The sequence below is a fragment of the Callospermophilus lateralis genome, chromosome X (assembly GCF_048772815.1).
Source record: "Callospermophilus lateralis isolate mCalLat2 chromosome X, mCalLat2.hap1, whole genome shotgun sequence".
Classification (NCBI taxonomy): Eukaryota; Metazoa; Chordata; class Mammalia; order Rodentia; family Sciuridae; genus Callospermophilus; species Callospermophilus lateralis.
This window is the reverse complement of record NC_135325.1, coordinates 50348816-50420904: the sequence shown is the minus strand read 5'-3', so window position 1 is coordinate 50420904 and position 72089 is coordinate 50348816. Positions and strand designations below refer to the sequence as shown.

At 42.7% G+C, this 72089-nt stretch overlaps 2 protein-coding genes across 4 annotated transcripts; one reads left to right on the top strand and one right to left on the bottom strand.

Annotated features, from left to right (window-relative positions):
- Window positions 1–24921: 24921 nt before the first annotated feature.
- Window positions 24922–29711, bottom strand: Rtl5 (retrotransposon Gag like 5). 2 transcript variants are annotated; one of them, XM_077107755.1, is made up of 2 exons: window positions 25737–29711; window positions 24922–25307 (listed from the first exon to the last, which is right to left on the bottom strand). In XM_077107755.1, exon 1 carries the CDS (start codon window positions 29413–29415, stop codon window positions 27391–27393), a length of 2025 nt encoding a protein of 674 aa, XP_076963870.1. In that variant the 5' UTR covers window positions 29416–29711; the 3' UTR covers window positions 24922–25307; window positions 25737–27390. The 2 variants fall into 2 exon arrangements, with proteins under 2 accessions (XP_076963870.1, XP_076963869.1); XM_077107754.1 differs by having other exon boundaries at window positions 25763–29711.
- Window positions 29712–32225: 2514 nt separating this feature from the next.
- Nhsl2 (NHS like 2) lies at window positions 32226–45753 on the top strand. 2 transcript variants are annotated; one of them, XM_077107752.1, is made up of 6 exons: window positions 32226–32306; window positions 32597–32789; window positions 35108–35239; window positions 36764–39076; window positions 41724–41856; window positions 42652–45753. In XM_077107752.1, exons 1-6 carry the CDS (start codon window positions 32304–32306, stop codon window positions 42971–42973), a joined length of 3096 nt encoding a protein of 1031 aa, XP_076963867.1. In that variant the 5' UTR covers window positions 32226–32303; the 3' UTR covers window positions 42974–45753. The 2 variants fall into 2 exon arrangements, with proteins under 2 accessions (XP_076963867.1, XP_076963868.1); XM_077107753.1 differs by lacking the exon at window positions 35108–35239.
- Window positions 45754–72089: the final 26336 nt, after the last annotated feature.

Here is a 72089-nt window from a genome sequence, read left to right as displayed (position 1 = left end):
CTTGCAATCTTCCTGCCTCAACCTCTTGAGTCACTGGGATTATAGGTGTGTACCACCACACCTGGCTAGATACTGTTCTTACACTGTTTTATGAATGAGGAAACTGAGGCCCATAGAGGTGATGTGATTTTCCCAGAATCACACAGCTTATAAGTGATACAGCAAGAATTTGAATCCATGTAGTTTCCTTCAGAGCCTTCCATGTAGGCCAAAAGAGGGGCTACAGAGCACACAGACCTTGGGCTGCCTAGCCTGAGCTAATTGCAGCAAATTAGTGGCATATCCTGTTCCACATGCTGCTCTAGTGAGCATCTAGACTTGGAATCTCCAGGCCTCAGAGGGGTGATCTAGTTCTGGGAAGGAAATCCTGAGTTCAGGTTGCTGGCACTGCTGATAAAGAAGGAAATAGTCAGGGCATACTGCATCTCATCTTTGTCCCAAAACATAGATCCACCAAGAGATTTCAGTTGTGCTGGACATCAAATCCAAGTTCCTGAACACAGCCTGCAGGTTCTTGAGGTAATGAAGCTCTTGCTGATTCACTGGCTCCTTTCAATCATTCTTTCCCACCCCAGGGCCTTTGCATTTGCCTTTGTTCTTGCCAGGCATATCCCCACACACACATACACTTTTTTTTTATTGGTTGTTCAAAATATTACAAAGCTCTTGACATCTCGTATTACATATATTAGATTCAAGTGGATTATGAACTCCCATTTTTACCCCAAATACAAATTGCAGAATCACATCAGTTACACATCCACATTTTTACATAATGCCCTATTAGTAACTGTCGTATTCTGCTACCTTTCCACACTTTAACTCTCTTCCCTCTCTCCTTTTTTTATTTTATTATTAATTTTTTTTGGTACTGGGGATTTAACCCAGGGGATCACTGAGCCACATCCCCAGCACCCCCCTTTTTTTGAGACAGGGTCTTGCTAAGTTGCTTAGGGCCTTGCTAAGTTGCTGAGACTGGCTTTGAACTTGTGATCCTCCTGCCTCAACCTCTCAAGTCACTGGGATTATAGGTGTGTGCCACCATGCCCAGCTCTTTTTCTCTCTCTTTATATCACTGTTTCCATCTCATTCACATTTCTCTCATTTCAGTGTGAATTCTATGAGGGCAGAGAGTATCTATCTGTCCCCTATACCATTGAATCCCCCAATGTCTATGGGCCTACAACACAGAGCTCAATAAGTGTTTGTAGAATCAATGAACTCTATTTTGTCACCTACTGTGTGTCTGGCCCTTTACAAATACTAATTCATTCAATCTTCAAAATATCCCTGAGTTAGTTATGATTTTTATTCCCATTTTGTATATGAAGCAGAGAAGTGATATGACTTGCCCTAGGTCACAGGACTTAGACACAGAGTTGAGATTTGACTCCTGTCAGGCTGTCTCTCTTATAACAACTACTCCAAAATACTGCATTCAAGCAGGATTTTTTTTTTTTTGCAATGCTTGGGATGGAACACAAGGCCTATTTCATGCTAAGCAAGTGTTCTACCACTGAGTTACATCCCCAGCCCCCAAGCAGGGTATTAATTGAGAAGGTCCAAGGTTCCATCTTTCCTGAACCAATTCATATGAATGATTTAGACTTCCTCAGGAAGGACTTGAAGCAATTCTGCCTCTCAGCTGGGGTTGTTAACTACCCTGCTTGTTCCACTTTTTCATTCTTGCTTATTACAAACCCCAGAGATCTATAGAAGTACTTCAGAAAGCAAAGCAGAATTCCTTGCTCAATGAGAAGTCACCCTATTCCAATGGGAGATGTGGCTGAAACCCACAGGACTAAGCATTCCCCAGAGGATTCAGGGAACAGAGGGGCAAAATGCTTCCCTCTTGCCCCTGAAATGTTTTCTCCATCAACTTCTAATTTCCCTAAATCCTTGCTACTCAAAGTGAGATATGAGGACCAGCAGCAGCAGCAGCACTAGAGAGCACATAAGGGATGCAGAATCTCTGCAAACACACCCCTCTCCACCTACTGAATCACAATTTGCATTTTAACAAGTCCCCTTAGGGTTTTGTTGATTCCTATTCCTAAAATGTTTGAGAAGCACTGGCCTAGGGCTGGGGTTATGGCTCAGTGGTAGAGCACTTGCCTAGCATATGCAAGGCCCTGGGTTTAATCCTTAGCACCACGTAAAAATGAATAAAATAAAGGTATTGTGTCCAACTACAACTAAAACATAAATAATTTTTTTTAAAAAAAAAGCACTGGCCTAGAGTACAGCCTCTGAGCATGACTTCATCACCAGACTGGGTACAGAGGCTGAATCTTGGTATTGCATCCCCAGGACCCCTGCACATGCCCACATACTCCTATACCAACACCTAGTAGGTCCTCAGTAATTTTTGTTATTTGTTTTTGGTACTGGGGATTGAACCAAGGGGCACTTAACCATTGAGCCATATCCCCAGCCCTTTTTTATATTTTATTTAGAGACAGTGTCTCACTGAATTTTTTAGGGCTTCACTAAGTTGCTGAGGCTGGCTTTGAACTCACTATCCACCTGTCTCAGCTTCCCGAGCTGCTGGGATTACATGTGTGAGCCACCATGCCCAGCAGTAATGTTTGTTGAATGAGTAAACTTGTGAAGGAATCTAGTCACCTATAGCCAGCTTAGGCACAAATATTATGTACACTGTGTGGCCCTTCCCTCTCCTATCACACTTCCTATAAACTATCCAATGAAGAGACCCAGCCCCAGGACTCCCCTCCTAGCCTGTGGTTCCATGAGGGAGGCCCAGTGACAGGGCATTTGTTTATATAGGCCCTAGACTTCAGATGACTTTGAACAGGCTTGTACTTTCCCTGTTCTTCCATCCTTTTAACCCCAAACCTCCAAAGAAGAACTTCTGAAGTGCCCATGATCTATTATTGTTGTCCTCATTTACAGTGTGGCCTTCTCAGCGTACTTGCCTACCAAGGTCCCTGAGCCACTTCTCAAATGGCCCCCTGGAAATCCCAGTCCCCCCCCACACAAGGTGCAAAGGGTGCTGGCTATCAAGCCCTTGCTGCATGCAGAACCAAAATAAACTCCTGTTGATATGGAAACGGGTCGAATTATTTTAAGAAAAAAAATTGCTCCTTCATTAAGTCGAGTTGTTATGGCAACCAGAATTAGATAAGTAACTTGGCCGTGGAGGTTATGTGCAATGTTTGGAGACTGAGAGTTTTCAGAATAATAGAAAACAATTTGTAAGCATATCTCCCTGACCCCTGACTCTGCCCTGTGAGGGATGTGAAGGCCAATTGATGATTCTACTGCCTCACCTGAGTTTATGCAGGGTGGCTGGAAGCCACTCTCCAGGGCCCTGCCTGTGATGATGCAGGCTGAGGCCACAGGATTATATAAGAGGAAGTCAAGGAGGGCTTTATGCTAGTGAACCCTACACTCAGCTGCAGAGGAACCTTTCAAGTTCCCAAAATTAGGGGAACGCAGGCAGAGGCTCAAATAAAAATAGTGATAGCTACTTTTTTTTTTTTTTTTTTTTTGTACCAGGGATTGAACCCAAGGTGAGTAACTGAGCAACTTTTCCAGCCCTTTTAATTTTTTTTTTTTTTTAATTTTTGAGGCAGGGTCTCTTTAAGTTGCTTACAGCCTAACTAAGTTGATAAGGCTGGCTTTGAACCTGCAATCCTCCTGCCTCAACCTCCTGAGCCACTGGGAGTACAGGCATGTGCCATGACACTTAGCTTTCTTTTTGTTGTTTTGAGATAGGGTCTTACTAAATTACCCTGGCTGGGCTCAAACTCACAATCCTCCTAACTCAGTGTCCTGAGTAGCTGGGATTAGAGATGTACACCACTGCACCTGGCTATAATGACTATTCTTCATTGGGTATTTACTGTGAGCCAGACCCTGAGCTAAGTACTTGATACACTCACCTTTAATCTTCATCATAACCCTGTGATTATCTAAATTTTGAAAATATGGAGAATGAATCTTTGCTCAGTAAGGTGACTTGTCTGAGGTCACACAATAAGTGCAGAACTGGAATTGGAATCTTAGGTTCCACTTGTGGCTTCTGCTGCAAAGTCAAGGGACTCTTAAGCTGAAACACTGAGCCAGACTATTATCTTGTATCCACGTTCATACATTCACTCATTCATTCACTAAAAATCCTTTACTGAGCACCTACTCTGTGGCAGGACCTGAGGAAAGCCCAAACATATGACACTTGCTTTTTGTCTTCAAGGAATATAAAGACTCTTCTGATGGGGAAAAACTATACAGTACGGTAAATATGATACAAATCAGCTGGGGCAAGTTGCCAGGCAGTCGGTGCCTAGACCTAGCACCAGAACCATATGAGCAGCAGACCTCCTTAGAGGGGCCCTGGCCCTCCTCCAGGTGCCTTCTTTCTTTCAGATATTCCAAGTGGCTCCTTTGACTCAGGAAACACTGAGTGGAAAGCAGAGAGTTTGAAGGGCTCTAAAGGAGAGGGAAGGGACAGGGGCCACTGAATCTCCAAGGTTTAGGAAACTGCTTTGTAGGAAAGGAGAGGAACTGGAAGAGCCAGCCTACATCAATTTTTCTGTTTTCTGCCCTAGAGCTCTGCAAAATGCATGGTAAACCTAGACAATTGCAGAGTTTGGGATGCTGCCCTGAAGGTGTTTGTGCCCCACTAGAAATGGTAGGCTCCATTTTTCTAAGCCTAGCCATTGCATGCCAAGTTCTAGGCTTTTCTTTATACATAGTAATGCCTGTTGCTTCTTTTGAAATTTTCAGTTAGTACCCTAGTATAAGCTACTGTTGTGAGATGATCCCCACTGGGCTGTCTGCTGGTTTTCTCTGTGTTATGGCTGAAGCCTGCCAAATTGGGGTCTGAAAAAGAGCTCCTCACCCACCCAGGACAAAGCCTTCCAAAACTGCCTAGGAAGTCACCATCCTGGAACTCTTACAAGATGGGCCTGAGGCACAGCCTCACTATAAAAGACTCCAGTGAGTGCTAAGCATAAAAGGGGTATCTACACATTGACACACCCCAGGTCTTGGGCAGTCAGCAAGGAACTGAAGTTTGCTATCAGTTGAACAACTTCATTCTCATTTAATCTTCACTGTCAGGTAAATGCTGTTTCCCATTTTATAGACTATAAAACAGAGGCACATACCCAAGATCATCCAGCTAGGAAGCCACAGAGCTGGAATCAAGAACTTCAGAAATTCCTATTCCTTATTGCTTCCTAGGCTGGAACAACTCAGAAAAGTGCCTTATGACTCTGTCTAACCTGCGACCCATGCTGGCTTCATGAAAGAAGGTTCGAATCATGAGAAAACGCTAGGGAGTTTTAAATTAAAGAGACAAGACTCTAATTACCTTTAAAACCAGCTCCAGGATGGCTTCTCTTAGCTCCAGCCTCCAGCCACCTAATGCAGTAGCGAGGTTTACTGAAGAGGCTAGCGAGAGAGAAAGAGAACACGCCACAGAGTGGACTTTTATTGGGGAACCAAAATTCTGGGGAAAATCCCATCCAATGAAGATTAAGGGGAGCAACATCCAAAGGTCAGGGGCTACGATTGGGTCTTTGGGGCAGTGGCCAGACACGCCTCTGCATGGACAAGCCCTCGGACCTGGAGAAGGGTGGGGAAAGCTCTGACACAGCTGTGTCTAAGCACCTCTCACCCAGCCAGGGAGGTAACTCAAATCATGTTGGGAGGATGGCCTCCCACAACTCTGTCAACTGCCTCAACAGCACCAACAACACATAACTTATGTTTAGCTCTGTGTTATCAAACCTACTACCTATTGGAATCACCAAGAATATGTGATTAAGGAATTCTATCTAGAGCTTTCTGGAGCTGGGTGCAGTGGTGCATGGCTGAGGCAGGAGGAGTTCAAGTTTAAAGCAGCCTGAGCAATTTAACAAGCCTCAGTCTTAAAAAAATTTCAAAGATAGTGGTAGAGTTCTTGTCTATCATGCACGAAGCCCTGGGTTCAATCCTCATACTACAATAAATAGATAGATGATAGATAGATAGATAGATAGATAGATAAATCCATCTCTTCAAACACTTATGAAATTGTATCTGCTTTTCCAGTGTGGAATGGGAAGTTAACTCAGACCTGAATTTAATCATACATTTATTGTTTACTAACTACATGGCCCTAGACAAGTTAAAAAGCCTCAGTCTCATTGTGTGTGTGTGTGTGTGTGTGTGTGTGTGTGTGTTGTACAATACCTTTATTTTATTTATGTATTTTAATGTGGGGCTGAGGATCAAACCTAGTGCCTCACACATGCTAGGCTAGCACTCTACCTCTGAGCCACAACCCCAGCCCCTTAGTCTCATTTTTAAAAGCAAATTTGTTGTAGGAATCAGAGATAATGTATTCACAGGGTTTGCTTAATGCCTGATGTATAACAGAGACTTAATAAATGTTTTCAAGACTCACCTGGGGAGCTTTTAAAAACAGCCTGTGTTGAGTCTAACTCCAGACCAAGTAAATTAAAATCCCTGAAGGTGGAGTCCAAGTGTTGATATTTATACATCCCCTGGATGGTTCTAAGGTTCAGGCAAGGTTGGGAACCCCTGTCTACCCACAGGTGCATGCCCACACTAAACTCCCATTTGGGCAGAGAGGTAGGCATGCTTGCAGAAGAAATTGTATTGTATACTCAAGCATACAACAGTGCTTCCTTGGGCACCTACACCTGGAATGTCTACATGGCATTCCAGAATGATGCCCATTCCTCTACCCCTCAAGAGGTTCCCAACCAGTGGAAAAGATAAAAGTCATCAGGAAGCCACAGTTCTCTGTGGCCATAGCTGTAGCCCTGGGTTTAGGATCAGGTAGGAGCTGACACCAGGTAGTAAATGCTATCAAAAACTAAATAGAAACCTCGGTATGGTGGTACACACCAAAATCCCAGCTACTAGGGAGCTGGGGCCAGGAGGATCACAATTCAAGACTAACCTGGAAAACTTAGCAAGACCCTGTATCAAAATAAAGTAAAAAGGGTTAGGGATGTCGCTCAATGGTAGAGTGCTTGCCTAGCATGCAAGAGGCCCTGGGTTCAATTCCCAGTACCATGAAAAAGAAAAAGAAAAAGAATAAGAAGTGGATATTTGTAAAGAGAGTTGACTGAAATAGAATTCATTCAGCATGTATTTACTGAGCACCTATTATGCGCCAGGCACTGTGGCTATGCTGGTGATTAAGACAGACAAAGTTCGTGAACTCGGGGAGTTTATAGTACAGTGTAGGGCAAACAGAAACAGTGAAACTGATAAACAAGTTTTAAATGTTGGTAAGCACTATAAGAAAGCAAACAGGGCAGTCTGGCTAGGGTGATGAGGATGGTGACACCAAAGGAGGATCAGAGAAGTTCACTTTGAGGAGGTGATAGTTGAGGAAAGATTCTAATGAAGGAAAGAAGCAAGCAATTGTGACCATCTGGTGGAAGAGTGTTCCAGGCACAGGGAGCAGCAAATACAAAGATCTTGAAGCGGGAGTGGGCCTGGCATGTTTGAGGAGCAGCAAGAAAGGCTCCTGTGATGGTAATAGCACAGAGTGGTAGGTGATGAGGCCAGATGGGGTGGGGGCAGAGGCCAGATCACTCCAGCCTTATAGATCATGGTAAAGACTGCATTTTAGCCTAGAGATGGGAAGCAATGGGAAAAACTGTTGTGCTGGGGAGTAATAGGATATGATTTTTTTTCTTTACTAACAGATTTATTGAGATATAATTCAGACACCATATGACTTACCCACTTAAGGCATATAATTCAATGGTTCTTAGAATATTCCCAGATAAATGCAACCATTACCACCATTTAATTTCAGAACATTTTCATTATTCCAAAAGGACACATTTTACTTATTAGTAGTCGCTTCCTACTTCTGCTAACCCCCAGCCACTCCCAGCCCTAGGCAACCATTAACCTATGTCACCTATTATGGACATAATGTATAAATGGAATCAGACAATGTGCAGTCTTTTGTGACTGATTTCTTCCTCTTAGCATAATATCTTCAAGGTTCATCCATGTTGTAGCATGTATCAGTACTTCATTCCTTTTTATTGCCAAATAATGTTCCATTATATGCATACACCATATTTTGCTTATCCGTGATCTATTCAATGGACATTTGGGTTGTTTCTACCTTTGGGCTATTACGCATAATGCTGCTGTACTTTTGTGTAGAAGTTTTTATGTGGACATATATTTTTGGATCTATTGGGTAGATATCCTAGTAGTGGAATTGTTGGATCATATAGTAATTCTATGTGTAAACTCTATGTTTAATCACTTGAGGAACTGATAGGCTGCTTTTCAAAATGACTGCAACATTTGACATTCCTCCCAGCAGTATATGAAGTTTCCAACTTCTCCACATCCTCACCAACACCTGTATCATCTGAATTCTGATTCTAGCCAAGCTAGTAGGTACAAAGTGAATGTCACTGTGGTTTTTTGCATCTCCGTAATGACTTGTGATGTCAAGCATCTTTTCATGTGTTTATTGACCATTTGTATGTTCTGTAGAGAAATATCTATTCATATGCTTTGCCCATTTTTTATTGTTGTCTTATTATTTTTTGAGATGTAAGAGTTCTTTATTATAGTCTAGATTCAAGTTCCTTATCAGATATATGATTGGGAAATATTTTCTCCATTTTCATTTCCTTGATGGTGGCCTCTGAAGCACAAATTTTTTAAAAATGAAATCCAGTTTATCTAATTTATTTCCTTTGTTGCTCATGCTTGCTTTTGGTGTCATATCTAAAAATCCATTGCCCCATCCCTGAATGACTTTTGCAAACAAAATTCCTCTGATTGTTGTTTGGGGACAGATAGGAGGTGGAGCTACCAAGTACCAAGCAAGAAGGGAGAGGGTTGATCTATGCACAGCTTGCTGATTCCTCTGAGGATCAAGTGCAGAACGTCAGCCTCCTGATTGAGAGCTACTCTCTGAACCCTACAAGGTGGCCTGGACACAGACAAAAACACTGATATGCTGGTTTCATTTCTTTTCTGCAAATCCCATTTTCTGATTTGAATCTTATTGGGGCAGCTCACGCATTTAGAAAGACAAGACTCAGGGCTAGGTCAGAAGCTGATGTGGATGGCCTCCAGTGGCCATGTCAAAATCCCTGTCATGGTCATTCAATGTGGGACCTGAGAAGAGGTCCCTCCTCTGGGCCTCAGTTTCCACATCTCTGCTGCATAAGGGATCTGGACTAGGGTCTGTGGTAGCCCACAGGCTTTTGAATTCTCACTTCCCCATTCTCACAGGTGGCTGAGCACGGCTGTCAGAAAATATTTATCATGGTAGCAAGGGAGAGTTTGAGCAAACCATAGGATGATATTTACAGTCTGATCCCATCTTTGTTTGGCATAAGAAAACTTCCAGAAAGATAATATCCAGGGTATCAACAGTGGTTGTCTCTGGTGTGTAGGATTATGGATGCTATTTTCCTCTTTCAGTTTGTTTGTATGTTCTGATTTTCAACTGTGCTAAATGTGTTTTGTGTTTGGAATAAGTACAAAATGAAAAGCATAACAGAAAAAATTTAAGACTGGAAATAACTTATTTATTTATTCTGTACTGGGGATTGAACCCAGGGCCACTTTTTTTTTAACTGAGCTACATCCCTAGGCCTTTGTATTTTTTCTATTTTGAAACAGTCTTGCTGAGTTGCCAGGCTGGCCTCAAACTTGTGATCCTCCTCCTGTCTCAGCCTCCTAAGAAACTGGAATTACAGGCATGCATGACTGCACCTTGGCTTGACAATTTTTCTTTAAAGAGTTGTGTGAGGGCTGGGGATGTGGCTCAAGCGGTAGCGCGCTTGCCTGGCATGCTTGTGGCCCGGGTTCGATCCTCAGCACCACATACAACAAAGATGTTGTGTTTGCCCAGAACTAAAAAATAAATATTAAAAAAAAGTTAAAAAAATAAAGAGTTGTGTGAGGATCAATGGGAGAATGTGTGTCAACATGCCTTTCACACTGTGAACCAAGGGAAGTTGGATGTCCCAGGAAGCCAACTCTGAGGCAGTGGTTAGTGTGCAGGAAGTTTTTTAGGGAGTCTCTTGAGATCCTCAGCTGTTAAGTGGGTGAGGAACTGGGATTGTGCAGAGCCTAATGTGAACTACAACACAGCCCTAACAAGGGCTTCTGTCAATTGGTCAATCAGAGGGGGAAGCTCTGGAGCTGGGCCAGCTTCTCTCAGTTGCCCTGAGTTGGGGTGAGATTGCTATTGGAGTAGGAGGTGTGACATTGGACAAGGCAATTTCTAAAGACAATTGACAATAAAGCACCTTCTGGCAGCTCCACTGGCTGTTAGGAGAGTAAGTCATTTATCCCTGAGGAGGAATCTGGGTGGCACATAAGGTAAATGGCCTGGCAGACATGACTTCCATGAAGGCCAAGGATATAAGCAGATATGGGGTGGGGGTTAAAGAGGAAAGACTGTTTTTTTTTAAATATTTATTTTTCAGTTTTCGGTGGACACAACATCTTTATTTTATTTTTATGTAGTGCTGACGATCGAACTCGAGCATGTTACCACTTGAGCCACCTCCGCAGCCCTAAAGACTGTTTTTAACTCAGAGGCCTGGCTACATCTATCACTCTGAGTTCTGATATTCATTCCTGATTTGTGTCCTTAGCTCATGACTTTTAAGGGCCATCAATGGGCCAGCAACCATTTGGTGCTCCCCAGGATCCAAACATTATTTTGGACCCTCAAGTCCTTTAATTGCAGACAAGGTAGACGTACTCCTGGCATGTTTATCAATGAGGAAACCTAGGTTCAGAGAGGATGCACAACTAATTGTATTAAGGCAGAGCCTCAAAAACAGATGTCTGCAACTCCAAGTGTCACCTTTTTTTTTTTTCCCCCCTGGAAACACAGCTGCCCAAACATCTCAGTGATTTTTTTTTTTCCTACTCAGATGTACAAAACTGTTCTTCCTTGTTGATGTTGAATCTGTTGGTTTCCAGTGCTCACCTATCAAATTTCAGATGAGCCAGGTTCCATCTGCAGATCACAAAACCAAGTTTGACTTAGTTGATGCAACTTACTCTCTAAAGATACCCTCACTCGCCCAGAAGGCTCCTCTCTTTGGAGGAGGACAGAGCCTTCTTCCACCAAGGAAAAGCCTTAACTTCCTCAAGTTTGGAGGGACAAAGGAGACTGTTGGCAGTCTGACTGAGTTAATCTTTAGTTAATCTTATTAACCTGTGAGATCAATTGGCTGCAGGCACCAGGCAAGTGACAGCGTGGGCATTAATTCAGTGGTAGCAGGGGCGGTGTGGTGGCCAGGGACTGATTTATCAGTCCTTTTAATAGATGGGATTGCATTTAGTTAATTGAGTCTAAGGCTGGCATGAATATGACAAACCCCTTGTGATGTTGAGCTGCTCAGTGGATGCCCTGCCAGTTCAGAAAGAGGGATGAGGGAAGGAATAGAGAAAGGCACATGACAAGTAATTCCCCCTTCCTGACCACTATAAGGACAGGTTTGGTTTCAAGGTATCTCTGACCCATATGCTATCATCAGGGGCAGCATAGTGTAGGAAAGTAGTCTTCAAAAGGTGGTCCTAGTACTGCAGCATCAGTGTCCCTTGGGGACTTGTTAGAAATGCAGATCCTGGGCCCCACCCCAGGCCACCTCACTTGAATTTCTGGAAGTGGGGCAGAATATTCTGTGTTTCAACAGGCCTTCTGGAGAATTCTGATGCATACTAGCATTCCTCCCCAGCCCACCCCCCCCCCCCGCACAAGGAGTGATAAGCACAAATTTGGGCAACAGGCAGCCTGGATTATAGCTGGGTAATCTTGTACAAGCCCTCTAAATTCTGTGTCTTAGTTTCTTCATCTGTGACATGAAAGAAATAATAACACCGGCTTCATAAAGTTGTTCCCTCAGCATGACAGTAAATTTAACTAGATACTAATGTTTCTGTGATTTGATAGGTAAAAAAGTTAATGGTACTAAATTGTCTTTACTGTGATTATACTTATGTAAAAATATGTCTGCATATGGACCTGGGTGATTTCTTTCTCTAATCACAAAATTCTGAAATATGATTAAGGGTGGGGGTGTAGTGTGGTGGTAGAGTGCTTGCTTAGCATACATAAGGCTCTGGTTTTGATCCCCAGACGAGAGAGAGAGAGAGAGAGAGAGAGAGAGAGAAATATGGTTAAATATATCTTTGGAATACAAATATTAAATAAATTCAGTTGGAAAAGAAAAAATATAATGGATTGTGGATAAGCAACTGGTAGAGTTGAAGTAAAGATTATTCTAGTGTCCCCATGATGTAGGACTGCCACACATGAGTCCCAACTCCACTTGGGTGGGAGATTGGTTCCCAGCTCATCAGGTAGCATCGGAGCAGAATCAAACCCACTATTCCTCAAGATTATAAGTGCAAGAGATGTGACCTGGAATCTGGTCCACCTGGGGAAGCTTAATAACTGTAGCAAACATGGCTGGCCCCAGTGAGGATAGCTTGGGGGTAGGCATGGGGGCTGGGAGATGAACTCATCTCAGATAGGGAAGAATAGTCCAGCTAAGAGCCATGTGGTCTTGCAACAACCTGTGTGATCTTGCTGGCTGGTCACTGCAGAAAAGTCTGAACTATTTGTTGAGAGCTCCAAGTAGAGCTCTATCTGCAAAGGTAGTAGTACAACTAGCTAATCAGTAGGCTCTGTCTCCATCTTGCCATCTCCATATCTATAATTACCAGGTCCTGACTGGGTTGTGAACTCCTAGCACAGGGCCACTATAGCTGATTGCAAAATTCAGAAGCCAGATCAGCTAACTGGAATGGGTATGTAGTGAAACTCTAACCATGTACGCTACACTCAGCCCCACTTTCCCTTTTAAACTATGATCCCTAGAAAGTAGATACTCTAGTAAGTTTACTAAGACTACAGTGTTATGCTTTATGGTATATTTCTTTGCACCCCAGTCACCATGTTACTTTTCAATGGTATCATATCTGTTAATACATGTGTATATCCCAAATCTGTTTGGGATCTACTCTGACAAAGTAGAATGTTTGTGGTTTGTCACATAGCTGTCCTAATCACATGTTGTGAACTTGGGATTTGATTCTTCAGTATGATATTGTGGTATATTTATGACTCACCAAACTTCTTCTTTTTAAATTTTTATTTTGGTACTAGAGATTGAAACCAGGAGCTCATTACCACTGAGCTATATCCCCAGCCCGTTTTTTAATTGTTTCCATTTTGAGACAGGGTCTCACTAAGTTGCCTAGGGTGCTGAGGCTGACATTGAACTCGCAATACTCTTGCTTCAGCCTCCTGAGCTGCTGGGATTACAGGTATGTGCACCACTGTGCCCAGCCCAAACTTCTTTTTTTTTTTTTGGTACCAGTTTTATTGAGACAAAGCATTCATACACCATACAATTCAACCACTTAAAATGTACAATTCAGTGTATTTATATTATACTAAACTAAATTCAGAGAATTGTGCATTTCTCACTACATCAATTTTAGAACAATTTCATCACCCTAAAGAGAAACTCAGTGACCATTTTCAGTCACTCCCCATTTCCCCAGAAGCTCCTCTCTAGCCCTGGGCAACCACTGATCTACTTTCTGTCTTTATGGATTTGCCTATTCTGGACATGTCATAGAAATGGAATCCTTGACTATGTGGTCTTTTGCAACGAACTTCCTTCCCATAGCATGATGTTATTAAAGTCCATCCATGTTGTAGAATGTATCAGTACTTCATTACTTTTTTATGGCTGGATAAATTCTATTGTATGAATAGAACACATTTTATTTACTGATTTATCCACTAGCCAGTTGATGAACATTTAGATTGCTTCCTCTCCTTGCCTCTGGTGATTAATGTCGTCATGAATATTCATGTACAAGTTTTTGTGCGGACATATATTTTCAAATCTCTTAGGTGTATGTATAGGAGTAGAGGTGCTGGGTCATAAGGTTACTCTCTATAACATTTGGAGGAACTGCAAGACTGTTTTCCAAAGTAGCTAAACCATTCCCACCAGCAGTGTATGAGGGTACTAGTTGCTCTACATTCTCACCAGCATTTTTTTTTATTATAGCTATCCTGGTGTGTGTGGAGTAGTATCTCATTAAGATTTTTGTTTGTACTTCCCTAATGACTAATTATGTTAAGTATCTTTTCATGTGTTTGTTGGCTGTTTGTATATCTTCTTTGGAGAAATGTCTTTTTAGATACTTTGCTGGATTTTTACTTGGATTATTTGTCATTCTAGTATTCATTTGCAAGAGATGTTTTTATGTTCTAGATCAAAATATCTTATCAGAAATGATTTGCAAATATTTTCTCATTCAGTAGGCTGCCTTTTCACTTTTTAAAAATAATTTTTCAGTTGTAGATGGACACAATATCTTTATTTTATTTATCAATCTACCACTGAGCCACAATCCCAGCCCCCTTTTCACTTTCTTTTTTAAAAAAATATCTTTATTTATACGTGGTGCTGAGGATCGAACCCAGGGCCTCACACATGTGAGGCAAGCACTCTACCACTAAGCCACAATACAGCCCCCCTTTTCACTTTCTTGATGTTATTATTATTATTATTATTATTATTATTATTGATCTCTGTCTGTTTAGGTTTTTTACCCATTTATTATTTGTTTGTTTTTTTGGTGTTAAGCTTCTGGAGTTCTTTATATATTCTGGATATAGATGGTATTATTATATTTTTTTGGTCCATGGTACTATTAGTGTCATATCTAAGAAATCACTGTTTAATGCAAGGTCTTGAAGATTTATGCCTGTTTCCATCTATATTTATAGTTTTAGCCATTAAATGTAGATCTTTGATCCATTTAAGCTTATTTTTATGTGTGCATGAGAATGAATTCCAACTTCATTCTTTTGCATTTGGATATCTAGTTGTCCCAGCATCACTTGCTAAAAAAAACTATTATTTCCCCCATTGAATGGGATTAATACCCTTATCAAAAATTGACTGGCTATAATTGTGTGGGTTTATTTCTGGATTCTCAATTCTGTTCTATTGAGCAATATATCCATACTTAAGTTAGCAAAACACTATTTTAATTATTAGAGCTTTGTATACTATTTTGAAATTGGGAAGTGTGAGTCCTCCAGCTTTGTTATTTTACAAGATTGTTTTAGCTATTCTGGGCCCCCTAATTTTCCATATGGGCTTCAGAATCAACTTGTTGATTTCTACAGAGAAATTTGGATTCAAATAGGTATTATGTTTGGATCAATTTGAAGAATATTGGCATCTTAAAAATATTAAGAATTTTGATCCATGGACATGGAATGTCTTTCCATTTGTTTCCATCTTTAATTTTTCATGTATCATAGTTTTCAGCGTACAATTTGTGCCCCACTTTTGTTAAATGTATTTCTATGTATTTATTCTTTTGATGATATTATAAATGGAATTTTCAGGTTGTTCAATGCAAGTATATAAACATACAATTTTTATATTGATTTCATAGGCTACAACCTTATTGAGCATGTGTATTAGTTTTAATAGATTTTTAGTGGATTCCTTAGAATTTGCTATATATTTGAAATCATGTCATCTCTGCAAATAAAGTTTACTTCTTTGTTTCTAATCATATGCCTTTTATTTCTTTTTCTTGTTTGATTGCTCTGGCTATGACCTTCAGTACAATGTTAAATGGAAGTGGTGAGAGTGGACACACTTATCTTGTTCCTGATCTGAGCGGGAAAGCATCCAGTGTTTCATTCTTAAGTGTGATGTTACTGTGGGTTTCTCATAGATGTCCTTTGACAGGTTGAAAAAGGTTCCATCTATTTTTAGTTTGTTGAATGTTTTTATCACAAAAGAATGTTGAACATTTTATCAAATACTTTTTCTGTACAGAGATGATCATGTTTTGTCTTTTTCTATTGATATGATGTATTATATTAATTGATTTTCAGATGTTAAAATGACCCTGAATTCCTGGGATAATCCCCTTTGGTCAAGGTATATGATTATTTTTATATATTACTGGATTTGGTTTGCTAATATTTTGTTGAGTATTTTTGTATCCATATTGGTCTGTAATATTCTTCTGATTTTTTTGGTCAGTATTAGTATCAGGATAATAGTGGCCTGACAGAATGAGTTGAGAAGTGTTATCTCTCCTACACTTTGAAAGAACTTGTGAAGATTTGATATTAACTCTAAACATTCAGTAGAATTTACCAATGAAGTCATCTGTATCTGGGCTCTTCTTTGTGAGTAGTTTTGGAGTTTGTTGTTGTTTCATTTTTGCAGTACTGGGGATAGAACCCATGGCCTTGTGCATGCTAGGCAAGCACTCTACCACTGAGCTACATCTCTAGCCTGTGAGTAGTTTTATATATATATATATATATAGATAGATATAGATATAGATATAGATATAGATATAGATATATAGATATATAGTTGTAGTTGGACACAATACCTTTATTTTATTTATTTATTTTTATGTGGTGTTGAGGATCAAACCCAGTGCCTCACACATGCAAGGCAAGTGCTCTATCATTGAGCCATAACCCTGAACCCCTGTGAGTAGTTTTGATTATTGATTTGATCTCTTTGCTTGTTATAGGTTTATTTGGAGTTTCTATTTCTTCCTCAATCATTTTTTGATGGTTTTTATCTTTCTAGGAATTCAGGATTTTCATCAAGTTGTCTAATTGTTGTCATACAGTTGTTTATAGTATTTTCCTTTCTAACCCTTTTTGTTTCTATAAGGTTGATTTTAATATCCTCTCTTTCATATCTGAATTTCCTAATCAGAGGTCTTTCTTATTCTTGGTCAATCTAGTTCACCAAAATTTTTCTGAATTCCCATTTCCCTCTTAGCCTCCTTCTGCCTATGTTTGGGAACCTTGGCCAACCTAAGAACATAATTTTGTGTCTTTTATAGTCAAGAAAATAAATCTTCTCAACATTCCTGTTTGTGGCTCTCTCAGCCTGAACCCCAAAGCATATTGTTCTGTTCCTTTTGCTACCTGAAGTAAATTAATTCGGAATCAGCTTCTTTACTAGCCAGTGGCTATGGTGTACATTATTATCACACTCCCACCCTCTCATTGTAGAAAGTAAGCTGCAACTTTTTTAGTACATGGTTATCAGTTGAGTGTTGTTCATTTCACAGTAAATATGAGAGCCTGGAGAAGAGCAGAAGGCACTGGATCCTGGCTAGGGTCCAATGAAACCCCTAAGCAAGGAATTGTGGGTAGGCCTGGGACCTGGTCTTCACGAGCATTGCTCACCATTGAGGCTTGAATGGAAACAGAGACAAAATAAGAAAAGCCAAGACTTCCTGCTGTTCTGACCATATGTCTCAGTGGTTATACTAGTGCCCAGGACTGTGCTGCCCTGGTTGGCAGGAACTCTACTGACAGGTGGGCAAGTCAGGAAGTCAGGAAAAAACATTTGGGATTTTGGGCAAGTACCAATTCTGACTGGTATTCTGGGGTGCCTAACCCAGTTGGTAATCTTTCCTACTCTCTGCAAGCCCTAAGCCTGGTTGGGGTGCCAGGGTAAAAGCATTCATTAATTCAGAAAATGTCTTAGAGCCAACAATATGTCCACTTCAAGATTATTTCCAGACTAATGGGAAATCTGTTTGTGCAAGCAATTTTAAGATGGAGCAAAATCCACCAACATTTCCCTGGCGAGGAAATGGCAATGAAATCAACTCTTTGGGATGGGTGCGTGGTGAGCTTGAAACTCAAACCAAGTGTGACAGTCTCAGCCCCACCCTGGGCTGCTGACTCAAGACCAAGAGGAAGAAGGAGCTGCCAGACTTTATGATTTTTGTAAACAGTTCTTGAAAGAGAAACCACGCACTTGTCCCTCTGCCAGCCCCTAGCTTATCCCCATAGCTGACAGGGAAGCCATTGTCTTTTCTCAGACACCCTAGGGCAGAGCTTCTTAACTTGAGCTCCTTGGACCTCCAAGTGGTATTTGGAGAGAACTTAGGGGGTCTGTGAACTTGGATGGGAAAATTATTTGATCTTTTCTCAACTAACCACAAACTAAAATTCAGCATTTCCTCACTTTAGGAATGTAGGCAACAAACCATAATTGTGTTAAAAGTATCTGTGACTCTATCACCAACAGAAATCACAAATATTTTCAAATCTCATCACAGTTGTTATAAGTATCTTAAGAAAGCACTTATGGGCTGGGGGTGTAGATCAGTGGTACAGCACTTGCCTAAAATGTGTGACATCCTGGGTTCAATCCCTAACACCACACACAAAAAATTACTTCTGCTCATCAATTCGCAACATTTCTAATCTACATGCTTGCTACTAAATCTTGTGAGTTAATCATTATTAGATTGTGATATAACTGGATCAAAGAATGATAAAAATATTTTATAGCAACTTCTGTATGATTAGTTTTCTGTGTAATTCTAAGTATTTTATATTTTGCAAATAGAAACATTATTCTGAGAAGGGGTCCAGAGGTTTTTGCCAAACTGCCAGAAGGATCCATGACCTAAAAATGGTTAAGTCCCTGCCCTGGATCTTGGGCCTCATTTCTGAACCACAGGGCTTTGACTATTTTACTGCAAGATTCAAAAGAACTTGCATGCTTGTGCTAATGACATTGGGCAGTTTCAACTTCTGGGCCATTTATTTACTTACTTACTTACTGGGGCCTTGCATGCTAGGTAAGTGATCTACCACTGATGTACCTCCCCAGCCTGTGCCTCGTTTCTTAATATACCAAAGGAGAGGTAATAACACTATTTACCTTATAGGGTGATTGTGATGATTAATATGTGTAAAGCACTTAGTGCCCCCCCCCATTCAGTGCTAACAAAGTACTAGCTATTTTCATTGTTGCTAGTTCATATAAATGAGCTTATAAATATACTTTATTATCACTTCCATTTTCAGACAAAGGAAATTAAGGCTTAGAGAAGTAAACCAGTCATTTCAAGGGCACATAGCAAGGGAATGGCAGAGCCAGGTTTCAAAACCAGGTCTGAGTGACTCTCAAGCCCAGCAGAGGTCACTCTCTACTATACCACTGAGAGGGGGTGATGACTTCCAAAGAGATGGTGGTCATCAACAGGGAACTCAGCTGGTAAGGAGCAACCTATTCTGCAAGCTCCTGCTTCTTCATCCCTGCTCATCACTACTGTTTACACTGCCAACATTTTTTTTGGGGGGTGCTCCCATCTTCACTTGCATACCATCATCCCTTGGCCATCCCATCATCCCTTGAGGTCCTCCGGCCTCAGCCTCCCGAGTCATGGGGATTACAGGCATGTGCCACCATGTCCAGTCTGTAATCCCCATGACTCAGGAGGCTGAGGCCGGAGGACCTCAAGTTCAAGGCCAACCTCAGCAACTTAGCGAGACCCTGTCTCAAAATAAAAAAGAAACAGGGCTGTGAATGTGGCTCAGTGGTTAAATGCCCTGGTTGTTTCAATCCCTGGTACCAAATAAACATACGACAACAACAACAACAAAAAAAAGCAAGCTACTGTCAATGCAGCCTCCATTTGCAAAGGAGACAAGACCACATTCTCACACTCTAACATTGAATATCAGCCTTGTAGCCATGAGCTTACATTGTAGTCATGGGCCAGCCTCTGCACCCAGATTCCCTAGTCTGGTCAAGCCAGTGGGACCAGTAGGACCTGGAGGTAGGGGGCTGAGTGGAAACTCAGAAAGAATGGGGCTTTTCTGCAGAGTAGAAGCAGCTTCATGGAAGAAGCTGAGAAGATTGCCAGGTGGAGTTGTCACAGGAGGAGAGGTTTCTCTGAAGAAGATCCAAGGAATTCCCTAAGAGACTTGACTCAGGACCAGTGGTGTTCTTGACATATTTGACAAAAAAGAATTTCAGCACAAGCCATTCACAGGCATAGAGAGAGGTTCTTTTAGTGAAGTAGAATGTATTCAAGGGAGAATTGGAGTGATCTCAAGGGAGATGCCTTTGGGGGTAAGGCAAGGAATACACATTCAAGGGAGAATGCAATGAGGACCATCTCAAGAGTGAGAGATGCATTTTTGGAATTCATAACTCTTCTTTTAAAGGAAACTGATGAGGGGTGGGTATGGAAAGATAGGCAGGAATGATCTGAGTCCAGTGATCTCAAGACAGCTTCTGGTGGTCTAGTGAATCTAGGATCCTTAGGCTGAGGTGGTCTTCATTATCTGACCAACACATAGCATTGGAAAGTCCCCTAAATTATAGGTTTCTCAAAATTTCTTTTTCTGCTTATTCTATTTAGGTGGGGAGGTAATTAACAGTGCACAGATAAATTTACAGACTTCCTAAAAATTTAGGAATAACAGGCTTGGAAGGGAGATAGGCTCCAGGAGTGACAGGTCTGGAAAAGTATGCTGAACTTCTGAATTAAAATTCTATTTTATTGCCAGGAGTGGTGGTACATACCTGTAATCCCACCTATTCAGGAGGACTGCAAGTTGGAAGCCAGCCTGGGCAAGTTAGTGAGACCCAGTCACAACTAAAAATTAAAAATAAAAAGGGCTAGGGATGTTGCTATATTCAATGATAGAGCTCCCGTCGGTTCAATTCCAGGTACTACAAAAAAAAAAAAAAAAAAAAAAAAAACTATTTTCTTGTCCTTCCTTTGTGTCACCTTTCTACCTTTTATTTATTTTTTCCTTTTTTTTTTTTGTGGTGCTGGAGATTAAACCTAGGGCTTCATGCATGAGAAGCAAGTACACTACCACTGAGCCACATCCCCATCCCTTTTCTACCTATTTCTTATTTCTTCTACTTCAGAATGGGACCTGTGTTTGGAAACTATCTCTCTCTCTCTCTCTCTCTCTCTCTCTCTCTCTCTCTCTCTCTCTCTCTCTCTGACACCAATTCTCATTATATTGCCCAGGCTGGTTTTGAACTCCTGGGCTCAGGTGATTCTCCTACCTCAGCCTCCCGAGTAACTGGGACTATGGTTTTGCCCAGAATGTTTGTGAATTTTTAAGGCAAAGGGAATGGAATGTGCAAAAAGAGAAGCCAGAGGGCCTGATATATGAATTAAAGAAGGAACTCATTCATGGTGTCTGAAGTTTGGACTAAAGAGAAAGGAGGATAGCATGGGCAGATGAGACAGCATGGGTGGTTTATGACCAGATAGTAAAGAATGCTGGAGTCTGGTCCACAAGTCTTCCTCTGAGGAAGGGAAGCCATTGAGGGTTTTGTATAGGAGCAACAAGCCCAAATCTGTGAATTCAAAGGACCACCATATCATGCCCCCAACACCACCACACAGGCATATAGAAGATACATTGATTAGAAATAGAGATTAGGGGCCAGGTAGACTAGCAGGGAGCTACTTTAATAGTCCAGGAGGGAGAGGAAGAGATGCTGAAATAGGAAGAAGTCTGGAACTTCTGGCCACCTCCACAGTGTCCCATGCCCAGACAGGTCTCATCTCTGTGCAGTAAATGGGTAGGAAGACTAGACTTGCTGAGAACGCTTGCCTTCCTCATGTTCTGTTGTATGGGTTCTACAAGATGAGGCTTCCTTGAGCCACAAGGCCATTGCCAGGAATTCACACCTTCCATTTCAGCCTCTTTCTCACATTAACAGCCCACAGTGAGAGCAGAATAAAAAGCCAGGGCCCTGCTTTCCAGAAAATACACACCCCACCCCCATCCCCATTAGAAGAGTTGCTGAGATGAGGGGCCCCAGCTCTACCCATATGTGTGGGGCTGACAGGAAGGGGAGGAGGATGCAGGGAGCAGGTCAGGGCCTGCTCTCTGTCAAAGGAAATATCCACCCTTTTAAGCCTTTAAAAGACTGTTTTCTTCCAAGTAGGTCCTGCTGTTACCAAGACAACCAAGAACTCTGGGCTTTGTGTTTCTGCATAGAGTCCCCAGGGAGAGGTGGCCTGGTGAGCTTTCCCTAGTCTGGGCAGGATGCAGGAAGTGCTAGCCCGAGGTGGACCCCCCCATTTGAGGGTAGTTTCTGGGCTTGTTAACGCCTGTGCTTATCCCCCAGAGGAACCCTCACAGCCCCTCCCACAGCCTCATGAGCCAGTTCTGGAGGTCAAGGGCACAAGCTTTGGCTCCAATGGACCTAGTTTCCCAAGACCAGACTTTAGCACTAACCCTTTGTCACAGTTCTCTCAGGAGGGTAGTAGCAGTTATCTGAGGGATGTGTCCAGGATAGGTGAGCTTACATCAGAATATGGTACATGCTGGGGAATCTTAGCACATTTATTTCTCAATCACTTCCTAGGTTGATGGGACTGGGTCTCTGGGCTGGTTCCTGCTCTGGGAACTGTATGGGAAGGCTTAGAACCATTGAATGTCACCTGGGCTAGTTAGTCCCCAAGTCTCTGTTCTGCCTTGGACTGGGCTGGGCATTAGAATTGCATAGAGAGCTTTATAGAAATAGAAATTCCTGGAGATTCTGATTCTTTCAGCCTCAGTGGAGGTAGAGGGTAGAGTTTAAGAGCACCAGTTCTGGATGTCAGACTGCTGGGGTTCAAGGTCAAACTCCAGACATGAGGCCAGTGACTTTCAGCCAGTTGCTTGACCTTTTGGCTGCCCATTTCCTCACTTATAAAAAGGGTGATTACAACAAACTAGCCTGCTTCACATGTTGCAAGATATTCTCTGCCTTCCCCCAGCCCGTGGGGGTAGACTTGGGGACCCCTCACCCTTCTGATCACCCTTCCACTGCCTCCCCCTTTCTCTCATTCTTTTCTTTGATTCTGGTATTTCCTTGCTCCTCAATGCAAAAAGGTTCCTGCTAGGAAGGTAGGACCCCAGGTGGGGCCTGTTCACCTCTAGGTGCTTGCAGCAGCCCAGGAAGGCATTAGCATCTCTAATCTGCCAGTTCATTCTCAGCCCACATACACTCGCATTCTTTTTCACATGCTTCTAAGCCATGTCTCCCCCACCTTGGCTCCTGCAGTTGGATTTTGAACCTGAATGTAAGTTCATGTCAATATATCCCTCCAGGTGAGAGAGATACATTTTAGCTCCTGTTTCCATTTTGGAGGGAATCCTCTAGTATTCCCTGCAGATGCCCTTAGCAGGCTTCCTCTAGGTCTCCATCCAGCAGCCTGTTTACTCACATTTTCATTTATGTGCCAGACTAGTGTTGAGATCTACTGTGTACCAAGCCATGTGCTGGGTTCCAGAGTCTCAACAGTGACAAAACAGATGAGACCAGAGAGCGGATCGGACTTTTCCAAGATCCCAAATGGAATCAATGGCAGGGATGGACTAAAATCTCAGGCTCTCTTCCCTAGCTTCACAGGACTTCCAACTGAAGGATTGAGATAAGGATTTCTATTTTTCTTACCTGCCCTGATTGGTCCTTATACCACCTGGACTCACTTATTCCTACTTGTGACATCATGAGGAATCCCAGCAGTGAGTGCTGGAGACCTTTTCTGACCCCCTGAAGCCTACGTGGGAGCCCCAGTGCTCACTGAGGCAGCTCACAGCTCCATAGCCCCATCCCTCCTCAAAAAGTGTAGTCAGCCACATGTTTAGCACTGCCACTAGCCTGTCTTCCTGGGCAGGCCCTTCCCTGCAGGACAAATGACCACCTGGCTGGTTTTCCTAGAGACTCAAGAGCTAGTGCAATTGACACATACTTGGTTTCTTTGGCAAGATTCTGAATGCAGTTGGCTTGCGATTGCGCTTGTCGAGAGGCTTTCCTGGGAGACAGCATGGTGCACTAGAGTTGAAAGCATGGATATGTGCGTCACAAAGACCTGGAGTCCCCCATGGAACCTAAAATCTTAGAGATTCAGATCCCTCAGCTCTAAAGGGAGACATTACCTGTCTCACTGAAATATTTTGGCAATGAAATGAGGTGATGCTGGTGAAAGGGCCCAACACGATCAGAAACATGCTGGTTTCCTCCCTCCTTTCCTCCTTCCTTACTCTTAAGGATGCAAGGCAAATGTGCCTCAGAAATGAGAGCTGTATCTCTACTGGAATTCTTCAAGCTGGAGAAAGAGGCAGGGCAGGGCAGAACCAGACCAGCCTGGCCTATTAGACAGAAGGACCAGTGAAGTAGGGGCTGAGGTGGGACTAAGGGTCTCAGGAGCTAATTAGCAACTGTGGGGCTGTGAAGAAGCCATTCAGTAGGTACCAATGGGGCAATGACTTCTCTCCCTATGCCTGTGTCCTCATGTCCAGGATGAAGGTGAGAATAGTGCCTGCCCCTCAGGATGAAGTAAGATGATAGATGTGAAGCACCTGGTACAGAACTAACAGGGGCCTAATGAGCATTCCCCACCCACTTCCCCAGGGGAAAAAATACCTGGGAAACTTGGACAAATCCAAGAATGGGCTTGAGTTTCTTCTGACCCCACAGTCTGCAAGGAGCCTGGAGATCTTGCTGGAAAGCCACTGCATGAACTGCTCTGGGGTTTTGTTTCTAAAGCTTCACCAGCTAGCTCACTGGCGTCTCATAGCACCACCTAGTGCCACAAAGTGGAAGGGCACTCTTCCCTACTCACTTAGCCTGGCTTCCCTCCCTTCTTTCACTCAAAGTCGAGTTGTGTGTGCATGCGTAGAACTAATGCAATTTTTCAAGATGCCCCATGTTTCTACTTCCCTCCCAACAATTTCTGCCATCCACAAAAGTTTGCTCATCTAAGAATTTCAAGGCTTCAGGCAGGGGTTCCAGGGTGCCTAGAAAGTACCTGATGCCTACTAGGTACCCATCTCTGCTTGCTCAATAACACAGAGAGACACGGTCTTTACACACCCTTTATATTTTTATTGAGGAGAGAAGCTTTAGCGTACAGAGCAATTTCTTATCTTCACAACACAGTAGTGCAACAATAACACAATAATAACAATAACACATTTATTTCAAGGGGGTTTCCTCCCGAGCCTCTGGGAATCCTTGGGCTGCCTTCATACCCCTGCATGCATTTCCCACCCACCCCCCACCCCTCTTTCAACCCAAGGAAACACCCAAAGCTCATAGTTCCTCTTACAGCTCTTGTGGCTGTCACATCACAACAAATATTGAAGATCTGGGAAAGCGGGGAGAGGGTCAAAGGGAAGCCCAAGCCCCCTCTGCCCCTAGAGGCCCGGAAACCAGCTCACTGCTCATCCACTCTCTCCCTGGCTGAGGCTGCAAGGGTTCAGGGTGAGCACCATGGGAACAGGCAGGGCCTGTGCTGAGGGGTCCCTGGAAGTGGGGGTGCAAGGCACCTGTCCTTTGCACTTCTCCACAAGTTCACAGGCAGCAGGGCCAGCATGTTGACATCAGCAAACAGGATCCACAGCCTCGATGAATAGCTGTTCCCCTTCTGGAACTCTCTCCAGAGGAAATAAGCTGGAAAACAGATAAAACTATCTTTACAAGGTTGTTTACTTCTCCCCTGGTGGGAATGGGGAAAACCAGACAACTGACATGTCTAACAAATTAGGAGGATTCTTAAATAAATTATTCAGTATCCATGATGGCAGAGGTGGCAGCCATTTTAAATCCTGCTGATGGAGAGCTAGCAGGATGATCTCAGCTTTGAAGACACAGGGAGAACACACTAGAATGAAAGACAGCAAACTGTTTACAGTACTTGCATCTGCATGTTTGGGGTATTTTTCCCTTAGGGTTTCCTCCATTTTCCAATTTTCCTATAATGACTATGTATTATTCTTTTCTTTGGGGAACCTTTTTTAAAGGTAGCAACAGGTTATAGGAACTTGACCCCACTGATTCCCAAGCTGAGAAACAAAAGTGATAAACAAAAGGGCATCTTACCTCCCACTGATGAATAGAGATCTCACCCGAAACCAGTCTGAGGACTGGATCTCTGTGACTCCTCTTCCTCCAGCTCCTTCCTCTGGCCTCTAGGCCCCAAATCCCAAGGCTGGGCTGAGGTTATCTGTCAGACTCCGGTGAGGAACAGAGACTTCATTCACTGTTTTCTTCCCTCTGGCCACAGACACTTTGGCTGCACTTGCCCAGCTGCCAGGCACTGTGCAGAGAGTTCAGTGTCCAGGGGCAGTTCAGGCAAGGAGTGGATTTGGCTGGCATTTCATGGCCAGAGCTGACATAGTAAATGTGTATTTTTCACTGCAGAAGCAGTGTTTTCTGGACCCAAGGCAAATAGCAGGTCTCTCTATAAGGGCACCTGTCTGGGTTTGTACTGAGGAGTCCCAGGAGTGCCTAAGAGGCATCACCCCCCATCAGCCTTACTGTCCAATAGAAGTACAGCAACAGCCCAGAGACTGACCCCCATGTGAGAGCCAAGCAGGTGTCCAAGATGCAAGGCTGCAGTGGATACAATCTCTGTAGAGGCAACCTTCCAACTATCCTCCTTAAGAGTTGGAGGGAGTTAAGGAGCAGGCCATGGGTGCTTGCTCACTCTCTCTCTGGTTATCTTGGAAGGGAAGGTTAGTGAGAGTGCCTCTAGGACAGAATGTTGCTGGCAGAGACCTTTGGCTGGGGGCTGGAGTCCAAAGCTTGGCTGGGGAAGGAGATCCTCTTCCCTAAGGAAATTTACTCTGTAGGATTTGAAGCAGTCATGTGGTTTCTCCCTCTTCCTCCTCCTATTCCACCACCCCAAATGCCCCTTTAGGCACCATCAAGGAAAGGGGTGGGGCCTGCCATGTCAAGCTGTATTCTGGGGATGTCCAGGAGGACAGTGTAGTAAGAGGAGAAGGCCCCAGATTTGGCCAAGCCGTTCCAAGGGCCCTAATATAGGAGTCTGAAGAAAGATGAACTCAAGTGCTGGAAGTGGAGGCAGCTTGCCACAGTCAGTTAAGGACAAACAAATCTCAAATTGTCAATTTTACATGTGGCTTTGCACACTCTCACTGGGCTACATGTAGATCCTCTTCCAGGCCCTTCTGCTGGAAGTGTAGCACAAAACAAGCATAACCTTCTATGCACATTTCCCGATGTCGTCCTGCTCGCTGTCCATTATATTTAGTAAGTGGCCTCAGTGGCTTTAGGAGTTCAATGTAGCTTGTCCTTTCAATCATTGGGGCAGATCAATGAGGCATTGGGTGAAGTTCTGGTGAGCCAGTTGGAGGATAAAACTGTAGAACACAGGGTGAATAAACGCAGGAGAGGCTGGGCACAACTAGAGGGGAATACAAAAGGGTGACCAGTTCATTCACGAGAACAGGCCCAGAAACCTGCTCTCTGGCTTGTGGCAGGACTGAGCAGAGTATATGCCAAGAGGACAGCTTTTGCTATCCTATCCTTTCCCAGGTGGCCTTGGCTGAGCACATGTCACTCTCTGATCATGGTTGTGAGACAGTCTAGAACTCTGCAGGTCTTCTTCAGGTTGGGCAGGTCTGGAACTCCCTTAAGGACTGGTCAGTACATGGGGCAAGTGTGGCAGCAATAGCAGGGGCAGGGGACGCAGTAGAAGGGTGTGTTCCAGGTGGCCAGTTTGCCCCATCACTCACACGCGAATTCGGCCACGAGCAGCTCGGTGGCCCCCCTGTCTCGGAGTAAGGCGGAATAGCACCGGGGGACGTCTTCGAATTTGGCGTTGCCCCAAGCGACCGGCTCGGCGAATCAGTGGTGGGGAGCTGTAGAATGGTGAATTGGTACCTGGAAGGCCCTCCAGAAGTGGGACTCGATTCTGGTTCCTCCGTCTGCTGGGCTGTATTATGGGAGGTGATGCACCCAGGAAATTTTCAGCATGGTAGCCAATGGTTGTGCTAATCGTCTGGGTTGAAGTGTCAACAAGAACAGGCTCCTCCATCTCCATCAGTTCTTCTATCACATGGATCCCATTGTGGTGGTGGTGGATGTGGTGGTGATGGTGGTGCTCATGGCCCATCTCACCAAACATCTCCTCAAACAACGGCACCCTCTCTTGCTCCTGTTCTGGCTCCTGCTCTGGTTCCTGGCTCCCCACCTCAATTTCATCTTCTTCCTCATCCTTATTCTCATTGTCATCCTCATTCTTCTGCATCTCCTCCTCCTCTTTCTGTTTCATCTCCTCTTCCTCCTCCTCTTCCTTCTCATCCTCATCTTCCTCACCCTCCTCATTTTCATCATCATCCTCATCATCATCATCATCTTCATCATCATCGTCATCGTCGTCGTCATCGTCCTCCTCTTCCTCTTCCTCATTCTCTTTCTCCTTTTTCATTTCTTCCTCTTCCTTCCTCATCTTCTCCTCCTCCCTCATCTTCTCCTCTTCCCTCATCTTTTCCTCCTCCCTCATCTTCTCCTCCTCCTCTTCCTCCTCTATCACCTCTTGCCCAAAAGCCCTTATGTCCTGGTCCTTCAGGGAAGAGCTGTGCCTGCATATCCCATCTTCATCATCCTCATGGTAGCGCTGTTCATCAATAATATCTTCCTCATCAGGGGTGGGAGCAAAAGGAGGGACGACATTGCGCACCCCAGGGAGCTTGATTGGTTTGGGGATGCGCACTTTTCTTTCTATCTCCACACACTCAAGAATCAGCTCATCCAGGTCGGCCATTTCAGTTGACCATAAGAGCTCCTTTCGGAAATATTCCGACAGGCCTTTGAGGAACTGATTTTGGAGGCGGCAGTCATCCCAAGACAAGAATTGGGCCAGGAACTGAAAAGCATCTGCATAGCTGCCCAGGGTACAGTCTCCCTGCTTGAGCTTGCGGATGGCCTTTTTAGCCACTCGTGGGGATATGGGGCCACGGAATTCCTTACGGATTTCATCCAGGAAGCGCGGGAAGTTGGCATGCAGGGAGCTTCCTTCCTGGGTGACAGAGATGGCCCAGTCCCTCGCTTCACCCGTGAAAAAGGAGATCAGAAAGGCCACCCGCTCAGCACCCCCAGGGAAATGATCCTCATGGTCAGCTATGAAGGTCTCTAGCTGCATCAGGAATTCAGCCAGGTAGACTGGATCGCCAGAAAAGAGCCGTATGTTAGGCCTCTCCAATGGTGGCAGAAGGGGCTGCGGCTGCGGCTGCGGCTGCGGCTGCGGCTGGGGCTGGGGCTGGGGCTGCGGCTGCGGCTGCGGCTGCGGCTGCGGCTGCGGCTGCGGCTGGGGCTGGGGCTGGGGCTGCGGGGGCGGCTCCTTTGACGCTGGGGGTGAGGGCTGCTCCGGCGGGGGTGGGCTGGGCGGCAGAGGAGGATCACTGACCCCGACGGGGTTGCTGTAGTCCTGGATCACATTAATCAAAAGATCATCCGAGACATACTCGGGATCTGTGCGTGGGGGAGGCCAGCACAAGAAGGGCACCTCTCCCTCGGGAATGGCGTCGATCTCATTGAGCGGGAAGTCAAAGTTCTCCTCGGCTATAAGGGGTACTATGGGCACTGGCCAGCGGACGTAGCTGGAGACATTGCCTCGCAAGGAATTAACCTCGGCCAGGGCTCTTCCCAGCTGAAGGCCCAAATTGGCATTCTCCCCGCGAAGGGCATTTAATTCTTCTCGCAGGGCCACATTCGCCATGCGGAGGCTATTGAGATTTCCTGCCGCCTCGGACATCTTGACTAGCTCAGGGGCTCGGTCTCCGGCAGTGGGGGCGGGGAGCTAGGGGCCCGGGGAGGAGGCCGAAATGTAGCGGCGGCGAGCGAGAGGAAACCGAAGTGCGGTAGTAGGGCACAGGGCAGGCCGGGCCACACCCACCGGGGCGAGCACTGAGGGCAGGCGCTCAGGGCGGAGGGCCCGGCGGCTTGGCCCTGGACGCGTTACCTCAAGGCCGGGGTCGAAGAGAACAAGCGGGAGCGGCGGTGCAGGTCCAGGAAACACAGGCAGAGGACACGGGAGACGCGGCGGCGGCGGCGGTGGCGGCGACTGCCGGGAGGGCGGAGGAGGGTGGTGCGGGAGGGAGCAGACTGCGGCAAGATCTGTCGAGGAAAAATATTGCGGACAGCGATTCCCAGCCTTTTAAGCGCAGCCTCACGCCCCCTCCCCGGCAGGGGCGGGTCTTCAGGAAACGCGGGCGCCCACTGGCCGAGGCGCGCCGCTCCCCGCCCCCTCCTCAGCTGTGCCTCTCACTGACTCTCTCCTTCCCTAGCTGCAGCTAACTCGAGTCGGGAAAATGCGACAGCGACTGCCCACTCGAGGTCGTCATGGCGACAGCCAGTGAACGTGTTCCTCTCCTCTGGCAGGCCCCCGAGTGTAGAAGAGCTGCTTCGCGAGGCGCAGCTCAATCTCCAGAGCCTGTTGCAAGGTACTGAGAGGGAGGGGGGCTGCGGCCGGAGCCCAGAGGCGAGCTGCGAGCTGCGCAGCAGCAGGAGAAAGGAAAAGAAGAAAGAGGACAGGGACCAGCGAGAGAAAAATGAACAGTTTCAAACCTGTCAAAAAACAAAGCACATGTTCTCTATCTTCACCTTACAGACTGATTATTCTTAAACATTCTATTTCCATGGCTGTCTCCTGCTCCTCTGGTTTTCAGTTCAGTAGTCCATAGGTGCTGGGATGGACAGAGGCTAAGGCAAAGCAGTGGGGCAAACCCTTCATAAAGAGATCTTGGTGGGAGACTCCCACAATGGAGGCCCACATTCCCTCCAACCATCTTCTTGACTCATCGCCCATGCCTCTGGAATCCTGGCATCAGGAAACAAAGGGGGCATCTGTGGGGTCTCCCATTCTGGGCTTCACTCACTCTGCTCTTACAATAACTTTGCCCACATGCCTCCTGCTTAGCAACTACCTCACTAGTACCTCACTAGCCCACTATACAGCACTCAGAGTTCCCCTGTTTTGTACTCTTAACCAGACTGAGTTTCCTCTCCATGTGAATCACATCTCTGGGCTGCGGATGTAGTACATTGGCAAAGGCTTGCCTAGCATTTGCCAGGTCCTGGGTTCTATTCACAGCATCTCAAAAAAAAAATCACATCTCTTACTACTCATGGGTTTCCAGAAGCCCCTGATGCAGGGCTAGATCCCCCAAGACATGCCTGGTGGATGCTAAATGCATATAGGTCTTGTGTCAGCTCTTGTTTATCTATACCAACAACAGTTAATGCCAATGAAGAATAAAAAACAGCCAGTGGGCCTCCCAACTGGACTGTAGCCATAACCCCCACCTCCCAACTAGGGCAGTGGTGACCTTAGGGAAGCGAGGTGCTGAGGGACACCATGAGCCTTGTGTTCAGATAACAAGAAGCTACCATGCAGAAAAAAGGAGTCGGTGTTCTCTGTGTTGCTGCCATGGGCAGAATTAGGACCAGTGGTTAGAAATTCAGAGGGAGGCAGATTCCACCTCCAGATAAGGAAGAACTTTTCTGATATGCTTGACTGCCCCAACTGTCCATGGAAGGAATGAGCTGCCCTTGGGAGTGAGTGAGTTCCCCTTCCCTGCATGTGTGTGCTCTGATGCTGAAAGAGCACATCGGGGCTGGGGTTCTGACTCAGTGGTAAAGTGCTTGTCTCACATGTATGAGGCACTGTGTTCAATTCTCAGCATTGTGTATAAGTAAATGAATAAAATAAAGGTCCATAAAAAGCCATTTTAAAAAAGAGCACGTAGAATGGCTGCTGAGGAGGAAATCTGAGCACAAAACTGAGTGTTGGATTAAAGAACCCTAAGAGCAAGCCCAAGTTTCCATGATTCTAAGTCTTTGTCCAAAGTATAGAGAGCCATGAATGTTTGTTCTTTTACTGTCTCTTCCTTCATTTATTCATCTGCGTCATCTCTTCAGTCAAATCCATTCAAATCTCATTCATCCTTATTCCCTGGTGATGCCCCTGAACTTGGCCCTCTTCTATGCTGCTACCTTCTCCTTTCCTCTTCTTCCCCTTAGCCTTCCTAGACATGACCCCACCCACAGTGGAACCAGATCTATACAAGCTCAAGTAAGAATTCTTGTCATCCAGGAAAGAGCTCCAGACAGGACTTTCCAGTTCAGATCTCTCCTTGCTTCACGTAGATCTTTCCTTGCTAGAGTTGTGGAAAATCTGAAGAGCTATAGGGCTTCAAACAAAGGACCTTGTAGCAAAAGGTATCTGCATCCTGAGCCACTACTCTGATTTGAGAACTTAAGGTAGAGGCCATCAGATGAAGACTTGGTGCCTGAAGCAACACAGCTCAGATTTATTGACTTTCTTTTCCCCTCTGCCCTCATGGAAGCAGGCATCTTTCTATTTCCAAATCCAGTGGCTCCAACACCAGGAATAGTCCAAAGAAAGAACATGAGTCAGGCCTGGCAGCTAGTGCAGGAGCCCTGGCTTATGGTCCTCCCCGAGCCCAGTGCTTGGCCTTGGCCCCCTAGAGTGTGTCTCCACTGTGCTATTTTTCAGAAGAATATGAGGAACAGTACTCGGAGACCAGACTTCTGGGGCAGACCTTCCGCTCTTCTGATGAGGCCCCTGAGCCCACCCCCAGCTCAAGGCCCCAGTCTGCCAAACGTCTGGAATTTGTGTTGATGGTGAGTTGCCTCTTACCCCACCTGGGAGAGCCAGCCTGCTTCCACTGACAGGGGACCTCCAGCTGCTTACATTGCCCACTGGAAGCTACTGCTCACCTCTGCTCACCAGCAGAGTTCTCTGAGGCCCCACTGGATGGGCCCTGCACAGCAGGCAACCTGCAGGCAACCTGTCCACGCTTTTCTGCCTCCCAGATGAAGTCTCCAACCACTCTGCCTAAACAGTCATCCTATGGGTTCTGGTTCATCACCAGTCTGTAGCACACCCTTTCCATCACCTTCTCTCCCAACAGCCTACAAAACGGCAGCTGAGCGAGGATGAGACTACCACCCAGGGTGTGAGGGCCCCTGAGGCCTCCCTGAGCCTGTCTACAGCCGACAAGCCAACTGCCTGGAATGGCCCCTTCCCTCTGCCCATCCTAGAGGAAAAGCGGTGGCCTCAGCCCTGCTCCACGCAGTCTGATCTTGTGCCCATCAACATCTCTGGTAGAGTTGCTTAGCACCACCTATTTGCTTCCCTCCATGCCACTACAGTCCATCCTCTGCAAATGCACTGGGTTCTGGGGAGGGATGGCCACTGTCTTGCTACTGGCTCACCCTGCACTGTCACAGTCACGGCTCTCACTAGGGAATGGAGGCATGCAGAAGGGGGACTCTGGCTGCTCTCCTTCACTCCCTATCATCACTGCCACTCTAGCTGATGCCATTTTAGTAGCAAACAAAATTTTCTTAACAGAAAGCTCTAAAACTGTGTGAACTTGGATGTTCTTCAGAGCATATATGGAAACTTAAAGTTTGGGAGTTCTGTTTGGTTTGGAGAAAGACAGTGTCATGTGCCCAAAGCTAGGTCTGGAGTATAGACTGAAGGCAGAGTGGGAGGGTAGGAGTCAAAGGACTGATGGCAAGAGGGGAGGGTCACCCAGGCACAGACCAAAAGCCCTTTCCCACACACTAGGTCTTCTGGCAAGGTGGGCCTCCTCGTCTTATTTGGCAAATTTTTCAAGAGAAGGAAATAGTAAGCCTGGCACAGTGATGAACACTTGTAATCCTTGCTACTTGGCAGGCTGAGGCAGTAAGAATCACGAGTTCTAGGCCAGTCTCAGCAAGTTAGCAAAACTCTGTCTCAAAACTAAAAAAAAAAGCAAAAGGGCCAGAGGTTGTAGCTTAGTGGTAGAGTGCCCCTGAGTTCAATTCCCAGTACCACAAAAGAAAGAAAAAAGAAAAGGATGTAGTAATAGAGACTAAGGCAAAAAAGACCAAAAGGGACCCTGGGACAACCTTGAGAGTGGGGAGGTAATCTTTATAGCCCAGCTGGCTATGACTCTGGGGGTCTGTGGCATCCTCTGCAACATTGGCTCTAAGGGGAAGAGGAAGAGAACCAGTCATGACAGAAGAGACAGGGCCAGGGACCTGATGAAATCAAGACCTTAGTGACCCAAAGGAATCAGAGGGAAACTTCAAGCCAGCACAAGCCCTACTATGCTGGAACAAGTTGATGAAGACAATGAGGACAGCTCTGACCACATGTGAGGATGTTCCCTGGATAAGGGAACATCCTTTGCAATTAGAGTCATCTTGGGGAATGAAAGGCAGGAAGTAGAGCCTGTCACCTAGGGAAATATGCCAGAGGAAAAAGGGCTGATGAGATGAGACTCACAAAGTGATACTGGGCACTCTGTTTCTAAATGACTATCTTACTGACCCTGAGTTTTGCCCACAGAGACACTTGTTGCTGTGTATCTGTATGTTTGTGTGTGTATGCGCATGCACACATGCACACTCACACATACAACTGTGTGGCTGAGAGGGGACAATCTACTGAGCCAGTTACTGAGAGACAGGGAGAGGGGAACTGCGTACCTGCTTCCACAGCATTGCCTCACCCCCACTTTGCCCCAGCAATTTCACAGGAGCCAAAGACTGACCCAGAACTTTAAGAGAGCAAGGGCTCAGCTGGGTATGGCGGTGCACATTTTTAATCCCAGCTACTCAGGAGGCTGAGGCAGGAGAATCACAAGATCAAAGCCAACCTTGACAACTTAGTGAGACTCTGTCTTAAAATATAATAAGAAAGTATAGGGGTGTAGCTCCTAGAGTTCTTACCTAGTGCAAGACTCCAAGTTCAATTCCTAGCACTGCAAAAAAGACCATTGCAAAAAACAAAAAAAGAAAAGAAAAAAGAGCCGGCGGGGGGTGTGGGGGATAACATCACCATTCAGCAGCCAATTTTGGTAAAATGTGACCAGGAGACTGTGGAACAGAATATCAGGCTGTTTCCTAGATGGTGGAGGGGGAACAGTGGACAGCTTCTTGGAGACACTGGCCTCACCTGGCCCCCTATAAAGACTTTCTCACAAGATATCACAGTCAAGCAACATCTAATCTCAGTCAGTCACTCTGCACTAATGGTTTTCACTCCTGACTATACATCTGAGTAACTGCGGGAGGGGTTCTAGAAAATACTTCTTTCTACTTAGGCTTACTCTCACAGAGTGAAGTAAGTATTCTAGAGTGGATTCCAGGCCTTGGAAGATTCAAAAGCTGCCCAGTTTATTTCAGAATGAAGTCAGGGTTGAAAACCATTGCCCTAATCCACCTAAGATTTAAAGGTGACCTGGATGCAGCCTGTGAAACAGCATGTGTCCCTTGAACCAAATAGGGAAGGATAGGGAAGAAGTGCCACCACCTGGATGCTATTCATGCTCATTGCTACTGCCGTCATCCTTTCTCTCTACCTCAGGCCAGTTTCACTGTACTTTAAAGAGAAACCAGGATGCACCCAAGTGTCTTTATTTTGGCTACAGGACAGCAGTTTGATAAACACGCAAGTTTGCGACACTCGTTGTTTAACACAGAAACAGCCGTGAACCCCAAGTCCACCCTGAGGCGGAGGCGGACCATTATTGGATTCTCTAACTTTTCCCAGCGAGACCAAGGTGACCCCACCACAGCAATCCCCCAGAACCTTCTCCTCTTCCACTTCCACCGGTCCTGCCACCCAAGTGGCATTGTAATGTTGGAGAACAGTAATAATTCAAAGGGGTGGAACTTTAGACATCCTGAGAAAACCAATGTGGTAATTAAGGATAGCCAGGAGAGTCTTGTCAAGGGCATCAACTGAATAAGGAGAGCATGTTCCCAGAACTCATTTGCTCATTACATTATTGTTTTCCATTATAAATGTAATGTATCTGGGTGCGGTTGTGCACACCTGTAATTCCAGATGCTCAGGAGGCTAAGGCAGGAGAATCGTTAAGTTCAAAGCCAGCCTCAGCAAACATGAGGCGCTAAGCAAGTCAGTGAGACCCTGTCTCTAAATAAAATACACAATAGGGCTGGGGATGTGGCTCAGTTGTCGAGTGCCCCTGAGTTCAATGCCCAGTACTCCCCACATACATACATACATACATACATACATAAATGTAATGTGACCACAGATGCCAAATTTAAACAAATAGATAAACAGGGTGGGGTGGGGGAATCACCACCAAAACGACCTCTTCACTGAACCATTATTACCAAATGCTTCCCAAGAGCACAGACCCAGACTGGGAATGTCAGTGGTAGAACACTCGCCTAACATGTGCAAGGCCCTCAGTTCCATCCCCAGAGCCACAAAAATAAAATAAAATAAAACACACACACCAGAAAGATGGATGTGATCACTTACTAACCACGAGGCCTTGTCCAAGTTACATAACCACTCTGAGCCTCACCTTCTTCATCTGTAAATTGGGGATAATGATACTTACCCAGTTGAGTCATTATGAGGATTAGACTTTTTTGTGTAATCTGCCTAACATGTGCCTGGTATATAGTCAACTTTCAACAAATGGTGGCTATTTGTATAAATTCTAGCAGAAGTAATAATAATGATACAATAGTCATAATTGTGTATATGAGAAAAACCTCTGGAGATTTGCAACACCTGAGCAGTTTCCTCACATCTATAGGTTATTCTGAGTCTTTTCTGTTGCAAAGGTAAAAAAACAACAGGTGCCAAAAATGCAGTTAGGCTCTGGGCATTCCACCTCTGGCATATTCCACACTCACTGCTAGAGCTGCAAGTTACACAGTGCTGTCCTTAGTCAGTTTGGAAGCCTTTGCTCTCATGTCAGGATTGACAGACACTGGGGGTTGTGATGGTTTCATGAGCCTGGGGAGAAAGTATGGGAAAAATTCAAGGTGTTCCCATGGGATTCTTCCCCTCTAAAGGGAATCATCAAACCTGGAAAATCTTTGGCAGCCATCTGGACGATTCAGGGGTACCCTGACTCACTTGTGGCCACGGGCAGGAACCCAAATTCCCCAGCATCCTCATCTATGAAAAGGAAGAACCAAGGAATTGTGAGCAAGCTGTTGGTAAATGCTTCTTGGCAAAAAGTTGGTGCTCCTGTCTCAAAACAGCTGATGGGGGATCCCTTGCTGTACCCCTAATGTTCTGTGCTTTCTTCTTCCAGGTCACAGCAATGGCCCAGCAGGCAGTGTGGCTCGATCTATCACCTCAGACACCAGGCCTGGTCACTCAGCTCCACAAAGTGTTCATGGAAGAGTTGCTGTTGGGCAGGAAGCTCGGTTCCCAAATCTCTCCTCTCCAGGACTGAGAAATCCATCTAGTGAGCCTGAAGACCCTCACCAGGCACGTAGTGGCCCAGACCCTCCTGGCATGGAGAGCATGGGAATGGTGTATAGTGTCCCCAGTTCTTGCAATGGACCAACAGAATCAACGTTCTCTGCTTCCTGGAAGGGAGATGCTTTTACCTACATAACTCCAAGTGCCACCAGCCAGAGCAGTCAAGTCAATGAAAATGGAAAAAATCCTTCCTCGGGGAATTCTTGGGTCTCTCTGAATACACTTCCACCTCTGGTTCCTAAAGAGGCAGCTTCCCTTTTTGTCACCCGCGATAACCCAGCAGGGTGCAGTGGGTTAACTGGCTACTCTGAGCACCCTACTCAACGAAGGCAAGTGCCAGAAAGACCCCCTAAGATTGGCCTTCTGACTGGTGGTACCTCAAGGCTTGAGACAGGCCCAGGTGGGACCAGCAGATTTCGGGAGCGGTCATTATCTGTGCCCACAGACTCAGGAACCACAGATGTAGACTACGAAGAAGAACAGAAGGCCAGTGAGGCCTGTGCTCTGCCTTATGCCAGTACAAGCTCTGAGGGCAGTAACAGTGCTGACAACATTGCATCCCTTAGTGCTGAGCAGGAGGCCCGTCACAGAAGGCAGAGATCCAAGAGTATCTCACTCAAGAAGGCCAAAAAGAAGCCTTCTCCACCAACACGCAGTGTCTCACTGGTCAAAGATGAGCCAGTCCTCTTGCCAGAAGGTGGATCAGCATTGCCCAAGGACCAGAGGCCCAGGAGCCTTTGCCTCTCTTTGGAACACCAAGGACATAACCCATCCCATCCAGATGCTCAGGGTCACCCAGCTGTGCCAACCCTCAAAGATTCAGAAGGTACACAATTCTCCCACCACTGGTATCTTACTGACTGGAAGTCTGGTGACACCTACCAATCTTTGTCTAGCTCCAGCACTGCCACTGGCACCACAGTCATTGAGTGTACCCAAGTTCAAGGCAGCTCAGAATCTCTTGCCTCTCCTTCCACCTCCAGAGCCACAACACCTTCCCAACTCTCCATCGAGGTGGAGGCCAGAGAAGTATCCTCCCCAGGAAGGCCCACTGGACTGATGTCACCTTCCAGTGGATACTCCAGCCAGTCAGAGACACCAACACCCACTGTCTCCATGTCCTTGACCCTGGGCCACTTACCCAGTTCAAGCAGCAGTGTCCGGGTACGTCCAGTGGTACCTGAAAGAAAGTCATCACTACCCCCGACATCACCAATGGAGAAAATTTCCAAGTCACGGCTATCATTTGACCTACCATTGACCTCTTCAGCCAACCTAGATCTGTCTGGGATGAGTATCTCCATCCGCAGTAAAACCAAGGTGAGCCGCCATCACTCAGATACCAATTTTGGAGCCAAGCTGGCACAGAAAACTAGTCCCAACCAGCCAGTCATGCCCATGGTTACTCAGTCTGACTTGCGTTCTGTTCGCCTGAGGTCAGTCAGCAAGTCTGAGCCAGAAGATGACATTGAGAGTCCAGACTATGCTGAGGAACCCACAGCAGAAGTCTTCACCTTGCCAGAAAGAAAGGTGAAACCTCCTGTAGCTGAGAAGCCTCCACTGGCCCGAAGGCCTCCAAGCTTGACCCATAAACCACCATCTGTCCCAGAGGAATACCCACTAACTTCACCTGTGACCCCCAAGAATGCCATTCAACCTATGAGGCCGCTCCCCCAAGACAGCTACACGGTGATGCGGAAACCAAAGCCCTCTAGCTTCCCTGATGCCCGGAGCCCAGGGGAGTCAACAGGACCCTCATCTCTTGTTTTCACACCTTTTGCCAGTTCCTCTGGTGCTTTCTTCTCAGGAACACAGCAACCTCCCCAGGGATGTATGGGGGACGAAGGCCTCAAGGTGAGAGCCCTGCCTGAAAGAATTAGCCTCCAGAGCCAGGAAGAAGCTGAGAGAAAGACGGGCAAGATTCCACCTCCTGTACCAAAAAAGCCCAGTGTGCTGTACCTGCCTCTCACCTCTCCAGTAGCTCAGATGGAGGCCTATGTGGCAGAACCAAGACTGCCTCTCAGCCCCATCATCACCCTGCAGGAAGATACCAAGTGTCCCCCCATCAGGGATGACCTGCCTGGTAAAAGGACAACTTCAGCTCCAAAGTTTGACAGTGAAAAGGAGGCAAGCTCTCTGGGTTAGTAAATTGTCCATGGGCTTTTTCTTTCAATCACAGGAGGGATGTGGGTGAGGATGGAGTACCCAAGGAAGAAGCAGATGCCCCAGAATGCTTATCCTCATCCCAGGATAACCAAATCAGTAGGAACACCTCTTGAGGATTTGGGTTATTCTGAATAGGAATTGTAGGCAAGTAGGCCTTACTGTCCTTGGGGTCAGGACTGATCTAGGGAAGATCTCCAAAGTCAAGTCTGGGTGAGTCTACCCTTGATTCAGGTGTCAAGATAATGAAATCAAACTAGCCCCTAGGACACTAGGACATCAGGATCTACTCACCAGGCATGCATCCCCTGCCTAGCATTCTATTTCACTGAACAGTACTTTTCATTACCCACTAAATGTAATTTCATGCAGGAGTCTCAGTACACACACTGATCAAGTTCAAGTGCCATGGCTGGCATGCAGGCTTCTAAAACAATGAATTCTATTACCACCAGTAGCCTTTCTTGGTGCCATCGAGAGGTATCCACTTCCTTGGAACCATAAGAGCTAGTTAATGATTCACATCCCTTTTGTTTGTTTCTCACTTTTTTTTCTTTTCTTTTCTTTTTTTTTTTTTTTTTTGCCCTAGTAGGAATTGAACCCAGGGGTTCTCTCCCACTGAGCTGCATCACAAGTCCTTTTTTATTTTTTTTATTTTGAGACAGATCTTGCTACGTTACCCTGGCTGGCTTCAAATTTGCCATCCTTCCTGTCTCAGCCTCCTGAGTAGATGGCATTACAGGCATGTACCATTGTACCTGGCTAATTTCCATCTTTTAGTTTCAATTGTAAAATGCACATAACATTTACCATCTTAAGCATTTTTTGTGGTAAATGAGGATTGAACCCAGGGCCTCAAGCAGACAAGGCAAGTACTCTACCACTCAGCTACATCCCCAGCACCCATCCTAACCATTTTTAAGTATGCATTGATTTAGGGTTAAATGTATTTGTATTGTTGAGCAACCCATCTCCAAAACCCTTTTCATCTTGCAAAAAACAAAAATCTATACCCATTAAACAACATTTATTTTCCTCCTCCCCCAAGGCCATTGCAACCACCATTCTACTTTGTGGGTCTATGAATTTGGCTACTCTTGATATCTCATAGAAGTAGAATCATATAGTACTTGTCATTTTTGTGACTGGCTTATTTCATTTAATGTCCTCAAGGCTCATCCATATTTATCATCTTTTTAAAATCCTTAACAACAAATCTCACAATCTCACGACCTTCTAAAACAAGCAAATAAATCAAAGTCACGGGTTATTTTAGAATGTTACCTCAAGCTGGGTGTGGTGGCACATGTCTGTAATCCCCAGCAATTCAGGAGGTTGAGGCAGGAAGATTGCAAGTTTGCGGCCAGCCTCAGTAACTTAGCGATACCATCACAAAATAAAATAAAATAAAAAGGGATGAGGATGTAGCTCAATGGTAGATCACCTTTGAGTTCAATCTCTAGTACCACAAAAAAATGAAAAAAGAATATGCTTCCTCATACTCCACAGGTTCCTGCTGAGATTCAGACAGGTCCCACTTTCACCCACTGGATAAGAATCATTCCTTAAGCTTGCTCTTAGTTCCTTGAGTTTTAAAAATGGAGAGCATCATATTAAATGAAATAAGCTAGACTCATAAATACAAGGGTTATATGTTTTCTCTCATTTGTGCAAGTTAGAGAGAAAAGGGATATCATGAAAATAGAAGGGAGACCAATAGAGTAAAGGAAAGATCAGGAAGAGAGAAAGGAATAGCAAGAGGAGGTAATAAGGATTTCAGTTGATCACATTGTGTGATATGGCCAGGAGCAGTGGTGCACACCTGTAATCCTAACTACTTGGGAAGCTAGGGCAGAAGGATCACAAATTTAGAGCCAACCTGGGCAACTTAGCAAGACCCTGTCTCAAAATTTTTAAAAAAATTAAAAGGGCTGGGGATATACTTCAGTGATCAAGCACCTCTGGGTTTAATCCCTAGTACCAGAAAAAAATGATGTAATGTGCATGTATAAATATGCCATAATTAAACCCTCTATTCTGCATAATTATTACACACCAATACAGTATTTAAAATGAGAGGTGCCAGGGGTGTAGCCCAGTTGTAGAGCACGCATCTAGCACGTGTGAAACCTTGGGTTCCATCCCTAACACTGGAACAATATATATAAAAATAAATAAAAATTAGGCTGAGATTGTTGCTCAGTGATAGAGTGCTTGCCTAACATGTATGAGGCACTGGGTTCAGTACTCAGCACCACATGAAAATAATAAAATAAAGGTATTGTGTTCATCCACAAGTAAAAAAAATATTTAAAAAATTAAAATAAAACAAGAGGATGCTTAGACCACCTGTTGTCATGAAAAAGGCACATGAAAACAGTGACCCAGAGCAATCTTCACCACTCACTCTACCTTGGGCAAATCATTCTTCTTAACTTCACGTTCCTTCTCTGCAAAACGAAAGCATTATAAATCTCCATCCTGCTGCCCTTCCATAGTTACTTTGAACATCACATGAAATAAACATATGAGAATGAATGTGAGAAATAAACATATAAGAATGAATGTGATTTGTCCTGTCTGTTGTGGTCAAAGTCATTCATTCCTTCTGGTTCTATGCCTAGGGAGTTCTGTGGAGCCAAGCACTGAAGAGAAAAGTTTAATCAGTGATAAAACAGCCGAATGGATTGCGGAGGAGGATGATGACGTGTTTGTGGCTTCACGCACAACTGAAGATTTATTTACTGTGATACACAGGTCTGAACCATTTTCCTTCATTCTATTGCAGTCCCTTTTTCTACTTAAAGAAAAACTGCTGCCTCTAAGCAGCCATTACAATTGCAACTGGAGACTACATTCAGATACTCACATATGTGAGTGCAGTCCAGGGCCTCACATCTCAAATTTACTGACATCTTTGGGTAAAGTGGAGGAGGGGAAGGGAGGGGAAGACCAGGTGCTGAGTGAGAGGCCCCTCGTCTCCTAGCAACCGCTTGGCCTATTGTGGCTCCATCTGCTCTCTCACAGCTCTGTCTACAGTCAGAGACATTTAACCCTTCACAGAATTCCTTGTATCACAAAATACTATCAAGAGATGATGTGGGGCACTTAGGCAGCATATCAAAGCAGGAACTTAGGCAAAGATGGAGTACATGAGGCACAAGGGCACAAGGCAGAGAGGGGCTTGGTGACAAGGAACCTGGAAAGAATCCAGTTATCAGAGCCTGAGCACCAGTTCAGAACAGAATCAGTCCCAAGACTGTCCTGATTCAGTCACTGAACTACTAGCCTAGACTACTTGCATTTGTCCTTGGTCCCAGAACCTGGGCAGGACTGAACCTGCAGGCACAGGCCAAGGTTCAGTGGAAATTGAAGGGCATGTGGAGAATGCGGTGGGGGCCAATCAGGGACTTAAGGGCTTAGAGGTAGGAGAGAAAAACCAGTCAATACACTTTCAAGACTACCATGTACACATTCTCAGTTGCATCACTATGAAGTTTTGGTAAATGTCTGCTCCCCAAATTCACTCAGACCAAGCTTTCTCTTATTTAGGTCCAAAAGAAAACTGCTTGGCTGGAAGGAGCCTGGAGAGGGCTTTGCCAGCAGCAGACCAAGCTCTCACTCACCGGTAAAGAACACAGCTGATTCTCCAATCAGTGAGTCTGCCACCATTGCAGGGTCAAGCGGCATTGCCAGCCTAGATGCTGGCAGAAACGATGATTTCAAGGCCTTGCTCCTGAAGAAGGGAAGTAAGGCAGCTCCAAGGTCCCGTCCCTCAGCAGCTGAACTGCTGAAGACCACTAACCCACTGGCTAGGAGAATTATTGCACAGTTTTCAAAAGACTATGAAAACACCGATAACTCCAGTACCTAAGCCCTGGGTTCAACAAACAGGGTTTACTTACTAAACTTGAGCAAAGAAGGGGGAAGAGAAAGGGTTATAAAAAGGAACCATGGAAATCACAAAAGAGCCTACATTTCTTTTACATTAACTCACACTCTGGCCAGCAGGAAAGAGGCTACTTCAACTAGAACTGAAGTTGTAAGGCGCTGGAATGGTCTTTAAACATTTTACATTTCCATAATTACACCCTCACCATGACTGGTTACTGGGTTTCTTCTTATTTTCCCCCAGTGGTGTGCACTGACTAAGGAGGAATTCTCAGAAGCAAAGGTTGTGCCATCTTTTTCATGTCACCTTTTCAATTAATGTCCTGGCTGCTCCAGCCCTGGCTCCTGCCACTGGCAGCCACAGTAGGAGAGCAGAAAAGGGGCTGTCAACCCCTTGGGGGTGGGGCCATCGGGTGCCATTGCTGATTATTCATTCTCATGAGGAGGCCTTGACAAACCTGTATGGAGATACAGAAAAACTGCGAGGCCTCCTTAACCACAGTGTGATTCCTCCAGTGAGTTTTACAGGTGTGCACTTATTTCGGCATGGGGTTGATTGGATGGCTTTTGTGGTGCAAAATATGAATGTGACTCTATCCTGAAACTTCATGCCTTTTTCAGTTTGATTGTCTACACGGAGATCAGGGTGATGAGTTTCAATAAATGTATAGGACCTCCCAATATTATCTAGAAAAGGTTCTGACTGGATGGATTTGGATGAACCAAGCTCAGCCAACAAACAAAGTAGCTGTTCCCTCAGATCTATCCAAGGTAACTCGCACATGCGCCTTGAGGTCCTTCAAATGTCAGTCAACATGGATAGCCAAGATCTGTGCCCAGGTCATGCTGCATTCTAAGAATTCCTGTTTCATTTGCATATAGCATTCAGTACAGGAAGTAATTAGCTGAAGGGCCAGCATCATCAAAGGCTCAAGGAGAATAAGTGCATTTTTCCCCACACCATTCAATTCAGATGGCACTTTGTGGTTGGTTGGATTTTGTTTAAAGGAATTCTGACTCTATTCCAAAAACCAAGAACTTATAGATTAAAAGGATCTACCCAGAATCTTAAAGGCAACCTTGCAAGTTGCTATGGCCCATAATGCAAAAAGGGCTACTTTTTGCCATTTACAGTCTGCTGTTTGACCAACTTTCAGTTAACCATGCTCCGGGAGTACATAAGAACTTGGGTAAATGGGATACTGAAAGAGTTTTGGAACAGTGATTGCAACCCCTCCCCCATCCAAAGCTATCAGCCGCTAACTATTCTTTTCAGCTCAATTTTCTAAGCAGAGCAAGAGCAGTGATTCATTTGATTTCCATATCCCTAATTTCTGGGAGTTGAGGACAAGACAGGAAAAGCATTGAACAGAGAAAACCTACTGACCAATGTTGGAAAGTTTTAATTGTCTACCGGTCTCAAGAGGCAAAAAAGAAAGTCAAATGAAATTGTAGCCTGCTTCACAAAGAGGGTTCCCAGACCCCTTCCTCCTTTATGCTCACCCTACAGATTCATTTGTCAACTTCCTGGAAGATGCATCAAGAGTTCCAGTGACAAGCAGATCTCAATTTTGATAGGACACTCTTCACCAATGAGAAGCAAGTTCTTAGCTCAACTGTCCACACTCCAGTTGGACAGAGAAACTGAAAACCCACTTTAAGTGCTAAGAAGACTCAGGCTTCTCACACAGAAGCCCTAGGCCTAGGCTACTGGTTGGTCCAATTATGAATTCTAGACTAATGGAAACAGCCAGGCTCACCAACTCCCTTGCAATCAGCAACTCTCCCGATTTAGAAAGAAGCTACTGAGAATGGTAGACAGCTGGTCAAAGTCCAGTTGCTTTTGAAAGTATTTGAACTATCTGGTTTGAAGTTTCTGGGGGGTTGCCAGAAATGAAATAAAATAGATTCATCCTTGGCCTTAGTTTATACATGAATGCTACACTTATCTGTCCTGGACTCAGAATTCCAAATGATGGAAACATTTTGCTCTGGAAGGAAATGAAGGAGTGTTTGTGTTTTTGCCTAACAAAAGTGAAAGGCTGCCAGGGCCTGCTCCTTGGGAACCATTATGAACAGCTGAACTCTAAAGTATGAGAGTATAATGTAGGACTTATTACTTCTGCTGTTTTTCCTGGAAGCTTCTTGTTTGTGAGTTCTAGTGGGTTTTGCCTCTCCCTTTGCCTTGCTACCTATGGAGATATTCCCTAAAGTTTCTAAAGCTAAATGCCCAGACACTTTGGTGTTTTACAATTTCTGTGATCCTTGTTTTCCTCTACAGAACTCCATATGCCTAGAATTTTTTTAATATCTTTGCGTCATTACCATGGCCCACACATGTCCCCATTAGTACAAGAGGATTTGGGAGCAGAGATTGTATGGTGAGAGACAACATTTAGGACTGGATATATTCATTTAATATTTTGCAAAAGATGGATCTAGTCCCCCAAAAACCAAACCATAAATCTTCTACAATTCATTGATTTAAATAACACCAAGCATCTTTTCTTCTCCTAACACTCAACCTCTCTCCTGCCCTTATCACTTTTTTGTGGTGCGAGGATCAAACCCAGGACCACATGCATGCAAGGCAAGTGCTTTACCATTGAGCTATATCCCCAGCCCTGCCTTGATTACCATAGCACCAATTCTCTCTCCCACCCAGGCATTTACCACCATGTTTGCCACTTTCTGGGCCTATTCTGCTGAGGCTGGAGAAGAGAGAGAGAAATCCCCTTCCAAGAAGGCTCTCAGTAAAGCTACTACCACTGCTATGACTATTATGAATAATAATGAGAATAATTTCCAAAAGTGGAATATTGAAGAGGTTGGAGGGAAGTGAAGCTGGCCCCAGGATGTCAGTTTCCAACTTCAACCCTCTTATCCCCACCAGTAGTAGTAGGTGGCTTTGGTCTTGTCATGAGCAGAGGGAGCCATCCCCAAAGAGGCAGTTAATTGGTATCTCAGAATGCTTTGCATGTAGTGGGGATTCATTACATATTTGTGGTTCTAATGTGGACATTAGTAAGTTCTTAGTTCAAATGCAGGCTTTGCTGGTGCCTCCTCTCTTTTGCCTGTACTACTTGGACTGCCTGGGCCTCCCACCTGGCCCCAATTTGTCCCTCACCCCCAACACCCATGAACTGCAGCCCTAGATAACAGCTCAACCATGAAGGACACAAGGCTACAGGCAGCCAATAGTTCACATTGGTTTAATGACCACAAGTTGACCGGCTGATAATGATCTGGAGAAATTACCACGAATGAATAATGACAACAGAGTCTCCAAAGCTGTCCTAACAAGCATTTTTGTCTGACATCCACTTTAACTAACTAGACAACACAGATCCAATTGTACCTATCTCTCTGAGCAGATCTGCCCATAAACCTGACTTCTTCCTCATCCCGGAACTAGTCAGGGAAAAAAACAAGTTCATGCTCAGTGTTGTTCCTCACTGGTTCAGCCTTCCATATTCACCAAGTCTGTGACACAAATGGTGAGCTTTCGCTTTAATATGATTTGCCAGGGCCAGGACTAGGGTGAGGTGGGCGAAGCGCCAAGTAGGCGCCTGCCTGCTCTAAGGGCCTTGCAAGTGCCTTACCCTCGTCCAGGCCCTGTGATTTGCACTCTTCAAAGTGATATCAGTTTCTCTTCTTCCACGTATTGTTCTGATTTGGGAGGCTAACTTCCTATCTGTTGTTGCACCAAATGTTTTATTGGTATCTGTTCTTTCATTCACTGCTAGAAGCCTTTGTATGCCTACACATCACAGAATCTTCAGAGTTATCAAAAAACATAGTTGATTTCTAAGTAACCTGCTCCATGCGACAAGTTAGCACCCATTTCAGTAGGGACAGCCCTTCAGAAAAATAGTGAATAAACTGGAGGTCTGCCCATGCCATCCTCAGTCTCCTTCTGCTCCCTTCCCCCAGCACCAACTCTCCTTAGTGCCTCCTGCTTTGTTCTCCCCTCTCTAAGAAAACATGCTCTCAGGAAAGGGATAAATTAATTTACTTTGAGATTATAAATAAGGCTTAATGCTACCTCTTTTGAGGGTTGCTTGCATTGTAACAGGGGAAAGCCTTAAGCCAAAGGAATGAAGTTCTTCTTGCAGAATGTTAGGCATCAACTAATTGTAAAAGTGTATTTTTCACCATGGAAAGGCCAGATTCCCTGAAGACTAACTCCAGAGTATAGAAAATAACTTTGTCTCCTGGAATAATTATAGATAGTAGCTGATGGTCAATCAGATTATCCAGATACCCAGTGCTGTTCAGTATGGTTACTACCAAGGGACTCTCAGAATTGGCTACTAAAAGCCACTGAGAAGGCCTAGATCATTCATATTGTACATTAACATGTTATATAACAGAGTTAATACTACTTATCATTTGAGTAAAAGAACACAAAGATTTGAAGAGTTTGTGGAAATGTGTCCTGTTTGTGAAAGATTAAACTGTGCAACCCGTGTCCATCAATGTCAGTCGTCCAGTATTGGTAGTGATACTTATTGGAGGTACAACTTTATTAAACACAGGCCTCTGCTCTCCCTCCCCACATTTTACCTCTGTTATGTGCTATCACTTCAGCTTGGTGTGAGAATGAGACCATATTATTATCAGAGCACCCAGTCCCTTTAAAGCCTTTGCATGTATTTCAGCTATAAGTGACAAAGATATTAGATTTAAAAGGATGAGAGAGTGGGAAAGAGATACAAAGAAGTGCCTTTGTCAAAGGGCAGAAAACAGTATAATGATTTAAACAATGATGAAATAAGCAAAGTTTTAGAATACTTTGAAATAGGCTTATAGAAAACTATAGTAGTAAATGGTTATGAACACATATTAGGGGCACAACATTTTTAATACATTAGCAAAAGAAATTTGCATGAGCAATGGATTATGTAAGATAGGTATATACTTTTGTTCAGTAAAGCCCAAAAGCTAGGCCAGTGATTCTCTTAAATGTGGTTCCAGGACTGGCAATAGCAGCATCCATGAAGGACAGAGAGAGAGAGAGAGAGAGAGAGAGAGAGAGAGAGAGAGAGAGAGAGAGAGAGAGTATGTGTGTGTGTGTGTGTGTGGTCCAGTGATGTTACTCCTTGAAGGCCCTGAATCACTAGAGTCATAACTCTTCAACTGGTCCCAACCTTTCCTGTTATTTTGGATGACATTACAGTGATCAGTTTCTGGCCAAAAGATGTATATCATTGTCTTAGTCAAGCATATATTTGTTCGGTGTTAAGAGATTATCAGATTGAGGGCCAGGGTTGTGGCTCAGTGGTAGAGCACTTGCCTAGCATGTGTGAGGCACTGGATTTGATTCTCAGCACCACATATAAATAAATAAATGAAGGTCCATCAACAACTAAAACTTATTTAAAAAAAAAAAGAAATTATCTAATTGAGCCAGGTGTGATGATACATGCCTGTAATCCCAGTAACTTGAAGGCTGAGGTAGGAGGATCTCAAGTTCCTCGCCAGCCTTGTCAACCTAGCAAGACTCTGTCTCAAAACAAAAAAAAAAAAAAAGCTGGGTGGTAAGTGTCCCTAGGTTCAACCCACAAAAAATAAATAAATAAATAAATAAATACCAGATTGAATCAACTATTTAAACTACAAAACCTTTGATTTGACGTAGCCAGCACATCTGACCTGGTTTGGGTTTTAAAAAGAATATTAACTCTGAATTTAAACAACAAAAAAAAAAAAAAAAAAGGGAAAGGTGTTACACTTGTTTGGTATTGCCAATCCTTAAACAACATTCTTCACCATAGTGGCTATTCTCCAAGAGGGCTCTGGCAGAAGTATATTTGATTTTAAGATTTTTGCCTAAAGAATGGAGTTTGATAGCAATGAACTCCAAAACAAAATATGAACTGGAACAAACAGTTAACCCCCTCAGCCTCTTTGTATGCCAAGCTTTATAGAAATTTATTCCTTATGTGGTCTTGAGCTTTTTTATGTCCAATTTTATAAAATGTTATGCATGCAAACGCAGCATTGTGCTCATTGTTCCAGTCACCTCAAATTCATACCTTCCTCTGTATGTGTGATGGTGAAGAAATATCAATATGTATGTTCTGCTGTCTCCTGATCAATTGTAAATTGCAAACCTTTTCATTCATTTTTCAATGGTATATATTTACTCTGTCTAGTAGTTAAGATTTTATTCTTTTTATTATATTTCATTGCTACTTTTTTCTACTAACTCCAAAACTTACTTTGGGGAATATTTCTTATTTCGAGATTGTTGTATTTATCTTATTTCTATATTTATCTATATTCACAGAATGTTAGAGTTGAAAGGGACCAACCTCTCTCATTCCATAGAAGAGGAAACTGAGACCAGAATGGTCAAATAGCTTACCTAAGGTCACGCAGTGAGCCAGAGGCAAGGCCTAACCTCAATTCCAGGTCTCCTGCCTCTGGGCTGAATGTTTTGTCACTTAAAGCACTACACTTATAGAATACCCACAGCTTTCTTCTACTTTTATGACTTTCAAATTTCCCAGGTATTTCAATGAATTAATATATATATATATATATGCTTTAAGAAAAAAATGCTCAAGAGTTCTTTAGTTCATGAATCCAAAGATAAATCTGATTTTTAGCTTAGAAACTTTTGTTCCTTCCATATTCAGAATCTGTGCCCTACTTTGTATAATGGATGTTGTACCTAAAAATTGTGTGAAATGGGTTTTTATAGATCAAATTTCATTTTTAGTAGGGAGGCTTCCTATATAAGGGAATCTTCTGGGGATTTCTTTTGAAAAACCAAGACTCCTCTTGTCCCTTAATGTCTCTATTTTTTTAGTATGAACTTTTGTATTTGGTGTTTATTTAAGTAGGGCAAACCAATATTAGCTTTCCTAGAATCTACTTTAGCCTTCCCTTAATCTTTATGAGAAATTTTCAGATTGTTAGATGTTCGTGCATTACTCAGCTGTGTTCTAGAAACTTCACTTGGCTTGATATTTTGTCAATCCCTGGGCTCAAACCTCATCTTTTTCTTATTGAAAAATAATAGAATTCCATAATCAGTACTGAGCTCTGCATGGAGTGTCTTTTCCAGAATATTCTTTGCCTAATGTTCCTAAATGTGGCTCTCTCTTTGGCTATCCTTGGACTTCCTTCCTTAGTTCATGCATACCTTACTATTCTGTGGACTTGGAGGCAGTGCACTTTGAGGGTTGTGCCAATCATATTGAATGGTATTTCCAGTTATTGTTATCATCCCCCTGTTTCTTCTGGACTTCCTCTGGTTTCCCTTTTCAGGGACCTCAGAGGCTTCTTACCAGAGATTGGTAGGATTTCCACCATCATCTAGATCAGGGACTGACAATCTTCCTCTGCAAAGGGCCAGACAGTAACTGTTATAAGCCTTCTGGACCACATACAGTCTCTAACACATTTTTCTTTGCTGTTACTGTTTGTTCCTTCATTTGTTTTACAGCCCTTGGAAAATGTAAAAACAGTCTTAGCTTACAAACCATAAAAAACCTCAGGCTGAACTTGGCCTGCTTGTCATCATCATCACTATCTGGAACAGGTATTTCTGTGACCTGTCCCAAGTGGTAAGTGGGTTGTGTATCAGATGATGTGGCTCACTGCCCTTATATTTCCTGCATCATCAGATCAGTCTGACTGCACATGGGCAGGGAGAGAGGGGCTGCATGTGCCAACCATTACACTGGATGTCCCTCATTGACTAGCTCTCATTACTGACTACCTCAGTGTAGAAACACTCGTTCTTTTCTGGATCTGTCCTTGTTCCTTGTTTTTAAGTGTTCCTCTGCCTCACCAGGTTGGAAGTAAGGTAGTAGGAAAGAATGAATTTCCGAGTTTTCTTATTTCTTTAATCTTGTCATTGCTCCCCACACCTTGGGCTACTCTCTCTTGCCCCATACTGCCATCACAAGTTTAAGACTATCATTGGAAAGTCTGGTTGTTCAGGCCATAAATTCTAATCCAGTCTATGATTTCCTAGAGAAATCACCAATTTTCCTGGTTCTAAAGGCGGGTTTTAAAACTCAGAATTTCCATGTGTCTATTTCCTAAAAATGATTTGGACCTAATACTAGACAGAGCACTCAGCCCTGACAAGAAAGCCAATGAGGTGCAGAAGGTATTCTGTGCCCACAGTTTTTCTGTGTCTTGAGCCCCCAGATCCTGGGATGAGCTCCTTGGGATGCTCCATGCAATGCTACAACCAGCAGATATTCAGCCCACCACCTCATGTTTTGTGAACCTCTAAAATGATTCTCAAAATTCCTTCACATTTCTCCACCTTGCTTCCGTCTCCACACCTCATACTACTTGGGGGTCTGAAGCTCAGATTCACATTTTCACATTCACTTGTAGAAACATTGGGACATAGGAGTGGACGAGAAGGTATGTGCCTGTGTATGTGAGTGTGGTTTCTCCACCTGGACTGTGAGGGCCACTTTCACTAATGAATCACACGTGCGTACCACCTAGCTCCCTCATTGGTCTTCTGGTCCAGGGCCAGTTCTGCTGGGACTGATTAAGGAGAACAGGATGGTGGGGCTCCTGAGGTATCTCCCCTATCTTGTCTTTTTAGACCTTTCCATTGGTTTTCATCGGCTCCTCCTCAGGGAGTCATTTGAAGAAACTCCTCTGTGACACTTCTGGATAGGCCAGTGCACAGAAAGCCAGGATTTAAATTCAATGTGGACTCAGTCATTCGGAAATAGCCCTCAGGTTGCAGCCTTTCCTAACTCAGCAAATTTGCTTCTTAGAGCCTTTAGTTTGATTTCTGTTACTTGAGCCCAGGGATCTATCCACTTACTGAAATCTAAATTTTTTAAAAATTAGAGACACAAGTAACTTTCAGGATTTCACTATTTTAAAGCACCCATGACAGTCCCTTTCTGGGTTCTGTTCAGGATTTCCAGAATTAGAAAGGGAAACCAGGTTTGTGCCTTGGACCTAAAAGGAGTCCCCCTGCCAAAAGCAAAGTGAGGACTGAGGATTGGCCAGTACTACTGTACAGAGCCAGGCGGCAGAATTTTGTTAAGTTAGCACTTACATTCAGTGCTTACTAAGTGCCAGAAATACACTTAAGACAAACAAGGTAGACAGGAATTTACAGATCAGTATCCTAAACTGGAAGGAAGAGGTAAGGTGATTCCCCCAGTGACAAGAATGTGACAATGGATCAGAATTTCAAGAAGCAGAAACTCAGAGAGACCACAATCCCAGTCTTGGTAAGATTCCAACACAAAATGGAAGGGAGCCCTCTGTGGGATGATATACAAAGGGTTTTTCTTGTCTTTCTTTTTCTTTCTTTTTTTAAAAAACATTCCTTACTGGCTTGCTACCAGCAATTGAACTGTATTCTTTATATAGCTAGAGCTGTTTGTGTCTTCTTAAAATAAACTTTTTTGGTTAAATCATTTTCTGTTTCGCCCTCTGGTTTTCATTGAAGCAATGATGGCTTTATTCAGCCCCTAAACCTGATTCATGAGCATGTTTTTCTGACCACACAGGTGTATGTTACCCTACCAGGCCCATTTTGCCCACTGTACAGTATGCCAATCACTGAAGTAAAAATTTTGGTAAAACAGAAACACATTATTCATGAGTATAAAGTATGAGGAGAGAAAGCACGCTCTGAAGCCAAAAAGTCATCCACTGGACACCCATTCACAAGTGAAGAATCAGTAGTTTCAACAAAAGCAGCCTTTAGAACCCTGAAAAGTAAACTAGGAGACTGTCATCAACATTATCCACATGTCAGATTGTTACCTACAGCAAAGGTAGTGAGAGACTAATAATATATTGCTCAGCTATGTGACCTCCAAAAGTATTAATTTTTAAAGTCAACTAAAAGCAAGTGAAGCTGGAAGTTTTGATCTTCCCTCAGTTTCATGCAGGGCCCAGACAGATTGAATTTGATGCTCACAAACCCTTGAAAGCCCCAAACAAAAATGTGACATACAATATCTTGCAGAATTCCAGCCCACCAAACCATAGCCTTAAGACATATGGGACTGGGGATGTACTTCAATGATAGTGTTTGCCTGGCATGCGTGAGGTCCCTGTTTCCAACCTCAATAACAACAACAACAACAACAACAAAAAAAAGGCAGGTAATCTGTGTTCATGGACTTCATTTCAAGGATTCAAGTTTGGCCTCTCATGAAGCCAGCAAGGGGCTACAGATGTGGCAAAGCTCTAGAGAAGTGGGCAGCCATCACTATGCTCCTGATGGGAGGAGGTGGCCTTAGCAAACATATTTCCTCTTTGTTCTCTGGCTCCATAAAGCCACCAGTGAGGTAGACCAGAGTGAATCTGGCCAGGAGCAAAAATATTCAAACCAGATGTGGTCCAGATCAATTTCATCCTTCAAAAAGGGTGTGTTCTAGGGCTGGGGATGTGGCTCAAGTGGTAGTGTGCTAGCCTAGCATGCATGAGGCATTGGTTCATTTCTCAGCACCACGTAAAAATAAAATAAATATATTGTGTCCACCTAAAACTAAAAACTAAATATTTTAAAAAGGGTGTGTTCCCATCAATGCAGATGGTGACAGCCAAACATGAGGGTCAACTCCCATCTAAAAGGAAATTTGTTCTCTGTTCTTAGCAAGTATGGGCTGTAACGCTGAGACCCTTGCAGCCTGCAACCCTGTCTCTATAGGCCCCAGTGCTAGCTTGTGTCCCCTGATACCACCAGGCTACTCTTCTGAAAAAGACACAACAGAACTGCAAACAGCCTAATAAGTAAGCATGGGAAGGGAGAGGGGCCAGGGTTGCTCTCAAACAAGGAGCATTAAAATTGAAGATAAAGGTCAAAGGAGGAGGCTGGCTGTACGTGGCCTCCTTGTAGGCAGTGCCTGGGTGTGATCCAACAGATCTGGGTCTGGGGTTTACCCTGGAAGGCTCAGAACCTCCTTAAGCCATAGCACCATGAGTTGGTGATGCATTTAGGGACTGACCAACACTGACCAAACTCACCAAAGACATGTAAAAGGCAGGTCCTGTTACCATAATTAACAACCTATCAAGCAAATGTCAGAAATGGAGTCTCGCAGGTTGAATTAAACACATCACCCATAGTACAATGTTGTTTGCCAATTTCTTCAAATTTAGATAGAGTACAATCTCTCCAATTGACCTAGTTCCCTACCACTCCCTAGTGGAGTTAACCCAGCCAACTTCATTTTCTGAAGGACTTTAAAGTGTGTGACCCTTGCATTAAGGTGTTATCACAGATGGGTTCCCTGGAAAAGCTGACTCTGAGATGGAGTTTACCATGTGGAATGTTTTCCAGAGAGTGCCCTAGGGAAGGAAAGAGGATTACGCAGGAGGAGAAGAGAACAGAAATACAGATGTGGCAAAGCTTTTGCTCACTTGATGGCAGACTCTGGAGTTCAAATGACCAGTCAGTTGTCCTATGCTGGGCCACAGGGAAGGCCTTCATACCTGGGCTTCAATGGATCATTGGGTCTGGGCAACCCCACTAAAGGTATAACCTTGGACAAGATATCTCTCATCACCTGAAGCAATCTCTAAAGAAAATGACAGCTGAAGAATGTTCTTTGTTGACAGAACTCCCAAGTAACACAAATTGTGTCCATCACAGGTATATTTCCCATGAACACTGCTTGCTAAATACAAATTCTTATTTTCTGATTCCTTTTTTATAGACCTCACCTACTCCTTACCTCAAATCAACTATAGTTCATTTGATTAGGTTTATAGCTTTCTTAAAATTGAAGTCACCAGTTCAAGGATACACACTGGCATCCTTAATTGGACTTTGGTGTTTCACAAGCCTCATTAGTACCCACTAGTAAAACCTTTCCAAGGACATGTCATGCCACATATGCAAGTAAATCAATTTATCATAAAATACCATGAATGAAATGGTGCTAATATCTATCAAGCATCTACAATGGACCAGACACTGCATGCACCTCCAGCTACTTATTTTATTCTTCCATTCAGCACATGTGTATGAGCTCCTGTGACATACCAGACAGAACATTAGGTGCTGAGCATAGAGCAGTGGCCAATGTAGACATCATACCTGCCCTCATTGAGCTTACCATCCAATAGGACCATTCTTGGGAACCAGAATCAAGGGGCCTCACCTTCCTGTTATCTAGGAATCACCACCATGGCTATGAACTACTCTGGTCATCTCTTTTCTCTCAGCATTTACTCCACACTGTTCTAAGCCTCCACTCTGCTACCCCTCCCCTATGTCTTTTTCAACAGTGCCCACTAGAACCCCAGTTCTAGGGATTGGTAAGTACCCCAATAGCCCATACAGAAAGCTCCCCTCAACACCTTCCTTCACTAAGACTAGTTTTTTCCTGGGAACCCCACTTATAGGTTCTCCTGCAAAACTGCTTCCCTCTCCAAATACTTCTGTGTCTGGAGATGGGCCAGGCCTCCTCTTTGCTCCCCACTGCACCTTCTAGACTATGGCTGCTGCATCTCTCAAGCACTCTCCTTCATTCAGTCATTCTTTCCACCTGCTAGCCTTACCAAAACCCAGGTCACTTCATCGTTTATATGGAAGATCTGTTCCACATCCCTGGTTTCTCATTCCTCTGGCTTCCTCACTTCTGATGATCACTTTTTCTGCTCCATTCACATACTTGCAGGGCCCTGAGTAGACCATTTTATGCCTCCGAACTCATGTATCACTGAAATCTTAACTTCTTCAACCCCTCACAACCTCTCAACCTCTCTTCCAACCTCTTTCCAACTCTCATTCAATGACTTCATGACACTGTTCAAATTTGTTGAGACTTTGGGTCCATCACAAAAGAAGAAATCCAAGTGTTTAATAAACACAAAAAAGGCGCTTAACCTCATCTATTGACAGAGAAATGAGGAGTGATAGAGGATAGAGCATGAGGAAAGAGTGTGAAGAAATTTTGGGGGTTGATGAATATGTTCATTATCTAGATTGTGGTTCATCCACCAGAATGGCAAATTTTTTTGTAGCTGTTGACAGACCTTTATTTTATTTATTTTATTTTTATGTGGTGCTGAGAATTGAACCTAGTGCCTTGCATATGCTAGGTAAGTGCTCTACCACTGAGCCACAACCCCAGCCTCAGAATGACTATTTTTAAAGTCTGATAATTACTAGCATTGAGGAAGATATAGAAAAACAGACACTCTCATGCATGGTAATCAAGTTGCTTAATCACTTGAACAAAAAAAAAAGTTTGTCCTTATCTTTAAAGTTGAAGATGCATGCAATAGTTTGGATCTTGAAAACCTCCCAAAGGCTCATATGTTGAAGGTGTGCTGTCTAGCCTGTGGCACTATTGGGAAGTGGTCAACCTTTAGGGGGTGGGACCTAGTGGAAGATGTTAAGTCATTGGGGGTGTGCCCTTAAAGGGGATATTGGAACACCAGCCCTTTCCTCTCTTTCTTTGCTTCCCAGCTACCATGAAGTAAACAGGCCTCCTCTACCATATGCATCCACTGTGATGTTGTGCCTCTCTACAGGCCCAAAAGCAATGGAGCTCAGTGACCATGGACTGAAACCTCTGAAACTATGAGCCAAAATAAATTTTCCTCCTGTTAATTATCTATCTCAGGTATTTTATTCACAGTGCTAGAATGCTGACTAACACAATATGGATCCTCAAGGATCCAGCAATTCTACTCCTAGGTATACATCCAAGAGAAATGTATATACAGCTACCAAAAGACATACAGGAGGTTCATAATAGTTCACACTAGAAAAACAATATTCCATCAAGAGTAGAACAGGGACTGGGGTTGTGGCTCAGTGGCAGAGAGCTTGCCTCGCACGTGTGATGCACTGGGTTTGATCCTCAGCACCACATAAAAATGAACAAATGAAATAAAGGCATTATGTCCATCTACAACTAAAAAATAGTTTTTAAAAAAAAGTAGAACAGATAGGCTGGATGTAGTGGCCTACAACTATAGTCTCAGGAATTCAAGACACTGAGGCAAGAGGATCCCTTGATTCCAGGAGTTTGTGGCCAACCTGGGCAAAATAGTAAGACCCCAACTCAAAATAAAAACAACAAAAAAGAGTAGAATGGACAAATTGTGGAGTACTATATAGAAATGACAATTAAAGTACAGCCATGCACAAAAACATGTATGAATCATGCAAATATAAAACTGAACAAGCCAGGCCTGGTGGCACACACCTGTAATCCCAGTGGCTCAGGAGGCTGAAGCAGAAGGATCACAAGTTCAAAGCCAGCCTTAGCAAAAGCAAGATGCTAAGCAACTCAGTGAGACCCTGTCTCTAAATAAAATACAAAATAGGGTTGGAGGGCTGGCATTGTAGCTCAGTGGTAGCATGCTCACCTTGCATGTGGAAGGCACTGGTTTTGATCCTCAGCAACACATAAAAAAAATTAAAATAAAGGTATTGTGTCCATCTACAATTAAAAAAAAATATTTAAAAAAATAGTGCTGGGGATGTGGCTCAGTGATCGAGTGCCCCTAAATTCAATCCCCGGTACCCCCCCCCAAAAAAAAAAACCTGAGCAAAAGAAGAGACACAAAGGAATACACACAGTGATTTCATTTAAATAAAGTTCAAAAACAAGCAAAACTGAGACTGAGGCTGTGGCTCAGAGGCAGAGCACTTGCCTAGCATGTGTGAGCCACTGGGTTTGAATCTCAGCACCACATAGAAACAAAATAAAGATATTATGTTCACCTAAAACTAAAAAAAAGAAATATTTTAAAAGACACATGGGAGCAATGTATACATATATGAAAACTACATGATACTCCATTAATATGTACAATTTTAATATTTTTATTTATCAGTCAAAAATAAATTTAAAAAATAACATGGGTCAGGGGCAGTGGTACACTCCTGTAATCCCAGTGGCTCAAGAGGCTGAGGAAGGAGGATTACAAGTTTAGAGCCAGCCTCAGCAATTTAGCAAGGCCCTAAGAAACTCAGCAAGACACTGTCTCAAAATAAAAGATAAAAAAGGGCTGGGGATGTGGCTCAGTGGTTGAGCTCTCCAAGGTTCAATCCCTGGTACCAAAAATTAAAAAAAAATAAAAAAAAAAAATAAAAAAATGACTTAGGGGGAATTTGGGGCCTGTTAGCAAAGTATTTTCTTTTACTTGTTTGTTTTTCTTTTTTCTTTTTCTTTTCTTTTTTTTTTTTTTTTTTTTTTTTGGTACCAAGGATTGAACTAAAGGGTGCTGAACCCATCCCCAGCCCTTTTTTATTTTTATTTTTTTCATTTTGAGACAGAGTCTTGCTAAGTTGCTTAAAGCCTCACTAATTTGCTGAGGCTGCTTTGAACTTGTGATCCTCTTACCTCAGCCCTCCAACAGGCCACTGGGATTATAGGTGTGTGTCACTGAACCTAGCTAAAGCTGTATTTTCTGACTTGTATGGTGGTCTTGCTGTTGTTCACTTGTCATTAGTTTTACAGGTGACATTGGCTTTAAGCACTTTTGGGTATACATATGACAATTAGAGAGTTTTCAGGGTTTTTTATTTTGTTTTGTGTGCTACTGGGGATTGAACCCAGGGCCTCGTGCCTGCTGGGCAAGCACTTCACCACTGAACTATACCCCCAGCCCACAATTAGACACGTTTTGAAAGATCCAGAATACAATTCTGAGTTACACCAAATTTCAGAGTAGACTGCAGAAAAGGTCGTCTCCTCAGAAAAGAGATAGGGAAGGGGCAGTCTGAGGCAGGCAGTCAACCACAAGATCAGGGTGTTAAGGAAACTCAGAGAAGACTTCTAAATTTCCAAGAGAATGGACAACAGTGTCAACCCTTATCCAACCCTGCTCTGTGGGACACATCAAAGCAAGGCCAAGAGTCACCGGCCTGTTTCTTCATAGCTGTGATAAGAATACTCTTGCACAACAGAAAAAAATGAGCAAAGGCACAATCAGGCAGGAAGAAATACTATCAGGAGGCAAACATATGGAAAAAATGTCTACTCTCCCTAATGAGTAAAGACATACCCAGTTTAAAAACTGAATGACCATTTTTTGCCAATTATAGTAGCAAAAATTAAGGGGAGGTGGAAGAAATTACAATATGTCAGGCTGGAAAGAGTACCAAATTGATGCATGGTTACTGGCTGCTAACACTCTGAATAAATACCGCCCCTTGAAAATAAAATCTGGCAATATGCACAAGGGAATTTTAAATTTTCATGCCATTTTACTCAGTAATCCTGCTCTGCAAATCTGTTCTAGGAAAATTATGCAGAAAAAAGAAAAGGCTATATGAACAGGTCTTGGAAGTGACTCTCAGATCTCTCTTCAGCCCTATCCACTGCCCTGAGCTGCTGATCTATGTATACAGCAGTTTACCTGTCATCAAAACTTGGATGTCCTGTAGGCCACTCAGGTTTCACATATAGAAGCATAATCACCAATTCCCCTGTCCCTCTCAAACCTACTCTTTCTGAATAATCACCATCCTAATAAATAGCCCCAGCATCCATGCACCTTCTGAAGTTCAAAATTAGGAATCATTCCTGAATCCTCCCTTTAGCTAATTTCCACTTCCAACTCCTCAGCCCATCATTCAGTTGGTTCAGTATTCAAAATGACCAAAGGCATCCACCCCACTTCTCCTCTCCTCTGTGAATGCAGCCCTAGCCCACATCACACCATCCCCCTGTCTGAATCGCTGCAGTAATCTCCTGCCCTCCTTCTTGCATCATTCTCAGCAATACCCCACACAGCAGCCAGAAGTGTTTTGTTTTGTACTCAAATCCTGGTCCTGAAACTCACTAGCTGTGTGATCTTTGGCAAGTTAATTTGTTTCCCTGAGCTTCCCTTTCTCCATAACACAAGTAACCAAGACTTCAGAGGTGGTTCCATTAAACTAGATAAAGTAATGTGCTTAGTATAATACGTGTCTCAAAGCATCACACAATAACTGGGATGGTTTAAAGCCCTGAGGCTGCATGAGTTCATCTGGGGAATGTAAATACAGAAGAGAGCTCAGCATGAACCCTGGGCTTGGCCAAGGGTTAGACATCAGAGAGAGAAAGAGCAAGCAAGAAAAGAAACTGAGTTGTGAACTGCCACAAGAAAGGTTCTAAACTATGCCGTTCCCAAGTATCTTTGATCATAGAATCTTTTTGTCATGGTGCAATTTGTGCTCAGCAAAACACACTAAAGAAAATGCTGACTTATGTTACTGAAAGTGGAAAAGAAAGCTACAAAATGGTATGCAAATTATGACTGCAACCATATTGGACCATGTGCAGAAGATGCTTGGCACAAGAGCCCAGTAAACATTTGTTAAATGAATTAATGAATGAAAAGTAATATACATATGGACAGCCATTCTGAGGGAATAAACAAAAATAACAGTAGTTGTTAGTAGTGAGATAAGATTAGAGGTAGTTTTTCCAAATTTCCTGCAATGTTTTGTCTTTTTCTAATGGGTTTTGCCAATCTCTTGCATCCGTCTGTCTCAGCTTGCACTCAACTGTTCCCAGACTCCCCATAGGAATTCACTCTGCCTGTTCTTTCATGCTTGTTTTGAAATCCTTGACAATGTTCCTGGCCTGTTTAATTTTAATCCCTTCAAATTCATCAACAAATACTTACTGAGTCAACTCCAGCCTATAGAAGCTGGAGAGATGATTAATATATGAGCCCCCTGCTCTCAAGTTGCTCACATTCTAAGGGGAGATGAGTCTAGAAACCTTACACAAACTTCACTTCCCTTCTGTCCCTCTTATTCAGACAACCCCAGGGCTTTGACCTTTGTTTGTTTATACATCCTGTTTCTGCTCAGTTTCCTTCAGCTTCCAGATTTCTAGCCCAACTCCTCCAACTAACCTGTTCAGATATTTAGTTAGGGTAAATAATCTCTACCAGCAAATTTCTGGAATTAAAAGTTATAGTGGCTGGGCTCAGTCTGTGGCTCAGTGGTAGAGTGCTTGCCTAGCATCTGTGAGGCACTGGGTTTAATCCTCAGCACCACATATAAATGGATAAATAAAGGTCCATCAACACTAAGAAAAATATTTTTTACAAGTTACAGTGGAATGTCCAGAACAAAGATGATTTCTTTGAGTCCTCATGTGTCTTTATGGACATTGATTCATTACTGTTAGTTGTATCTCTGTATGTATGCACACACACACGATTTTTGCTTCTTGTTTTTTGGAAGAGCTCCTAGGGGTTTTCATAGGTTTTGCTGGAGGGAGCCACCTTACACTGTTACACACCCCACCATCTATTAGGCCATCAGCTTGCATTATGGCAGTGGAAACATCCTGCCAAAAAAGAAAAAATGCTGGCTCGTGCAAACATAATCATTATTTATGTTTGTTGACAGTATACCATGTGTCAAGCATTGTTCTAGAATGCCCTATTCCAATTAATCTGCTTAATTCTCCCAAAAATTCTCTGAGGAAGACACTAGTATTATTCCTGTTTTATAGATGAGACCCAGAAATATTAACATCATTTTAATTGTTACAGCTAGGAGGTGGCAAAACATCAGATTCATACCAGACACCTAGACTCCAGTGCCACCCTCACTATACTCAACTAAAAACTTATATATACAGATACAACCAACATTACTTTTTGTATTGTTTTAAGTCAGATAGCTTTGATTACCTGAGTCATGCAACCTCTTAGAGCAGGCCTAGCATAATTTCATACCATTATATTTGAAGGGGCAACTCTTTGAGACATAAAAATGATCCATTAGACAAAGTAAACTTCATATTCTTTTTTTTGGGGGGGGTGCTGGAGATTGAACCCAGGGCCTCCCACATAGTATCAAGCATTCTACCAATAACCTGCATCTTCAGCCATTTTAATTTTTTTTTTTTTTGAGATAGGGTCCCACTAATTGGCTGAGGCTGGCCTAAAATTTGCCATCCTCCTGCACCACCTGAATATGAAGCCAGGTGGGCACCACCACATAGGAGTGCACCACCACATTTGGCTTCATATTCATATTAATTTTGGAGAAAGAATTTTGTTGAGGTTACAAAAGAGTCTACTGTTGTGTTAAAAAAAAAAAAAAGTCACTGTCTTGATAGCCCACTACCATGGTTCATGCTTATAATCCCAGCTACTCAAGAGGGAGGCAGGATGATCACAAACGCAAAGTCAGTCTGGGAAACTTATCAAGACCCTGTATCAAAATAAAATTTAATAAAAGGGTTAGGGATGTATCTCAGTGATAAAGTGCTTGCTTAGTATGTGTGTTTGATCCCCACTAACACACACACACACACACACACAGTTACTATCTTAAAATAATCTAGGGCTGGGGATGTGGCTCAAGCGGTAGCGCACTCGCCTGGCATGCGTGCAGCCCGGGTTCGATCCTCAGCACCGCATACAAACAAAGATGTTGTGTCCGCCAAAAACTAAAAAATAAATATTAAAAAACTCTCTCTCTCTCTCTCTCTCTCTTTTTAAAAAAAAACAATAATCTAGATACAATCCTGGTCTTGAAGGAGCATAGAAATGTTCACAGATTTATTATCTAGAATAAATCCCCCAAAGTTCTGTAACTAATTCACTTCACTTCGGAATACCATTTCAGCAGAGCAACTACTACCACACTGGCACCTTGCCATGGCACTGTTCCCTATAAAGCCAATTCAGTATCAGGTCACAGGCCTTGGATAGAATCCAAGAGGTTCATTTCTTAAATTGTCAGAGCCTGTTGCTAGCTGATATCTTCCTTTCCTGAGGCAACCCTGTGGCCTGGTTACAGAGAAAAGTTTTATAGGAAGATCTTGTTCTATTGTTAGCTAATTGAGTAATCAAGATAACTCCTTCAAGAACATCTTAGGATTGGCACTATGGCTCAAGCCTCTAATCCTAGCAACTCAGGAGGCTGAGACAGGAAGATTGCAAGTTCGAGGTTAGCCTCAGCAACTTAACAAGGCCCCATCTCAAAATACAAGAAAAAGGGCTGAGGATATAGCTCAGGGGTAGAACACTTGCCTAGTATGTGGGGGGCCCTGGTTCAATCCCCAATATGACAAAAAAAAGCATAGTAGGAATAACAGGTTGTTAGAAAAACAGGTATGGTCAGTGGAAGGCTGGTCTCTCCTGAAGGAAGTTTGAAGATTACTATCAAAATTCAAAATGCACATATCCTTTGCCCCAGCTGTTGCATTTTTAGAAATTTATCCTAAACACATCTCATATTTGTGCAAATATATGTTAAAGACGTTCATTACATCACTATTTGTCACAGCAAGAAATTAGAAATAATATCTAAGTTAAACCAATAGGAAATGAATTAGATAAATGACACATCCATACAATGGAATTCTATGCAGCCTTTTAAAAATGAAAGAACATTCATATAATGCAATACTGAGCAATTTTTAGGAGAGACTACTGCATTGTAGTCCATTTTGTGTTGCTATAACAAAATACCAGAAACTGCATTATTTAATAATAACAGAAATTTATTTCCTCACAGTTCCAGAAGCTAGGATCAAGATCAAGGTGTCAGCACCTATTGGGGGCCTTCTTGCTGCATTGCCCCACATGGAAGGGCAAAGAGAAGGGAAGGGAGATAGGGAGGGGGGAGGAAGGAAGGAGAGAGAGACACACACACAGACACACACACATAGAGAAACAAAGAGAGAGAGAGAGAGAGAGAGAGAGAGAAGGGGATAGGGAGAGAGAGGGAGGGAGGGAAGGAGGTAGAGAGAGAGACGTTGAACCTGTCCTATAAGGAACACTCTCCCATAGTAACAAACTCCTATGATAAACAGCATTAATCCATTCGTGATGGTGGAGGCTTATTGACTTGATCACCTCTTAAAGGTTCCACATTTTTTTTTGGTACTGGAGATTGAACCCAGGGGTACTTTACCACAAACTATATCCCCGATCATTTTTTAAATTTTATTTTGATATAGGATCTCACTAGTTTTCTAAGGCTGGCCTTGAATTTACAAACTTCCTGCCTCAGCCTCCTTGGGCTCTGGGATTACAGGCATACACCACCATGCCTGGCAAGGTCCCACTTCTTAATATTGTTACAATGGCAATTAAATTTCAATACCAGTTTGGGAGGGGCATTCAAACCAGAGCATGCTGGGATTAACAAAAGAAGCTAGAGGACCTATGATATGTTTCAATTTACATGAAGTTTGGAACTTCCTTTTCCAGCCAAGATGGCATAATAGGAACCAGATTCATCTTCCTGCCTAAAACTACAATAGAATATGTAAAAAATAGAATATACTTTTTGGTACCAGCTATTGAATCCAGGGCCCCTTAATTACTTAGGCACATCCCAGCCCCTTTTGTATTTTTTTTTTAAAGAGAGAGTGAGAGAGGGAGAGAAAGATTTTTTTAATATTTTAGTTATCGGCGGACACAACATCTTTGTTAGTATGTGGTGCTGAGGATCGAACCCAGGCCGCACGCATGCCAGGCGAGCGCGCTACCACTTGAGCCACATTCCCAGCCCCCTTTTGTATTGTTTAAATCTTTTAGTTGTAGAAGGATACAGTAACTTTATTTCATTTATTTATTTTTATGTGGTCCTGAGGATAGAACCCAGGGCCTCACATGTGCTAGGTGAGTGCTCTGCCGCTGAGCCACAACCCTAGCCCCGGCTTTTGTATTTTATTTAGAGACAGGGCCTTGCTAAGTTGCTGGGGCTGGCTTTGAACTTACAATCCTCCTGCCTCAGCCTCCCGAGCCAATGAGATTACAGGCATGAATATGGTTTTCAAGACACTGGCTATTAGAAAAAGAAGTATGGTGACCTGTGAGAGACAGGAAACATACCAGATGAGCCCTACAATTGCTTCAGCTTACTACTGTGAGAGTTTCCAGGCCATGGCACAGGGAGGGGAAACCTAGTTGGGGTCCAGTGAACTCTCTGAGTTGAGTAAATATAGCTGAGAGTCCAGGGAGACCATGGTAGTTCGACTTAGAAAGTGTCCCAGAAAGATGATTGCTGCACAGAGTGAAGCCCAGAGATTTGAAGAGGGTATTCCTCAAATATTCAAATGAGTACTGATCAAATTGAAGGAAACTGCCAGAAAGGGGAAAGAGGAATGATTGCTGGAACTCATATTCAGCTTGAAAATATTTCATGTCTCTACCAGAAAGAGTTAAAAACACAAGTGGAATTGATTAGAGTCTTCAGAAGGTTACTGCCTCTATAGTGGAGTCAATTTAATTTTCCACTAAAGGACATTCTAGGTCCTACTTAACAAAGCTTAAAAATAAGCCTCAGAACCTGGGTGTAGCTTAGTGGTAGAGAGCTTGCCTAGCATACACAAAGCCCCCAGATTCCATTACCAGCACTGGAGAAAAAAGCCTCAAAGGAATCACTGTTTCCAAGCAACTTAACTACATCTGAGAACAATGCTCAAAAATCTTTATAAAGGAATACAAAAATCTAACATGCACAACATAAAACTCAGTGTCTGGCATCCAAGAGACTATTAAGATTGTGTTAGGCAGAACTCAAAAATGGTTCCCCAAGACTTGCTGCCTTAATTCCAAAGACTGTGAATGTGATCTGATGATATGTCTACAATTATGTTAAGTTACATGGCAAAAGTGAATGTGGGGAATGTAATTAAGTTCACTAATCAGTTAATTTTGAGTTAATATAAAGAGATTATCCTTGTGGGCTCAATCTTATCACATTGAAACCTTAAAAGCAGAGTTTTCTCTAGCTAGTACTAAGAAGAATTTAAGATTTTGATTGTGAGTATGATTCAACATACCATATGTATGTGAATATATGTATACCTATATGTATGTGCACACACAAACACAAAAAAGAAATGAGAAGAGAATCTAAACAGTATATTACAAGAGGTTGCAGTTTAGCTCAGTGGTCAAAAACTTACATAGTTCAATTCTCATCACCACAAAAAATAAAATGAAAATTAAAAAACAAAAACTAGGGCAGTTGGTAGAGTGCTTGCCTTGCCTACACAAGGCCCTGGGTTCAATCCCAAGCACCACAAAAAAAAACTATATTATGAAAATGTGACAGGATTAATTTATCAAGAAGACATAGTACTTCCAAATGTGCATGGACCAAACAATAAATGTAAAATATGTGAAACAAGAACTGAAAGGAGTAACGGACAAATCACTAGTTGGAGACTTCAACAGCCTTCTTTCAACAATTGATGAAAATTCTAGATAGAAAATCAGTAAGTGTATAGAAGTAATTACCAATACCATCAACCAACAGGACCTAATCAATATTTCTAGGGCACACTACCTAACAACAACAGGATACACATTCTTTTTAAATTTGCACAGATTATTCACTAAGATAAACCCATATCCTAGGTCATAGAACAAATCATAATAAATTTAAAATAACTGAAATCACACTGTAGGTCTTTTCTAACCACAGTGGAATCAAATTAGAAATCAATAATAGAAAGATAACAAAAAATTGTCAAATACTTGGATACTAACTAACATACTTCTAATTAATTCATGGATGAGATAGGAAGTCTCAATGGACAGAAAGCAAATACTAAACCAAATGAAAATACAAAATCAAAATTTATAAGTCACAGCTAAGCAGTAGTGAGAGGGAAATATAGAGAACTAAAATGCTTATATTAGAAAAAATGAGCTGGGCATTGCAGCGCAAGGCAATCATGACTCCTCAGGAGGCTGAGGTAGGAGGATTGAAAGTTTGAAGCCAGTCTGGGTAATTTAGTGAAACCTTTCTTAAAACAAAACAAAATAGAAGGATTGAGGATGTAACTTGGTGGTAGAGTGCTTTTTTCCCACAATACCAATACCGGGGGCGGGGGGAGGAAGAGAAAAAGGAAGAAAAAAAAAGAAAAAAGAAAAGATCTCAAATCAATAACATAACCTCCTGTCTCAAGAACCTAAGTTAAAAGAGCAAAACTGAGGGAAAAGAATAATAAAGATAAGAGAAGAAATCAATGGAATCTGAAACAGATAAACAATAGAAAGTCAACAAAATGATTGATGAAATTGACAAACTTATAGCCAGACTAGAAAAAATAATAGATAACTCAAATTAACAGTATCGGGAAAGATATGAAAATTAGCACCACAGGTCATGCCGACATCAAAATACATATAAATTTGACATTTATAAAATGGACAAGTTTTTCTTAATAAAATTGTAATTTAAAACTCTTTCAAAGGTAACATCCAAATCCTACTGGTTTCACTGGTGAATTCTACCAAATGTCTAAAAGAATTAATACCACTTGTACATAATCTCTTCTAGAAAGTAGAAGACAGTTCCAAAAATGTATTTTACAAAATTATAATTTATCAAATTTATTATATGGAAATAAAGTAAATAAGACAATAAAAAAACGAAAGTAGAAGACAGAACAATTCCCAACTGATTTTGAGGTCCTGATACCAAAATCAGAAAACGAAAGTGCAAAAATGAAACTATGAATCAATATTCCACAAAATAGATGCAAAATTCCTCAGCAAAATATCAGTAATAGAATTTAGCACTAAAGTTTTATTTCAGGGATGCCAGGCTGGTTCCGTATGTGAAAACCAAAGAAGTTTGCCATGTTAACAGGCTAAAGTAAAATATAATAAACTTATCAATCTATGAAAAAGGGACATTTGACAGAATTCAATGCTAATTCATGCTTTTAAAATCCTCCAGAAAACTGAGAATAGAGAGGAGGACTTCCCTTAATTTGATAATGAACATCTTAAAAAAAAAAAAAAAAAAACCTGAGAACATACATCATACTTAATGGTCAAAGCCTAAATGCTTTCCACCTAATAGAACTGGAAGTCCTACACACTGTGAGAAATAAAAAGCATATAGCACCCAGCATGGTGCTGCACACCTGTAATCCCACCTACTAGGAAGGCTTAGGCAGAAGAATCACAAGTTCAAGGCCAACCTGCGTGACTTAGAGAGATCCTGTCTCAAAATTAAATAAAAAGGACTGTGATGTACAGCATTTACCTAACATGCATAAGGCCCTGGGTTCAATCCCCAGTACCAAGATTGACAGATGATAGATAGATAGATAGATAGATAGATAGATAGATAGATAGATAACTTGAAGATGACTTGATGATCTATGTAGAAAATCACAAGGAATCTAAAACAAAGAACAAACAAACAAACAAAAAACATCTGAGAACTAAAAAGTTCAGCCAAGTCACAGTGAAACTCTGCATCATGCAAAAACACAAGAATGGGATCCTAATTAGAATACATTATTCTCCAAGTATGTATAATATATCAAGATACACTCTACTGTTACCTATATCTAAAAAGACCAAATAAAAATAAAATTAAAAAGGAAGCTTTTAAAAAAAATGGTCAACATACAAAACTCAATTTTTACATATATTACCAATGAACATGTGAAAAAAACAAAATTAAAACCACAATATCATTAACAACACTCTAAGAAAATATTTAGGAATAGTGGCTGCGGTGTCGTTCAGCGGTAGAGCACTTGCCTTGCACATGCGAGACCCTGGGTTTGATCCTCAGCACCACATAAAAATATATGAATAAAATAAAGGTATTGTGTCCAACTACAACTAAAAAATATTTTTTAAAAAGAAAATATTTAGGAATAAATCTAACAAAACTTGTACAGGATTTTTATGCTGAAACTGCAATATTTTTTAATATTTATTTTTTAGTTATATTTGGACACAATGTCTTCATTTTACTTTTCGTGGTGCTGAGGATCAAACCCAGAGCCTCACACATGCCAGGCGAGCACTCTACCACTAAGCCACAACCCAGCCCTGAAACTCCAAGATTTTGATGAAAGAATTCAAAGACCTGACCACATAGAGAGACATACTATTTTCATGTATCAGAGGATTCAATATAGTAATGATGTCAATTCTCCCTGAAATGCCTTGCATGTTTAATAGTCCAATCAGAATTCCAGTGAACTTTTTTTTTCTGTAGATACAACAAGATTATTCTAAAATGCATACAGAAAGGTAAAAGGAAACGAAATAGCTAAAATTATTTTGAAAAACAAGAAGAAAGAGGGCTGGCCATAGTAGTGCATGACTGTAATCCCAGCAACACATCCTCCTACCTCCTCAGGTAGGAGGATGGCAAGTTTGAGTTCAGCATCAGCAATTTATCAAAACCCTGTCTCAAAAAAAAAAAAAAAAAAAAGAAAAAAGAAAAAAGAAAAAAAGAAAAGAAAGAAAAGAAAAGAAAAGAAAAAGAAAAAGAAAAATAAGAAGGACTTGGAATGTAGCTCAGTGGTAAAGTGTCCCTGGGCTAAAATCCCTAGTACCAAGAAAAAAATAAAAACACTCTATGACATTTTGTAATATTAGTTGGAAGGGTGGACACATAGACACATAAGTCAGTGGACCAGAATACAGAGTCCAGAATAGACTCACACAAGTAGAGTCCAGTGATATTCAACAAAAATACAAAAGCAATTTAATGAAGGATAGCTTTTTCAACAAATGATGCTGTAGCAGGCAAAAATATCAACTTTGATCCAAAACTCGCACCTTATACAAAAATTAACTTGAATCATAGACTTAAATGTAGAATGTAAAGCTAAAAATTTTACAAGAAAATATAGAAGGAAATCTTCAGAACTAAGGCTTAATAAAGAGTTCTTAGATGTAATGCCACAAAATAATTTTCTCTTAATATCCAGGCTTTGAGGAGGAAAAGACAAGCCTGGATATTAAGAGAAAATATGTGCAAATCACACATCTGACAAAGGACTTGCGTCTAGAGTATATAAAGAGCTCTTGGAATTCAACAGTTTTTTTTTTAAAGCACAATTTAGAGAATGGCCAAAAGACATGACATTTGTTTCATAGAAGAGGATATCCTGATGAAAAATAAATGTGAAAAAAATATTCAACATCATTAGTAACTTGGGAAATGCAAATTAAATTCATATTAAGGTATCACTACAAACCTATCCAAATGCTTAAATTTAAGAACGGGGCTAGGAGCCAGGCACTGTGGCACAAGCCTGCAATTCCAGTGACTCAGGAAGCTGAGGCAGGAGAACTGCAAGTTTGAGGTCAGCCTTAGCAAATTAGTGAGACCCTGTGTCAAAATTAAAAATAAATAGATAAATAAAAGGTCTCGGGATGTAGCTCAGTGGTAAAGCACCCCTGGGTTCAATCCCTGTACAGAAAATACTGGGCTGGGGCATATTTCAGTGGTTTACCACTTTCCTGGTATGTGCCAGGCATGGTTCCATTCTCAGCACTGCAGAAAATAAAAAATAAAATAAAATAAAAAATAAGCTAAGTGCAGTGGGACATGCCTGTAATTACAGCTACTCAGGAGGCTGAAGAAGGAGTACTGCAAGTTTGAGGCCAGCCTTGGCAGCACAGCAAGACCCAAAATAAAAACTAAGAAGGGATAGGTCATGTATTTCAATAGTAGACTGTTCCTAGGTTTAATCCATGGTAACACAGAAAGTAAAAATAATTTTTAAAGACTTATAAAACAAAATTCTGGCAAGTAGGTGAAGAAACTGGATTATTCATACATCTCTGTTGGGAATGTGAAATGGTATAATGACTGTAAGTATAACAGGCTTTTTAAAATGTATGCAATTCCATACATTCCAGCAACTGGTCTCTTGGGAAATGAACCCAAAGAAACGAAAACTTTTGTCCATACCAAAACTTGTTTGACTTTGTTTGCAATAACTCAAAACTAGAAACAACTCAAAAGGCTTTTAATAAGTGAATGGTTACACAAACTATGGTACATACATGTCTTGGAATACTACTTAGCAAAATGAGAAAAAAAATGAACTGATATACATAACAACTGGAATGATTCTCCAGATGATTATGCTGAATTAACAGAGTCAATTCCAAAATATTACATGCTGTGTGATTTCATAACAGTTTTGAAATGTTATGTCAAACTTACAATGATGGAAAACAAATTAATGGTTTTCCCAAATAAAGGAGAGAAGGATGAAGGCAGGGTGGTGCTATAGGTATAAAAGAATGACATGAAGGTAAATGGAATTATTCTGTATTTTGACTGTGGTGGAGGTCACCCAGATTTTCCATATGGTATGCAGAGAATTAAATATATACACACACATTTGAGTGCATGCAAAACTGATAATATGTATATCACTGCTGTCAATTCCTTATTTGTGATACCATACTATTGTTTTCTGAGTTGTAATCATTGAATGGAACTGGATATAGAGTACATATGAACTCTGTATCATTTCTCACAACTTCATATGAATCTATAATTATCTCAAAATAAGATGTTTTACTTTTATATTTATTTATTTACATACTTATTTTTTGTGGTACTGGGGATTGAACCTAGGTGCACTCTACCACTGAGCTATATCCTCAGCCCTTTATTTACTTTGACACAGGTTCTCATTAATTTATTGAGGCTGGCCTTGAACTTGAGATCCTTTTGCTACAGCCTCCCAAGTTGCTGGAATTACAGGTGTGCACCACCACACCTGACTCAAAATAAAATGTTTTTTTAAAAAACGTAATTAGAAAATGGGCAAAGGATGTGATGAAACATTTCACCAAAGTTATCTACAGATGGCAAATAAACATATAAAAATATGTTTGACATCATTTGACATTAGAGAAATTAAAATTTAGAACATAAAAAAACTCACCACCTACCTCTTAAAACATCAGAAATGAAAAACAATGATACTACAATGATACTACACAATGCTGATGCAAATTAGAGAAATAAATCACTCACAAATTCTGGTGGGAGCATAGAATGTTGTAATCACTCTGGAAAATAATTTGGCTTTTTTTTTAATATTGGGGATTGAACACAGGGGCACTTAACCACTTAGCCACATCCCCAAATGTATATATGTGTGTGTGTGTGCACACACGCATATATATGTGTGTATATGTGTATATATAATTACATGTATATGTATATATGTGTATATGCATACGTATATATGTATGTGTGTGTGTGTGTGTGTGTGTGTGTGTGTGTGTATATATATATATATATATATATATATATATACATATATATATATAAAATTTTGGGACAGGGTCTCACTAAGTTGCTGAGGCTGGCTTTGAACTCCCAATCCTTCTTCCTCAGCAGTGCCCTTCCCCAA

Coding starts and splice junctions, on each gene's coding strand:
- Rtl5 (XM_077107755.1), bottom strand. CDS start 29,415: ATGTCCGAGGCGGCAGGAAATCTCAATAGCCTCCGCATGGCGAATGTG.
- Nhsl2 (XM_077107752.1), top strand. Junction 39,077..41,723: donor AAAGGAGGCAAGCTCTCTGG/GTTAGTAAATTG, acceptor TTCTATGCCTAG/GGAGTTCTGTGGAGCCAAGC. Junction 41,857..42,651: donor TTATTTACTGTGATACACAG/GTCTGAACCATT, acceptor TCTCTTATTTAG/GTCCAAAAGAAAACTGCTTG.